The following is a 51,649-nucleotide window of genomic DNA, read 5'->3' on the forward strand; positions in this document are numbered from 1 at the left end:
GTGAGGAATATGGAAAATATTTCCTCATACTACTTTGTGTGTTGATCTGTTATTTTTGAAAAATATTTACACACTTTTCAGATTTCTTAGCCAAAACTATTTGATGTTGAATATTGCTGGAATACATACCATATACAACTTGAATTCAAACGACCCAATGATTTACCCAATATTCATAACAAAGGATCCATTCGAGTTAAACAATTCAATCCAACATGATTTCCTATTAAGAAAAGTGAATAACTTTATTTCTTGTATTCATTATACAATACAAAGAAATTAACTTTGTGGGTGGAAAAGAAAAAGAAGCTAGAATGACTTTGCTGACCTATTTCAAGTGTCAGACTCACCACAATATAAGAAAAACAAAACAGACCTTGTAGTTTCAGGTCTATAGGGAACGATCCTCATTGTGCTCTCATAAACCTGTATTCTTCCATACAGAAACATATCTTTGAATTTAAGGGCAGTAAGTTGACATATAATCGTAAATGTAAATTAGGGATCTTTAATTTGAAGCCAGGAGATATCTAGAAAACCATTACAAATTTTTACTTCCTATGTCTTTATTTTACAAACTCTGTCTTAGGATACTTTTCTATCTTTCTTGGTAATGATTAAATTATACCACCAATGATGATCATTAATCTTTTCATCTCAATTTGAAGAGTATTGCCAGGGTTTGTATTTTCTGGAAGAATTCTTCCGTACCTTAAATAAACATCTGGAATATAAAATTTCAACACAACTTCCTTTTTAACTCATACTTTATGCATACATCTGAATTCCTGCTTCACAAGAGTGATGGAACTTAATAAACTGTATAGGGCAGATCAAAGCCTTGTTCAGTTGGACTTAAAATTATTTATTGGAAGAGGTGTCTAGGTCATACCAGCCTCATCTTCCACCTGCCTCCACTACCAAGCACTTGTTTATCTTCGATGCACTTTCCACAATGTTACAGGTCAGGCTGCCATCACTAGAAGATAAAAAGTAAATAAAAATGATGTTTCTCACATAATAAATTAACAAACAATATACAGAAATTTTGTTCCAACATATATATTGATAACCTTTCATAAAGATTTTCAGATGCAACCTAACAAACTATAATAATAATAATAACATACATATGCCAAAGGCTTTTCTCCCCCCTCATAAGGGAAGTAACCAAAAAAACAAAGGCATGAAAACTCCTCCCACCCATTCCATCCCTATCACACTCCACTTCCCTCATCCTTCTTATTTTGCCACCTCCTGGATGAAAAAAAAAAAAAAAAAAAAAAAAAAAAAAAAAAAAAAAAAAAAAAATATATATATATATATATATATATATATATATATATATATATATATATATATATATATATATATATATATACATGTACAACACTGAATGAGTCCCAGTGATTAGATACAATTTTTATCAACCACAATGCACTTTAATTCTAAGCCATATAGGCGCATGCAGAAATTGTAACGTGGTATGCCTGAGGACTGGAACCTATGTGGTGAGAACATTACCAGTGCTGATTGACTTAGACCAATACACCTCTTGATGGTGTCATGGTCTAAGTCACTCGGCACTGGTAACATTCTCGCTGCATAGGTTCGAGTCCTCGGGCGTAGCACGTTACAATTTCTGCATGCGCCTATATGGCTTAGAATTAAAGTGCACTGTGGTTGATAAATATATATATAAACATATGTACATACACACACACACACACACATATATATATATATATATATATACATTTTTTACATAGTACATCACAGGTAGCCAAAATTCTTCTGCCCTGAGTACATAATACATACATACATACATATACCAAAGACTTTTTTCCCCCTTAAAAGGGAGGTACCCAAAAAATAAAAGCATAAAAACCACTCCCACCCATTCCATCCTTATCACACTCCACTTCCCTCCTCTCTCTTATCTTGGCACCTCCTGGATGATGGGTCATCCATGCAACTTGTCCACTGCCCTGGGTCAGAAGCAGTGTTGCAAGACACAACACATCCACAGCAAGGCCACTTCATTAAATAAGTGATCCCCCTCTCTGTCCCCTCATGCAGAAAAGGAAAAGATGGGGAGAAATCCCTTCGGGCTGCATCAAATTTTTCTAACACATACTCCCTCATCCCCCCCATCCCCACCCATTCCACCTCATGGATCACATCATCATCCATACACAACCATTCTTCATTAACCCCTACCTTCTGTCCTATCCCATCCTTCCTCAACAGACATTCCCCTCCTCCCTAAAGCCCCTTTTACCCCATCCATTCATCTCATCCTAGGTTGCCCCCACATGTTCACTCCTTCCACATCTCTTTTACTAATCTTTCTTCATTCTTTCCATGTGTCCAAACCATCCTAATACTCTTTCATCCACCCTATCTTCCAGCTCCTTTTCCACCCCCATTCTTCTCCTCACCTCCTCATTTCTCATTCTATCTAGCCTAGTAACTCCTATCATACTTCTCAAACACATTCAAACTCCTTCTCTCTTCCTCTCTCATGTTCCATGTTTCTGCCCCATACAGTACTGTCGGCACAATCACTCCTTCATACAATCTCCTCTAAGCATCCATTCCCAAATGCCTATTTCTCATTACACTTTTTAATCCACCAAGGCATTTACTTGCTTCTTTTGATCTATATTCTACCTCCACCTCCATTCCTCTCTTTCCTGCCATATTCACCTAAGTATCTAAAACAATCCATTTCCTCCAGTCTTTCTCTCTTAACCCCTTCCATACGGTGCCGCACACGTAGGCGTCATGGGGAGCGAGTGTATTCGCGAGGCTGCCATATCGGCGTCTTGATTATATTTATTGTAGTCGCCCCTCCATAATGACATTCTTTCTAATTCTTTTGTAATCGCATTTTCTATGGTTATCAAAATTCACGGGTGAAGAGAGAACGATCGATATAAGCGGTGACTATATTTTATGATGCGAGTATTATTACGACACGTCGTACGGCTGGCATTGGCTGCTGCCACCGAGATCTAAGTCCATGACGCCTACGTGTGCGGCACCGTATGGAAGGGGTTAATAGTCTGTTGCCAATTTCACCCCCTGTACATCTCATCACCTTACTTTTACTCACATTTATCTTCAACTTCCTTCTTTCATACACCTTCCTAAACTCTGTCACTAACTTCCTCAATCCCTCCTCTGATCCTACTACAAGCGCAGTGTCATCAGCAAACAACAACTGGCTTATCTCCCACTTTTCTCCTATCCCTGACCCACCACCCTTGAATTTACCTTCTGCACCACCCCATCCATGTATAAATTGAACAGCCAGGGTGAAATAACACATTCCTGACAAAGTCCCACCTTTACCTTAAACCACTCTCTCCATTTCTAAGCCTCTACTACTCTCACAAAAACTCTTGACTGCTCTTAACAGCTTTCCTCCTATCCCACATATCTGCAATACCTCCCACAGTGCCTTCCTGTCTACCCTGTCATAAGCCTTTTCCAAAAACATAAAAGCCCAAAAATCATCCTTACCTTTTCCTATAGCTTTCTCACATATCTGTCTTACCACAAAAGTCTGATCTACACAACCTCTACCTGTCCTAAACCCACACTGTTCCTCTCCTAATACTCTCAATCAAGACCCTTCCGTAAGCCTTCCCAACTACACTTAACAAGCTGATCCCTCTGAAACTAATACACTCACACTTTTCCCCTTTTCCCTTGTAAAATGGAACTATACAGGCACTCCTCCAGTCATCTGGGACTCAACCCACTCTCCAACAAATGTTAAATAACCTCAACAGCCAGTTCACCATAACTGTACCTCATTTTTTCAGACGTTCTACATGGCATCCATCCAGACCAGGTGCTTTACCTGCTCTCATCATCTTAACAACTGCCTTCACTTCATCTTTCTTTATTTCTCCTCCATTTTCTTCACTCATCACGGTAATTTTCTTAGCACTTCCCACTGCAACTACCTTTCCCTCCCTATCCTCTTTCACATTTAGCAACTCCCTAAAATACTCTGCCCATTTTCCTCTTACTGCCTTCTCTTCCATTATCATCTCTCCATCTGCACCTTTTACCTTTTCTTCTCTACTTGATTTGCCTCCTCTTCCTCTCATAATTTCTTTCTAAAATATCTTTTTATTACTTTCAAAATTTTCTGTCATAATCTTACCCCATTTCACATCTGCTCTCCTCTTTGCCTCCTTTCTCTTATGCTTTACTTCTCTTCTCTTTGTACCTCTCATATGATTCCCTAGTCCTATTTTGTAACCAATCTGTGAAAGCTTGCATCTTTTCTTCTACAAACTTCTTTGTTTCCTTACCCCACCACTTACTACCCTTCCTTCTATTTCCTCCCATCCTCCTTGTTCCACGCACCATCTTTGCATGCCTTGTGACTCCCTCCTTGAACCATCCCCATTCATCCTCCACTCCTAGTTCTACTCTATCCTTCACTCCCTCCCACTCCTCTTTCAGCTTCTTCTTGTACTCCTTTTCTTTCTCATTTAAGCAGTTCACTCAAGCACCTCTCTACTTTTAGTCCTTTACCTCTTTCTCCATCTATCCTCCACTCAATTTACCTTCCACCAAATAATTATCTGATATTCCACTCTCCCCTTAGAACATGTACATCCTTAACTCTTCCTATTACATTCCTATCTACCACTTAACCCCTTCCATACGGTGCCGCACACGTAGGCGTCATGAGGAGCAAGTGGATTCGCGACGCTGCCATATCGGCGTCTTGATTATATTTATTGTAGTCGCCCGTGTTTTTACATTCTCCCAAATGCACCCTTAATCCCATTCTCTGTGGTTTTCAAAATTCGCGGGTGAAAGAGAGAACGATCGATATAAGCGGCGACTATATTTTATGATGCGAATATTATTTCGTTACGTCGTACGGCTGGCATTGGCTGCTGCCCGCGAGATTTAAGTCCCGTATTGAAGTGGTTAAGTCCATTAATGCTCTATCTACCACCCTCTCCTATGTGTATTTATGCTTGACTTTCTTCCTAAACACTGTATTTTCTATCATCATCTCTCTAGACACATCCTCACCATCAACTCTCTACAATGATTCTTTCCTGGAACTCCACATTTCCCAACCACTCCAGTTATTGGTTTATTTCCTACCCTAGCATTAAGGTCTCCCAATACTACGACATTGACGTTTCTCCCTAATCCCTCTATCCACTCATTTAAATCTATTCAAAAAGTCTCCCTTTCTTCTACACCCTTCTCACTACCAGGCCCATATGCACTTACAAAAACCCACCCATTCTCGCCCTTGTGATTCATTTTCTGTTCTGATAAGGGAGCGTTGCCAGCGATCATTCGGAAAATTCTGGTACATGAGCGAATTTTAAGTAGACATTTCAAAAGAACCTCTATGATGGTGGCAACACTCATACAATGTTATACAACTGTATTTCGTTTCTATTTTTTTTATACAGCATAAAACAGATAAAATACTGGCAATCTCTGGCAATCCCATTGCATAAAAAACATTCTGTCTATTGAAATAGCATTAACATTTCTATTGCTATTTTGTTTTTTGCTACAGAACTGTTTTTATGGAGATATTTGGCAACTCCAACCACAAGCATACCCCACAAAGACAGTGGACAGGACACCAGTACTCTTGAAAAGGTCAAAGTAAGGGGATGACACTCCTCTAATGTTGTTGTGATCATGGAAAAATGAACAAGAAACAAGAGAGTGAAGTGGCACAATATAGAGAGTGCCTGTGAGTGCCTGAAATAGAAACAAGGAAAAAGAGGAGGAAAGCAGCACACCTGCACCCAGCACTCTGCAAGCATTTACTAGCCATGCCCACCTTACACCTCCACCCACACCACTCACCCTCATCTCTTACCTCATCATCAAAGAGGAAACTGGAGATTTGCTATACAACACAACCATCAAACAAATTGTCGCAAAAAAATGGTTGGGAAAATTTAAATCCCCCATCCTGTAAAGTTTATGTTTTTGTTTTCTGTTGTAATATCTTCGGTTGTTCTTTATGGATTTTTGTCATTTTTGTTTCATTTGAAAGAAAACGTCATGCTATTTATTTTCTACAGTAAAAAATAAAAGAAATTTGAAGAAAAAACAACAACTGAATTTTGCAGCATTTTTTAATTATTCAAAGAAAGAAATTAATAAAAATCAGAGGTATTAGTCTGAAAAAATGTATTCAATAAGATTTGCTTCCCAGACTCTAAGCTTTCATTTTATACCAAGCTGAATGATGTGGAATGATTTTCCAATAAGTAATTAGAGCTTCCCTAGAGCTAACTATATCTTCATTAAATATTCACTATGCCTTATATATATATATATATATATATATATATATATATATATATATAAAAAAAAAAAAAAAAAAAAAATTACTCTATCAAGTGATATGACACTACCTTAAGCCTGAACCTTACAAGGGTGGTGGAAGGCCACTGGTATGCAAATATCATTACTAAGTTTAATGAAATGTCCTGGACTGATTTTTCTTTCCAATATATTCTAAAAATAATTTGCATGAATAAATACCAAAGCAATTCAGTACATATATCCAACATTCAACTAACCTTTTAAGATGGAAGTCCAATTTAAGCATTCTGGATTCTTCTGTTAATCCACTGAGCACAATCTGACAATACCCAAGATTACAAGTGTAAACAAATGTAATGTGATATATCAAAGATGATAAATATTATTACAGAATATTGTATAAAAAAAATACATAAAAAATAAAGATAAAAATAAAATAATAAATAAAAAAAATCTGTCACAATGTAACAAAATATAAACACTGAAAAAGTCTATAAGATCCTAAACACTAAACTCTTTGCATAATAAGTGAAAATAGATATAACATTTGACACATTAATAGTAATACTGGATCTTTATAAGAGACAAAATATAAGTGTACCTTTAAAACTTTATGATATCCTCCACATAGATAAGATTTCATAACTGGTTTCAACTTAAATGATCAACAAAAACTGTAAATATACAGCAATAATAAGAACTACCTGTGCAAGAATCTCTTCCTCCTGAGGTTCTTCTTTGACACCATCACCTTCAAAGAGTGTGACTGTGACCATTGGTGATGAACTATCTAAATTGAAACTTATTGACTGTCTTGAGTGAGTTGGTGTTCCTTTGTAAAACACACACTGCTTCTCTTTATCCACCTAAGAAAACAAAATGCACACTGAAAATGTATTGTTCAGAAAGAGACTTTTAAAGTGTTTGGAAAAATACATATATAAAGATCAGGAGGCCTTTTTACCATTTATAAGGCAATTGCTCAGTGCAGTGGTAGCAAGGGAAAGTGTAGGTCTGGCCTGGGTGAGCCTGTTTCAAGTACTAGAAAATGTGCTATTGTATTCTCAGTTATCTGTTTTTCTTTATTACTATACCCTGTCTGGGGTATTGACTGCATGTTATTGTGGCAAAGTAGCATGACTGATACATTAGGGTCTATATGGGGTGTCCCTCTGGACTAGAGCCACACATCATTTTGTCTGTGATAGAGGAAGACTGTTCACAGAAAAATGATGGCACTCTTATTATACTGCAATTGTCCCTTCATTATGCTGTCCCCCAACTCCTTGTTACTGCCCAGTACCATTTCTTTGAATATCTATTTCCTATTTTTGCCTACCCTGTGGTGGGGGAAAAGAATGCTGCCACCAAGTTCCCCACTTGAGTTGTATGAGGTGACAAAAATGGGACGGAGGTTAGGACTAGGAATTCTGTTATCTGTAGCCCCATGGGGCATTTCTAAAAAAAAAAGTAATGGCATAAGAGGGTCTAGGAGTTTTCCAACCAGTAACCCTAAGGTTTGGGTCTTTTAACCACTTCCATACGGTGACGCCTATGTAGGCGTCATGAGGAGCAAGTGGGTACGCGATGATACCGACGTCGGCGTCTTGATTATATTTATTGTAGTCGTATCTACGTAACCTCCATTCTAAATTGGCTTCATCATATTTTCTATGGTTATCAAAATTCACGGGTAAAAGAGAACGAACGATTGAGCACTGACTTTATTTTTTATAATGCGATTATTATGACGCAACATCGCACATCAGGCAGCTAATGCTGCCAGACGTGCGATGTGCCCCGGAGTGAAGAGGTTAATGTGCATGGATGTAGTACAGATGAGAGTAAAAGGGAAGAGATAGGCAGTATGTTTGTGAGAAGATTGATGTGTTGACATTGAGTGAATCAAAGTTGAAAGGGAGGGGCGAGTGTGAGTTTGGGACTGTAGTTGGGAGGTTCTCAGGAATGAGGAGGGGATGAGGGTGAGAAGGGGTGGCTATACTAGTAAGTGAAGAGATAGGTAAACATGTAGTGGAGTGGAAGGAGATTTCTTCCAGGTTAATATGGATGAAGGTGAAGTGTGTATGAGCCTGGTAGTGAGAAGCGCATAGATAGGGAGGCTTTTTGGATGGATATAAATGAGTGCATAGAGGGATTAGGGAGAAATGTCAATGTAGTTGTATTGGGAGACCTTAATGCTAGGGTAGGAAATGAACCAATAGATGGAGTGATTGGTAAGTATGGAGTTCCAGGAAAAATTGTAGTGGCGAGTTGATGGCGGAGATGTGTCTCGAAAGAGAGTTGATGATAGCAAATACGGTGTTTAGGAAGAAAGTCAAGTACACATGGAAGAGGGTGGTGGATGGAAGGGTGGCAGACAGAGCGTTAATGGATTATATAGTGGTAACCAGGAGTATAGTAGGAAGAGTTAAGGATGTACATGTTCTAAGGGGAGAGAGAGAGTGGGGGAATATCAGATAATTTTTTGGTGGAAGGTAAGTTGCGAATGGAGAACAGATGGGGAAAGAGGAAAAGGGCAGGAGGTAGGGAGGTTATTTAGAGTGACCTGCTTAAATGAGAAAGAAAAGGAGAAGGGATGACTCATCATCCACGAGGAGCCAAGAAAAGAGGGAGGGAGATTGGAGTATGTGTGGATGAAATGGGTAGGAATGGGTTTATACATTTGACTTTGGCTACCTCCCTTTTAAGGGGGAAAAAGTCCTTGGTATATGTACTTACCATACAAAAGATTGGTGCTGCAAGTGCAGGTACCATCGGTAGGTCCTCCCGAGATGTTGCATCCAAGTAATTAAACAATCCACCTTCAATGGCAGCACCAACTGCCAGAACCTCGTCAGGGGCAATACGTACTAATAACTCAGCCTTTGTAAATCTCTCACTCACTATTTGTTGTAAGCGTGGGATTTTGCTTGTGCCACCTGATAATACCACCTGTGTCAAAAAAAAATAACACACTGATTACCACCTGTGTCAATACAATAACACACTAGATATTGATTTTTCCAAAGTGAGCTTAACACTAAATAAATTACTTTAATGAATTAATCACACTCAAACAATTTTATATTGGTTAATGGCAAAATCCTACATTTCCCTTAGAAGAAAACCTTGTTGGTTGTTGTTGTCGTTCCCTAGACTGTCTGTCCGAGCAGTCCCATCTCCCCAAGGAATGCCACAGCCGAAACTGGGTTTTCCCACAAATCCTTTATAGAGTGTATGTTGTGTTGTTTGCGTGCATGATTGTGTATAATGCAGTCTTCCATTATGTGTTGTATGTTATGGGGTCAAGTGTTACATCCTGGGCAGCTGTTCAAAATGCAGTATCCTGCCTCTTCTGGTAGCTAAGAAGTGCTGGGTGGTGGCTGCACCGCAGTCTGGCCAGGTGGACCCTGTCCTTACGTGGGAGAGAGGATTCAGAAGGGTGGATATCAGGGGGTCTGGCATGCAGCAGTGTGTTGTCTTTCAGTGTGTTAATGGAGCGGTGAGGGATATGATTATGAATATGTTTCTGGAGGCTGGTATTTGGTGGTTGTGGAGGAAGAGAAGAGAGTATCTGTGTGTGTTACAGGTCTTTGGGTGTTGTTTTAATGTTTCTTGGTGTGTGTGGGTGTTCTGCTATGTAGTGTAGCGGGTGTGATGTGTTTGTGGTGGCTGCAGCAAGTGTTTGTGTGCCTCTTATGTCGAGGTGGTCCTTGACTTTGAGGACTTTTGTTTCATGGTGTAAATGGTCTGTAGGTGTTGTATTTGTGCAGCCTGTAATTGTTTTTAGGGTTTTGTTTTGTATGAATTGAAGGGTGTTGTGGTGTGTCTCACTGAGATTAGGAGCCCATGCAGGACTCGCATAATTCATCACTGAGCGTATGCATTGTTTGTATATTGTTATATTAGTTTCTTTGTTTTGTCCAAATGTTGTTCCAGTGATTGACTTAAGTGCAGGACCACCTTGTTGGTAAAGTTTATCCCATTATAATAATGCCACAATTAATATTAAGTGGGCCTATATGAAGAATTTGCCCCTTTACGAGATTTTCTTCTGATTCATCCTACATAATTTTATTCAGCTTAAGATAACCTTATTGTCACTGGTTTTTAAAACACTTCAACCTTTGATTTTGATGGTCTGAACTGAATGAAATATCTGATAGTATATCACAATACTGAAGTTCATTAACCCTTTCCATAAAAGGAGGTAATTTTGCTTAATGCACAAACAGCAGACCAAAGAGGAAACAAAATACTAAACATTAAATTCCAGCAACCACCTGCCCACACAATCTACAAAACATAACCAAAAAATAACTTCCTCTAAGATAACAATGTACTCACCCTCTAAACACAAATAACATGAGAAATGAAACCATAAATGACCTGCCCAAGACAACTCCCCAAGAAGTGGAAGAAGAAACACAAGAAACCATTACAAACTTAGAGAGAATGAGAGAGAGATAAAAAGAGAGGAACAGGGAAAGAAATACATAAAAATATATAGACAGAGAAAAAGTGAAAGAGCAATAAAGAGATAAGAGATGATTATATATATATATATGGGGTATTGGCTGCATGCTATTGTGGCAAAGTAGCATGCAGTTGATACTTTAGGGTCTATGTGGGGTGCCCCTACAGACCAGAGCCACACATCATTTTGTCTGTGATAGAGGATGACTCTGTTCACAGAGAAATGATGACACTTTTATTATACTGCAACTGTCCCTCCATTATGCTGTCCCCCCACCCCATTTCTCTGAATATCTATTTCCTTTTTTTGCCTACCCTGTGGTGGGGGATAGAATGCTGCCACCAAGTCCTCCCACTTGAATCATAAGAGGCAAGAAAAATGGGATGGGGATTAGGACTAGGCATCCTTCTCCCTGTAGCCCCACAGGGGACATTCCTAAAAAAAAGTAGGCATAAGAGGGTCTGGGAGTTTTCCAACCAGTACTCTAAGGTTTGGGTCTTTTAATGTGCGTGGATGTAGTACAGATGATGGATGTGTTGGCTTTGAGTAAAACTAAGTTGAGAGGGAGGAGTGTGGCAACATGCCACTACTGTAGTGTCCCCTTGACACAAATAGCATTTTTGTAAAATAAAATTACTATAATTAAAGAAACTATTGTATGTGTCCATAATAATAAAATTATATATTGTAAATAATGTTACCACATACTAGGATAGCCCTTATAAAGTGAAAAGCATCTGAATGTAACATTATTGTATAAATGTACAAAGTAATAAAATATTGATTATATTTAATCTATGTCATAGTGGGCGGATATTCAATAACAAGTCCAAAGATGTTTAGAGTTTGTTCCTTCTCTTATGGACAATTACCATTCACCATGAAGTGGTAAATAACTACATCAACTGGTGACCTGCCAGAGTGGACTACAGCAGTGCCGGTGCCTGCTGGAGTGGACTACAGTGCTGTCACCTTGGCCGCCACTGCCAGGTGGAGTGGACTACAGCGATGCTGTCCCAGCCAAAACTGCCACCTGCCAGAGCGGACTACAGCACCGCCTACCACCCCTGCCAGAGTGGACTACAGTGCTGCTGCCCCAGCCACTGCTGCTGCAGTCGACATGGTTCACCCCTGCTGCTGTCCTGGCCAGTGGACTATAGCGCCACTGCCCCAGCCACCACCGCTGCTGCAGTCAATGTGGACCACCCCTGCCACCACTACCCCAGCTGCAGCCATCATGGACTTCCCCTGACACCGCTGCAGCCATCGTGGACCTGCCCTGCCGCCGCTGCTGCAGTCAATGTGGACCACCCCTGCTGCCACCGCCCCTACCATCATGGACAAGTCTGTTCCTACCTCAGTGGACATGGTTCCTATGCAAGTTCCACCCACTAACCCACCCCAGCAACCTGCAACCCGGTCTGCCGTCAATGCCTCTATGGCACCACCTTTCCTCAGTCATGACCCGACTGTGTGGTTCAACATCCTGGAATGTAATTTCAGGTCCTCGCGCATCTCTTCTAGCCTCACCCAATTCAGCAACGCCTGCTCCCTTCTCCCTCCGGATGTCCTTTCTCGTGTATCTGATGCTATCTCTACAGCATTAACATCCAAGACTCCATACAAAGATCTAAAGGATGCTATCCTTGCCTGATTCCAGTCATCCGTCACTACACGCCTTCGAGAGCTTCTCTCTAAGGAAGAACTAGGCAACAAGAGGCCGTCAGACCTACTATGCTGCATGAGGAATCTCCTGGCAGACAAGTATGACATGTTTGACAAGACCTTTTTTCTCCAGCTGTTCTACCAACGTCTTCTGGCCACTATTCAGTGTAGCCTCTTCACCTTTAAGGACCAGCTTCCCGTGGTGAAACTCTTCACACTTGCCGATGAGCTCATAGACTCAGTCCCCGCAGTTTCTTCGCCCTCCATCTTCCACATCAAGACAGACCCCCACTACGAGTGCCTTGTTGACATGGTGACTCAACTAACACTGCAAGTTAGCAAGCTCAAGGAACACGTTCACACAGCAGACTGCCGTAATTTTCCTGCAGGCAATGTTCCAGATCCAGACCAAGATCCAGGAGCACAGACCACACCCCAGCGGTATGTTACTACCATACCCAGTTCGGTTCCAAGGCATACAAGTGTAACCAACCCTGCACCTTCACCCATTTCCCCACTTTAAACTCCAGCGGCAAACATTAAAGGTGCATAATGTTTGCCCCTCCTGCTCACAACTCCTCTACATCAGAAAATCCTCTGACGCGTCACCTATTTCTTATTGACACCGGTGCTGCAGTAAACATACTTCCTGCTACAGCCAGTTCCAAGATGTTACCACCACTCACTTCCCTCTATGCAGCCAACAAGATGAAGATTGATGTCTTCTAAGAAAAGAAGAAAAATAACTGAAGCAGCTTACATCGCTTCCCATCCAAACAACAAGCATTGCAATGGGTTTATTAAATTAACAAAAACGTCGAGCCATTTGATACTTTGCAAGGCAGAGTGGAGGAGGATGAGAGGTCAGGTCAATCATGGTGGAACGCGGATAGCTTCGGCGGGTATTTAGGGTGTGAATTGTTTGAAGTTGTATGTTCTCTGAAGAAGTCCTGGTAAGGACGAAATGTCAGAATAAATCCCTAACGGTTCCCTGTGTTTATCTCACCACCCATCCACTCCCCTTTGGTATATTCATTCATTCATACATTCACTTGGTTTTTGGATCACGTGTTAGACTCGTGATCAACAGCTATTTCCCTCCTGGAAGAGAGCTCAGAGCTCGTAGGTCCGATCTATGGGTAATGCTATGACCTTGCACACACACACACACACACTTCAACGAATGGACGGCTTAGAAGACGTTCTGAAGAAAAGTGAAGTCTGTGGATCCCAACGCAAAGAGAAGTGCCTAGTGTTTTTGCAGGGTGGGGGGGAAATTGCTCGTGGAGTAGTGGGAACGTAGGGAAAGAGGAAAAGGGGAGGGATTACTGAGGGAAATGGAAGGAAATGAGGAGGGAGTAGACTTTGACCAGCCAGACAAGCGGAAGGTAAACAAAAGACTTAGCGAGGATCAAATGTCTAATAAAAATGTAAAGATTAGAAGTATAGAGAGGAGCAATACAGAAGAAAGTGACGAGAATATGTTCCAGGGATTTAAAGAGGGTGGGGGGGACACAACCCCCCCCCCCCCGACTGATAAGACTAGAGGAGAGAGTTGATAAGGTGATCGAGGACTTGGAGAGTAAGTTAGGTAACGTAGACTCCATTTTTAAAAGAATTGAAAGGTTGGAACAACTAGAGAAGGCTAACAGAAACTTAACTGAAGAAATAGAGGACCTAAAAAGACAGTTAGGAAATGTAAAGGAGGAGAATGAGAAATTGAAGAAGAATAGTAATGAAAACAGAGAGAAACTAGCTACAGAAGCTAAAAATTGGAGAATAACTCAAGAAGGGAATAAGGTTTCATTCACTGACATAGTCAAACAGCAATTGAAAGAACATAATGAAGACTCAGTTATTAAAGTGATGAGACAGAAGGAGAATATAGTAAGAGAATTAGCTGACAAAAAGAAATGTATAATTATATTAGGAATGGAAGAGAAACATAACCCAGATAGAACTGCAAGAATCAAGGAGGAAAATGAAAGAGTAAGCAGTTTACTAAAATTAGTCCAGGAAGATGAACCAGAAATTATAAAGGAAATTGAGGAAAAATTCAGACTCGGAAAATATAGTACAGATAAGACCAGACCAATTAAGATTAAATTCAGGTCACAAACAACAGCAGAGAAAATTCTATCCAAGACAGGGAAACTAGCAACAAATGATCAATATAAAAAGGTATGGATAAAAAGAGAAATGAATAAGGAGGAAAGAGAGGCAGAAAAGCAGAAAAGAATTGAAGCTAAGGCAAAAAACGAGGAAAGAACGGAGTCAGAGAAAGAGAGATTCTATTGGAGAGTAGTGAACATGAAAATAAAGCAGTTCGACATACTAAAGAAAAACATAAGGGAAACAGAGAATACAATGGAAGTGGCAGAAAACTAAGAGTGTCTTACACAAATATAGATGGATTGATAACAGGATTGAATGAACTGAATGATTATTTGAAAGAAAAAGAACCGGACATAATGGGAATTGTAGAAACAAAATTAAAAGGCCCACTACCACCCAACAGTGTAGGACATGATACATACAATTATTGGATTAGAAACAGAGAGAAAAAACAAGGGGGTGGAGTTATGTTCCTGACTAAGAAGGATATAAACGTGAAAGGTGTCATATATGGAAAGAATACAGTAGAGATGATTATGATAGAAGTGGAAGACCGAGATAAGAAGAGCAGAAAATTTGTGATCAATTATGTGCCTCCGAAAACAGCCTCATGGGAGGAGAGTGAACATAAAAGTATGTTAGAGGACACAAAGATAGCATTAACTAAAATAATGGAAGACGGAGGAAGAATAGTTATGATGGGCGACTTTAATTGCAAAGAAATCTGCTGGGAAGAAATGACAGTAAAGAGTGGTGATGACTCATGGGGAAATGCTCTACTTGAGATGATTACTGACCATTCAATGACACAATGGATACAAGAGAACACTAGGTATAGAAATGAAGAAGAACCATCGAGGCTAGACTTAATAATTACATCTGAACCTAGAATAGTGGACAAGATTGAATATAAAACACCAATAGGTAAAAGTGACCACATATTGATTGAACTGGAACTTAATGAAGAAAAATATATGAAAAGAAATGAACAATATAGAAAAGGAAGAATGATGTATGAAAAAACAAACTTTGATAAAATAAGAGAATTCTTCCAACAAGAAAACTGGGAAGAAATATACAAAGAAGAAACAACAGTGGAAGAGAAATGGAATATTTTGACAAAAATTTACAAAAAAGGAGTGGAAAAGTATGTCCCAAGACAAAAACAAGAAAAAGAATATGTAAAATGCTGGTACAACAAAAGCTGTAGGGAGTTAAAGGACAAAAGAGACAAAGCCTGGAACAGATGGAAAAAAGACAGAAGACCTGAAAAATGGAAAATATATACTGGTTATAGAAATGAATATGTACAAAAGTGCAGAGAGGAAAAAAGAAAATATGAAAAAGATGTTATAGAAAAGTGTAAAGATCAACCAAAACTATTCTACAGATTTGTAAACAATAAACTGAAAAACAAACAAGACTTAGAGAAATTAAGACAAGGAGGAGTTGAATACACTGAGGAAATGGAAATGGCAGAAATTATGAACAAACATTTTAAATCAGTGTTTACAAGGGAAAATATACAACCTGAAGAGATTGAGTGGAAGGAAAAAGTCCCCCCTATGGAAGAAATAGAAGTAACAAAGAATGAAATATTGACACACTTGGGTAATTTTGATGTCAGAAAATCGCATGGGCCAGATGAAATAGCAAACTGGATTCTGAAAGAATGCAGGAATGAACTGGCAGACAAAATACATAGCATAATAAGCAGTTCCTTAAAAGAAGGAAAAGTTCCAGAAGATTGGAAAAAAGCAAATATAGTACCTATATATAAAGGAGGAAATAAAGAAGAACCTACCAACTATAGACCAGTCTCTCTAACAAGTACAATAGCAAAAATATGTGAAAGAATTATCAAAAGTAGATGGGTAAAATACTTGGAAAAAAACAACGTACTAAATCCAAGGCAATTTGGATTCAGACAAGGACGATCATGCGTCACCAATTTAATATGTTTCTATTCAAGGCTAATAGATATAATACAAGAAAGAGATGGATGGGCTGATTGTGCATTTCTAGACCTAAAAAAAGCTTTTGACAAAGTGCCACATAAGAAGTTGCTTAAGAAATTAGAATATGAAGGAGGAATACAAGGTAAATTGCTAAATTGGATGGAAGACTTTTTGAAAGAAAGAAAAATGAGAGTAGTGATAAGAGATCAGCACTCAAAATGGAATGAAGTAATAAGCGGTGTCCCGCAGGGAACAGTTCTGGCCCCAATAATGTTTGCTATATATATTAATGATATGGATGAAGGAATTGAAAGCTATATGAGCTTCTTTGCAGATGATGCAAAATTACTGAAAAGAGTGAAAACTGAAGAAGATTGTGAATCACTACAGAGAGATCTAAATAAAGTACAAGAATGGAGTAGGAAGTGGGAGATGGAGTTCAATACAAAAAAGTGTAGTATAATGGAGTTTGGAAAAAGCAAAAACAGAATAACAGGATCATATAATTTGGGAGAAGAAGGAATAAAAAAAGTAGAAAATGAGAAGGACCTGGGAGTCATTGTTATGAATAATATGTCACCTGAGAAACATATAAATAAGATTTTTGGAGAAACTTATAATTTAATAAGAACAATCAAAGTAGCATTTACATACCTGGATGAAGAAATGGTGAGGAAAATCCTAATCACCCTGATAAGACCAAGATTGGAATATGCAGCAACGATATGGTCACCAAGTACAAAAAAATGTATAAAAAAACTTGAAAGAATACAAAGAGCAATTACAAAACTGGCACCAACACTCTCAAAACTATCATATGAAGAGAGACTACAAAAACTTAAACTACAGACACTAGAGCAAAGAAGAGAGAGAGGAGATTTGATAGCTATTTACAGAATCATGAAAGGCATAGAAATTACTGATAGAGAGAATCTGATAAAATGGGATGACAGAAATACAAGAGGACACGGAAAGAAAATAAAAAAAGACAGCTATAGAAGAGATTTTAAAAAGAACAGCTTTCCTCACAGAGCAATAGACAGTTGGAACAAGTTAGATGAGAAAGTGGTGTGTGCAAAATCAATACATGAATTTAAAAATAGTTTAGATAAAATGAGATATGAAGACGGGACCCCACGAGCATAGCTCCCCTTCCCGTAAAATACAACTAGGTAAATACAACTAGGTAAATACACACCCCCAACTCCCCGCCCACGAGAGTCAGAGTAACGACCCGAAGCGCAGTGGTACCGAAATAATTTCGGCCCTGGGCAGGATTCGAACCAGGAACTCCAGGCCACTATCGTGGCAGTTCAGTGGTGTGTGTGTGTGTGTATGTATATATATATATATATATACCCATATTAAGGTACTTCAATACTTTGGGAACTTTAGAGGCGCTTTTATGAATCACAGCCACGGACAAATCTCCATTCATTGGGGAGAAATACAGAGCCACATTTTTACTGTTCCTCTTCCCCTTTAAATACATCATGTACCACTTTTCAGTAAATATCTTTGGAGGATGCATGAACAGGTGATGTTAGCAGTGAGAACAAAATGTAGACCAAGGAAAATGTGAGTAGACAGTGTGAATGAAACTGTAAAAACTCATAGCCAGGATGTCAAACAAGCAAAACTGTGCCCAAGTGACAGTGTTGGAGAAGACTGTACAAATGAAGGTGACAACCTGTTTCATAAAAGGGGTGCATCAGATATGAACCAGCAGTATTTCTAGGAAAGTGATGAGGTGCAATCTTCACACAGGCAAGGGAAAGAGAGAGGGACATGTGATGAGAGAGAAAGGGGTGAATACTACCCTCTCCTGTGTTTTGGCACCTCACTTTGTAGGTAATAGATGAGTGAACTGGGGTGGGGTGAGGTTGGGGAAAAAGATGATAAAGATACTACTAATAATAGCAATACCTTTCAAGAGCAAAATATATCAAGTAACTATAATAAACCATATCCCTTACCTTATCAACCTGATCAATGTCAAAACCACTCCGTCTTACAACCTCGACAGCAGGTTGTAAGAATTCAGACAGTGTAGATGATACAAGGCCTTCAAACCGTGCTCTTGACAAAGTTGTGGAGAAGTCTATGCCTTCCCAAAGAGATTCTACATATACCTGTAACAAAAAATATTTCAATGTCCTTTTCACTTATCATATTATCTAAGGGAGAGAGAATGTAATAAAGGAACTATGATAAAAAGGAAGCAACTGGGTGATGGATGGGAGTGGGTGCATCTCTTGGCTGGTTAACACCCTTAAGAGGGAAGAAGCTATTGGATAGATAGAAAACATCTGTTTACTTCCCTCACTCAACAGTTGACCTTCACCCGAACTCCTCAGTTACCTGCTATACAGGACCCTAGATACTTAAAACTATCAATTTCCTCTAGCATCTCTCCTATTCAATAACATCCTCACCCCTAGTATATCTTGTCACCTTACTTTTATCCACACTGACTTTCAACTTTCCCTCTCAGATACCCTCCTGAACTCACTCACTTGCTGCCTCAGACTCTCCTATAGTCTAACCACAAGTGCAGTGTTATCAGCAAACAACAGGCTTATCTCCCACTTCTTTCTTCTCTCACGAACCATTCTCCTCACTGATCAGGCATTTTCCTAGGATCGCACAATGCCACAAGCATGTCCTCCTTATCCTTCTGAACACTCAATAAATTGACGAAACACTATCTATTTTCCCTTTAAAGCCTTCATTTCCATCAACATCTGCCCATTAGTACCTTTTGTCTCTACTTGACTCAACCCTAACTCTTAACTTTCTTCCAAAACGTCTTTTCATATATTTTTCAAAATTCTTTTAAATACATACTCCACTTTACATCTGCTCTCCTTTTAGATTCCTTTACCTTGCATTTTACTTCTATTCTCTTACTTTTCTACCTCTTGTATGCTTCCCTACTTCCACTTTGCAACCAATCTTCATGTTTGCCTTTTTTTCCTTCCAGCATTGCCTTCAGCTTTTTATCCCAACATCCACTGCCTCTCCTGCATTTTATAAATTAGCACATATGAAGTACATGACTACACTGAAACAACTTCAACTGTTTACCTGTCCTGTGTTCACAGTTGACAAGACATGCTTGCAATTTTCTGAAGAATTATATAGCTTCCTCTTTGAACGACGGTTTTCTAACGGATCACCCTTGTATTTTCTGCAACAGTAAAATGAGTATATTTTTAGCACCATAGTTCACTGTACAGACTGATGTTTGTAATTCCAAATAAGAATGATGAAACAAATGTTTCTATGCCCTCATTAATTTCCCTTTTTTCAAATACAATATTAAAGATGAATCAATCCATCTACATCATTCAAGGCAATACATGGCACCACTGGATAAAACAAAATTTTACCAATACTTACGAATAAGGGTAATATGAGGGTAATGGGCAGGGGACTGGGGATGGTTAAAGAAAATGGAGAAAAGCAGGAGGTGACTCAGTTGTTGTTTGCTGACAACAAGCGCTTGTGGCAGGGTCAGAGGGGGATTAACTTCTTCAATACAAGTTGAATACTTGCACGCACATTAAGCTGCCTGATGTACAATGATGCATCACAATACGCGAATTATAAAATTACATCTGTAATACTTGTTCTCTTTCACCTTGAATGTTGATAACAATAGAAAATGTTATCAAGCCTGTTCACAGAATACAAGGGTCACTCAGCTACAACTACAAAATAAATATAATCAGGACGCTGACTCCGGAATCCTTGTACCTCCACCTGCGCCTCACGGCGCTGATGTCATTGTATGCTAAGGGCTAAGGGAGTTAGTGACAGAGTTTGGGAAGATATGCAATAGGAGAAAGTTGAAGGTAAATGTGGGTAAAAGTTCATGAGGTGTATAAGAGGAGAGGATGGCAACAAGTTGGAAGCAAGTCTTAAATGAAGTGGATAGCTTTAGATATTTGAGGTTGCTTGTGGCAGGAATGGGAGGAGAGGAGGAGGTAAATTGTAGACTGAAAGAAGTAAATGCCTTGAAGGATTAAAAAATATCATGAAAAAATAGGCATTTGGGAATGGATGCAAAGAGGAGATTATATAAAGGGGTGTTTAACCTGATGGCAGTTCAAGCTGATGAAAGAGTACCGAGATGTTTTGGATGCATCAAAAGATTCAGTGAAGAAAGATTAGTAAAAGAGGTGTGGAGGGCAGAGGAGGATGGAGTAAACTTGAGGGGATGACTGAGGATGAGATGGATGGATGGTATGAAAGGGGTGTTCAGCAAGAGCAAGCCTGTTGAACAAGATAGGGAGGAGGTTGGAGATAGGAGTGAGTGGAGAATGGTTGTGTATAGAGGATACTATGATGAAAGGGAGGGAGGGGGTGAGGGACAGGGGGGAAGGAGTGGTTATATGTGAATGATATTTTCATGCAGCCCAAAGGGATTTCTCCCAGTCTTCTCTTTTTATGCACGAGGGGATGGAGAGGGGGGGTCGCCAATTAAGTGAAGCAACCTTGCCGTAGATGTGCTGTGTCTTGCTGCACTGCTTCTGACCCAGGGCAGTGGGCAGGATACGGGGATGACCCTTCATCCATGAGGAGCTAAGATGAGAGGGGGTAAAGGGTGGTGGATGGGAGTGGGTATGTACCTTTTGATTTGGCTACCTCCCTTGTAGGGGGAAAAAAGACCTTAGTATACAAGGAGACTTACGAATAGAATTCCTTTGCAAAATGCTTAACGAGAATTTCTGTAAGCGTATTCCCAGCAACAGCAGATGATGTTATGGACTCTTTCATGGTGACTAAACCTGCACTAACTTCTAACACCGATGCAACCACTGTTGTTCCACCAATGTGAATACTTAGCACTGTCCTAAAAAGAAAACAAGAGAAGCTTTAGTTCTAGTATCTTACCGCATTTTCATTTGTTCAAAATACAATTTCCTCCATGTTTAAAATGAACACCCAAATCTTGTGATGGCAATGAAACAGTAAAATAAAATTCTAAGGATTTTTTAACCTATTAGATGAATAAGCACAGGAGAGGACAATCCTTTCCCACATCATTCCCATCCCTTTCACACATTCCATGAGATTACACCAGGGCTGTGGAGTCGGAACACAAAACCTCCGACTCCTCTATTTTTTAGCACCTCTGACTGACTCCTCTCTTTGTAATTAAGTAATTATGGCTTACATATCTCATAAAGCCTATGCATGCACTCCTAACTTGAGTGGACCTTTATCATTATAACTGGTTCTAAGTTACTGATATTGTGAGCATCATCTTTAGTTTCAGCTTCAGGTAGTCTCTTAAGTTTTTTCATGTGACATGCTAGTTCAATCAATGCTTGTTTTCCTAGATCAGTTTGCTCACTGCTTAGCAGGATTCGGTTCATTAGACTCTCTTCTTTTCATTGAAAGAACAATCTCATCAGCAATTAATCCTCCTTTTTTGTTCAGGCTAAATATCAACTTTTTCCACTCCCACAAGAATCTACCAGGGGTTAATTCCTCAGATTGCAAATTCTTGGTAACGACATAAGGCTGACAAAGCAGACTTTCTAGTTCTTGTACTTGTGCCCACTGGTTTTCAGTTAGTGAAACATTCTGGTTGTCTAGATCCTCCAGGAAAGTTTTTAGTTCAAGTAAGCTTTTGATAATCAAATAGGTGGTACCCCAGCATGTTGCTTGATCTAAAAAAAGCCCCTTTTCCACCTCGTCTCTTGAGAATAGCATCAGTTTTTGGTGTTCTGGCTGCAACTGCTACTTGCCTCAGCTTTCCAATGAGAGTAGCTACAGGTCAATCCTTCAATCCATCTCTTATTGCTAGTTGCAGTGAATGTACAGCACAATGCATATGTTGAATTGTAAATAATTCAGCAACTTCTTCAACAATTTTATCTAAAACAATACATTCTCCTCTGGCTCCTCAGTTAGTTCTGTTGAGGTTTCAGGAATGTTCTCTTTCTTATCACACATTTGTCTACTTTCTTCAGTTGCTTTATTCATTTTCTTAATTGTGTTCAGCATATTTGAAGCGTTATCAGTTACAATACATAGAACTTGCTCTTTTTTAATTTCAAAATCTTTTAATACATCTTCCACCAACTTATGAAGATATTCACTAATGTGATGTGTCCGAGCATTTTTTTTACTCCTAATGTCTGTGTCACTACCCTATCATTCTTGTCAACAAACCCCACATTAATGGCAAAATAGTTGACTCTGTGGCATGTGCATGCATTAATTTTTATACAGACATAGCATCCCTTTAGACTTTTAATAAGTTCGTCTTTCTTATTCTTAGCCTCTTCAATTACAAGTCTCCTTATACTCTCTCTATCCATTGAAACTCCAATTTTTCTAGCCATTTCTCCATTTAAACCGAGAAAGGCTGGCCGTGGAAAAAATTATATAGGTACACTATTTTTCACCACCATTTTAATGATGTAACTCTTAAACCTCTGTGATGTCATTGTTACGGTAACTTTATCAGTAGTAAAGAAAGTTGATATTTGGGATTGTCTTCCAGAATGGTTTTTATGCCTTTGTTTTTTTGGCTACCTCCCTTGTAAGGGGGAAAAAGCCTTTGGTATATGTATGTATGTATGTATGTCTTCCAGATGATTTCTCATCCTTCTTAGCTGAAGTAGATGGAGTGCTTACATTACTGTCTTCTTTATGTTTTCTATTTACTTCTTCTAGCTCCTTTGGATGATGGCGTTGCAAGCGTCTTTTCAGGTTTGATGCTCTTGAAAGAGTACTTTTTCCAGAACCAGTGAATCTACTGATTTTCGATTCAAATAATTTTTCACCATCATCATCATTATCATCTATGATACACTGACACTGTTAATATTTTCCATCTGCTATGACTGTAAAGTATTCAAAGACTGCCAACTTTGTTGGAATTTTTTTTTTGCCATTTGTATTTTTGGAAGGGGATTATGATCCAAACTTCAGTAACTTTTTAAATGTGAAAAAATTAAATATTTCCGGAAAACGGGGAGAAAGAAGAAGAAGAAGAAGACGAAGAAAAAAGATAATCGATTAAATATCTATAAAATTTGAAGTTAAAACATATGATATACAGGTAAACGTCGACTTACGATGGCATTAGGTTTCGATAGAGCCATCGTAAGACGATCTCATCGTAAGTCGATCCCCACTCTGTTCCGTGGTCACTGTACCTAGCCTACCTGTATATTAACCACCAGAGATACTGAATATAGCCTATTAAACATGTACAGTAGTTTATTTAATTATTTTAATCCTTTTTACCATATTCAAACACTATAATATGTATTTTCAGTACGGACTATATTGAACTATCAGCCATATGCCAAGAAGAAAATAGAGTGTCCCCTTAATTCTAACTATAGCTCATTTTCTCAATTTCATGCACCTAGAGTCAAGAAGAAATGTATTCCATATATGTGTCAAATTAGAGGTACTTTATACATTTATCGAATCCATCATTAATAAAAGTACATGTATATAATTTTGAGGAAAAACGAGTTCATAATAAAACTAAGGGGAGACTATACTTTTGTCTTGGCAATTAATCACTTATCAGTTATAAAATGTATGTCAGAGTTGGTATAATTTCAGACTCCGACTCTGACTCCAGGGACCCCTTATTTGTTTCCGACTCCGACTCCACAGCTCTCAACATTCACAGCTACCACTAATCCTTTCCAACTCTTTTTCATCATTCAACATGCATTGTAATTTTTGTTATTTGCAAAGAAAAGAGTTTAGCAACCATAATCTAATTTACTATGAAAACAAATAATTTTGCTTATAATTACTACATCACATATGCATACAAAAACGTACATACACAACTATAGTATTTTTATGTATCTTGCTGTAATATTTAACATCTGAAGGGCTAACATCAAATATAGAGCAAATGTGGTTATTTATGTAAATAAAAAAGACCCAATAGATTCGAGCAAAGATGCAAGTGTATCCCCACCAAATCCATAGTAGTGCACTTTAAGTTTCCTCCCTAAATTCTTGTTATTCTAAGGCCTTGTGATTATCTTGATGCAATCAATCAATTCATAGGCTCTGATCTCTCTTAAAGATCTCTGGCATCTAGTAATCTGGCAGCCTGTAGTCAGGACCACAAGTTACTCAGAAGGGGATATTGTGTTGTTGTGTGGGCCATATTAGTATGTGTTCTCTGTCTTCTGTGTGGTACAGATGACCCAAAAGCCAAATGGCCCTCCTGGATCTAAATATTGATGTCAACTCTTCAATTAATACTTACCAACTACTGAGATTATCATCACATAGATTGTATGCCAGTAGTGCAGTTGCAGGCTGTGCAACAGTGGTGAGAATATTAAATCCTGCTTTTTCTGCACAATCCCGAGATAACCGTACAGTTTCCTCATTTGCCCATGAAGGCACTGTCAATACTAATGGTAGCTCTTCTTCACTTGTGTGGGTGCTGGCTATGTCTGCAAATGTCAATATAAAAATCTGATTCTATTTTCAAATTAGAAATAAGTAGTATATACATACACATACCAAAGGCTTTTTCCCCCTTACATGGGGGGTAGCCAAAAAGAAAAAGGCATAGAAATCACTCCCACCCATTTCATTTCCCATATATTCCACTCCCCTCCACCCTACTCACTCCCTCCTATCTTGGCACCTCCTGGATGACGGGTCATCCCTGCATCCTACCCACTGCCCTGGGTCAGAAGCAGTGTCACAAGACACAGCACATCCACAGCAAGGCTGCTGCATAAATTCGGCGACCCCCCCTCTCCGTCCCCTCATGCAGGAAAGGAGAAGACGGGGAGAAATCCCTTCAGGCTGTGTCAAATTTTTTCTCATACATACTTCCTCACCCCCCACCCACTCTCCCTCATGAGTCACAGCCTCATCTATACACAATCCTTCTCCATTCACCCCTATCTTCTGTCCTCTCTTTTGTAAAGCCCCTTTCACCCCATCCATCCATCTCATCCTAGGACGCCCCCTCATATTCACTCCTTCCACCTCCGCCTTCCACACTTCTTTTACTAATCTTTTTTCACTCATTCTTTCCATGTGTCCAAACCATCCCAATATTCTTTCATCAACCCTATCTCCCAGCTCCCTTTCCACCCCTGTTCTCCTCCTCACCTCCTCATTTCTCACTTTATCTAGCCTAGTAACCCCTATCATACTTCTCAGACATTTCATCTCAAACACATTCAAACTACTTCTCTCTTCCTCTCTCATGTTCCATGTTTCTGCCCCGTACAATGCTGTTGGCACAATCACTCCTTCATATAATCTCCTCTTAGCATCCATTCCCAGATGTCTATTTCTCATTACACTTTTTAATCCACCAAGGCATTTACTCGCTTCTCTCAATCTACATTCTACCTCCACCCCACTCCTCCCTTTCCTGTCACATTCACACCCAAGTATCTAAAACTATCCACTTCCTCCAGTTTCTCACCCTTAATGCTCACTTCCAGCCTACTGTCACTCTCTCCCCTTGTACATCTCATCACCTTACTTTTGCCCACATTTATCTTCAGCTTCCTTCTTTCACACACCTTCTCAAACTCTGTCACTAACTTCCTCAATCCCTCCTCTGATCCTGCTACAAGCGCAGTGTTGTCGGCAAACAACAACTGGCTCACCTCCCACTTTTCTCCATTTTCTTTAACCATCTCCAACCCCTGACCCACTACCTTTGCATTCACCTCTCGCACCACCCGATCCATGTAAAGATTGAACAGCCAGGGTGACATAACACACCCCTGATGAAGTCCCACCTTTACCTCAAACCATTCACTCTCCATTTCTAATCCTAACGCAAGCTCTACTACTCTCATAAAAACTCTTGACTGCTCTTCACAGCTTTCCTCCTATACCATATATCTGCAGTACCTCCCACAGTGCCTTCCTGTCTACCCTGTCGTAAGCCTTTTCCAGATCCATAAAAGCCCAAAAAACATCCTTACCTTTTCCTATAGCTTTCTCACATATCTGTCTTACCACAAAAATCTGATCTACACATCCCCTACCTGTCCTAAAACCACACTGTTCCTCACCAATTACTCCCTCTGTTCCTCTCCTAATCCTCTCAATCAAGACCGTTCCATAAGCCTTCCCAACTACACTCATCAAGCTGATCCCTCTGTAACTACAACCACTCCTCGTTTAACGACCTACTCGGTTAACGACAACGCGGAGTTACGACGGGCTTTATGAAAGACCAATATTCGTTTAACGTAAATCTCCCGAAGTTACGACGTTGTGTACGATAATCAAGTTGGCTGAGGCAAATTTGTATGATGTTTTAAATGAACTTGTACGGTGGATATTAGCTGTGAGGTAAAGTGTTCTGAAGTTTAGGTCTACATTACCATCCTGCAAGCTGCAAAAACTACCTGGAGTACAGTATATACCGCTAATGGTAAATTTTTAGTTTCGACCATGGGCGCAATATAGCAATAGAAAATTAATTTTGTAAATTATAATGTATCAACGTAAAATGCAATTTTGTGAGCGGAAATAAAAAACAAAAAAGTGCTAAAACAGATTTCGTAAGTAACGAAGTCATGTCGGACGAATGGTACACCATGTTTGTTATGATAGATGCCGACGTCGAAGAAATGAAAGGATGATAGATTCGTCTAACCTAAACTAAACTAACCTAACCTGTGTTTAATAAATCATTACCTGCAAATTAAATGTCATCCGGCTCGTCCTCGTTGTCGTCGTCGTGAGAGACGTTGGCGGGCTTTTCAACCACTCTCTCAGCTTGCAGGGTATACAAAGTTCTTGCAGCTTGAAGGAATGCATGTATCTCCGCACCATAACATTCCTTCAAGAAAATATACCTGGCGAGGTAGTCGGAAGTACCGAGGCCGTCAATTGACAGACGACAAGATGGCGTCCCGATCCTATGCTACCGACTTCGTTCATTAGCATATTTGCTTGTAGCAAGGTATTTTTTACTTTCATTTCCGCCCACAAAATTGCATATTATGTTGATACATTTTAATTTACAAAATTAATAATTAATTTTCTATTGCTATATTGCGCCCATGGTCGAAACTAAAAAAAATACCCCGGTATTTAATATGGAATGTCAGCATACGCGGATTTGGTCATATACGGTAATTTCAGGAACCTAACCACGGTAAATAAACAGTAAATAAAGCTTTAATGTACTGTATAAAAGAGGGAAAATACACGAAAATAAAGATACATGTATTGCTGGACATTGTACATACAGTACATGTATACACTTTCGCTTAACGACCAATTCGGTTAACGGCGGCGCGCTGGTCCCAATTGTTGTCGTTAAACGAGGAGTGGTTGTATTACACTCACACTTGTCCCCCTTTCCTTTGTAAAGTGGAACTATACAGGCACTCCTCCAGTCTTCTGGCACTCTACCCTCTCTGAAACAAACATTAAATAACCTCACCAGCCAGTCCACCATAACTGTACCTCCTTTTTTCAGACATTCTGCATGGCATCCATCCAACCCAGGTGCCTTACCTGCTCTCATCATCTTAACAACTGCTTTCACTTCATCCTTCCCTATTTCTCTTCCATTTTCCTCACTCATCACTCTCATTTTCTTAGTGCTTCCCACTGCAACTACCTTTCCCTCCCTATCCTCCTTCACATTTAGCAACTCCGTAAAATGATGAGGTGAAGGCAGTTGTAAAGATGATGAAAGCAGGTAAGGCACCTGGTCTGGATGGATGTCATGCAGAATGTCTGAAAAAGGGAGGTTCAGTGATGGTGGACTGGTTGGTGAGGTTATTTAATGTTTGCTGGAGAGAGGGTAGAGTACCGGAGGACTGGAGTAGTGCCTGTATAGTTCCTCTTTACAAGGGAAAAGGGGACAAGTGTGAATGTAGTAATTTCAGAGGGATTAGCCTGTTGAGTGTAGTAGGGAAGGCTTATGGGAGAATCTTAATTGAGAGGATTAGGAGAGGAACAGAAGGAGTAATTGGTGAGGAACAGTGTGGATTTAGGACGGGTAGAGGTTGTGTAGATCAGATCTTTGTGGTAAGACAGATATGTGAGAAAGCTATAGGAAAGGGGAAGGATGTTTTTTGGGCTTTTATGGATCTGGAAAAGGCTTATGATAGGGTAGACAGAAAGGCACTGTGGGAGGTTATGCAGATTTATGGGATAGGAGGAAAGCTTTTGTGAGCTGTCAAGAGTTTTTATGTGAGTAGTAGAGCATGTGTTAGGATTAGAAATGGAGAGAGTGAGTGGTTTGAAGTAAAGGTGGGACTTCGTCAAGGATGCGTTATGTCGCCCTGGCTGTTCAACTTATACATGGATGGGGTGGTGCGAGAGGTGAATGCTAGGGTAGTGAGTCAGGGATTGGAGATGGTTAAAGAAAATGGAGAAAAGTGGGAGGTGAGCCAGCTGTTGTTTGCGGACGACACTGCGCTTGTGGCAGGGTCAGAGGAGGGATTGAGGAAGCTGGTGGCAGAGTTTGGGAGAGTATGTGATAGAAGAAAGCTAAAGATAAATGTGGGTAAAAGTAAGGTGATGAGATGTACAAGGGGTGAAAGTGGCAGTAGACTGGAAGTGAACATTAAGGGAGAGCGACTGGAGGAAGTGGATAGTTTAGATACTTGGGTGCAAGTGTAGCAGGAAAAGGTGGAGTGAAGGTGGAGGTAGAATGTAGATTGAGAGTAAATGCCTTGGTGGTTTAAAGAGTGTAATGAGAAATAGACATTTGGGAATGGATGCGAAGAGGAGACTGTATGAAGGAGTGATTGTGCCAACAGCACTGTATGGGGCAGAAATGTGGAACATAAGAGAAGAAGAGAGAAGGAGTTTGAATGTGTTTGAGATGAGGTGTCTGAGAAGTATGGTGGGGGTTACTAGGCTAGATAGAGTGAGAAATGAGGAGGTGAGGAGGAGAACAGGGGTGAAAAAGGATTTGGGAGATAGGGTTGATGAAAGAATATTAGGATGGTTTGGACACATGGAAAGAATGAGTGAAGAAAGACTAGTAAAAGAGGTATGGAAGGCAGATGTGGAGGGAGTGAACATGAGGGGACGTCCTAGGATGAGGTGGATGGATGGGGTGAAGGGGGCTTTGGGGAAGAGGGGAATGTTTGTTGAGGAAGGAAGGGAGAGGACGGAAGACAGAGGTGAGTGGAGAATGGTTGTATATGGATGATGTTGTGACTGCATGAGGAGGAATGGGCGGGGGGGTGGGGGGTGGGGTAGTATGTGTGAGTAAATTTTGACGCAGCCCGAAGGGATTTCTCCCCGTCCTCGCCTTATATGCAAAGGGGGACGGAGAGGGGGGGTCGCCGATTAAATGAAGCGGCCTTGCTGTGGATGTACTGTGTCTTGCGACACTGCTTCTGACCCAGGGCGGTGGGCAGGGTGCAGGGATGACCCGTCATCCAGGAGGTGCTCAGATGAGAGGAAGGGTGGGGAGTGTATTTACGGATGAAATGGGTGGGAGTGTTTTTATGCCTTTCCCTTTTTGGCTACCTCCCTTGGAAGGGGGAAAAAGCCTTGGTATATGTATGTATGTATGTAAAATACTCTGCCCACCTTCCTCTTACTGCCTTCTCTTCCATTATCATCTCTCCATCTGCACCTTTTACCTTTTCTTCTCTACTTGATTTGCCTCCTCTTCCTCTTTTAACTTCCTTCCAAAACATCTTTTTATTACTTTCAAAATTTTCTGTCATACTCTTTCCCCATTTCACATCTGCTCTCCTCTTTGCTTCCTTTATCTCATGCTTAACTTCCTTTCCCTTTACTTTGTAGCCAATCTATGAATGCCTGCTTCTTCTCTTCTACACCCTTCTTTGCTTCCTCATCCCACCACTCACTACCCTTCTTTCTATTTCCTCCCGCCCTCCTTGTTGCACACACACCATCTTTGCACATCTTATGACTCCCTCCTTGAACCATCCCCATTCCTCCTCCACTCCTAGTTCTACTGTATCCTTTACTCTCTCCCACTCCTCTCTCAACTTCTTATACTCATTCTACTTTTTTTCTTCATTTAAGCAGTTCACTCTAAGTACCTCCCTTCCCTACCTTCTGCCCTTTTCCTCTTTCTCCACCTATTCTCCACTCTCCATTTACCTTCCACCAGGAAAGGATCTGATATTCCCCCACTCTCTCCCCTTAGAACATGTACATCCTTAACTCTTCCTACCATACTCCTGGTCACCACTATATAGTCCATTAACACTCTATCTGCCACCCTTCCATCCACCACCCTCTCCCATGAGTACTTATGCTTGACTTTCTTCTTGAACACTGTATTTGCTATCATCAACTCTCTTTCAAGCTATGACAGAGAAAGAGGAAGAAGAAAAAAGTAGCTTGAAAGAAGAGTATGAGAGTGACATCACAAAGCATTCACACAGTACTCAAGATAAAAAGTTTCTCAGTGATTGCTAAGATAACCTGGTGGCAACAGGAGGATACAGTGGGATCCCAAGTAGTGCAAGATCAAGATGTTTATTTGGAGAAAGCTACAAAATATTCAACCAAAAATGATCAATTAACACAAGAATGTCTATTGCCTGTGCTATATTAGAGAAGATTTGTTCCTATGTTACCAGTTTTAAGTAGTAGGAGGGATGCAATTATTAGTTGTCAGATCTCCTTATGTTAAAAGGTGGGGAAAATATTGAAGCTGAGAGATAGGAACCTTAGTCTGGTCTGGAAAACAAGTGTCAGCACCTTTGGATTGACCTTCTAAATGAAGATGGGGGTACTGTTGGGTTTTGAAGATAGGAGGCAGGGAGATGATTGTTGCAGATATCTGTTTTGTAGAACCATAATTTGCAGGTATCTATCATTGGTCTCTGGTTTAATGCACACATATAACAGTACATAGCAGTATGACCTCTTCTTGTTAAAAAATACTAATTTTGAATTATCATAACATTTTCTATCCCTACTAAAAGAGTACACATTAAATTATGAACCCTGCTTAAGCTTGTTCATAATTGAAAGGTAGCTAAGAGGTTAAGCAACATGAAAATTCTTTACTTTTAAGACTGTCTACAACAAACCTTTGCTATCCAACATTTTGCCTTACCTTTCAATAACTGAAATATGTAAGTAAGCACTTCAGTGGCTGTAACTCGCACACTCTTTTCCCCACGCTGCACATTGAATATCACCTTTCCATCTTTCCATACTGGTTGGCACTGAGTGCCATCTTGATATGAACTATCCTCAGCAGCAATTGCCTTTAAGACATACTGAACAGTACTCTGACCATGACGAATAATTCCTTGCTTGGCAGGGAGTCCTGACACCTAAAAATGAAGAAAAAAAGAAAAAAGAAAATTACACATGCATTCTTCTTCACAATCTATATATCTGTGAACAAATATCACAGTATTGAAAAGAATAGGTACTTCTAGTAGTACATTTAAGAGCAATATTGTGTTGAAAGCTAAACTGCCTGTAATTTGGAAGGCAAATACCAAGTCCCATATGGGTGACATGGACATCATTTCAGTTTAAGAATGGAATAATGGAACAGATTAAGTTCATTATCCAAGGTTCCACTGTATTCATATATATACTTTGCGTCAGTCAATTATTGAGAAACAGAGGTCAGTAAATGTATGGGTGGAATGAAAAGTATTGAGAAATTTGTAATTAGAGATGAATGTAAGGAGAATTTGAATTCAAGGGAGACAAAAAGGAAGAGCATGAATTGTGAGATAAAGTAGTTGAAAAAATATATTAGATGTGAAATAGTGAAATATGTGAAATATGTGAATTAGTGAAATATGTGGAAGCGAGGCAGAAATTGGGGGTCAAAAGACAGCTGTCAGATGTGGTAGATCAAAGTGTTGAGGCAGTTTAGGCATATGGAAAGCATGTGTAAGGAAATACCAACAAAAGAGTGTGGAAAGCAGAACTGGATGGAGTGAAATTGAGAGAAAGGCCAAGAAGGAGGTGGAACATGGATGACTTTGTCAATACAGTGAGACCTCTCATTAACGGACATTAATTAGCTATGTTTGCGGCGTTTTTGCTGTGTTTTCGGTGTTTTTGGGGCTGTTGTTTAGTGCGTGCAATCACTACGCCACCCATAAACCACTCCAAATCAACGGATTATTCACACCAATGGACACCGTTACCCCCCTTTTAGTCCGTTAATGAGAAGTAGTACTGTATAGTGTTAAGATGGGAAAGACAATGAATGGGATGGATATGGAGTAAGTGTATATTTTCACTTGGCTACCTCCCTTGTAAGGGGTAAAGACCTTTTGGTATGTATGTATATATTTCATAATGTACAATCTACTGCACTCATGAACTGTACGATCTTATCAGTTTCTACATATTATGTATAAAGTTATTTTGAGAATAGCATAAGATTAACACAGAAGAAGGAACTTTTCTTACCACTTCACTTTCGTGATAGGCCACCACAGCTGGGGTAACTCTGTCCCCAGCAGCATTTGCTACTACTTCCACTTTACCATCCTGTAAATATCAAAACAATAAATAAATATATATTACATCTATATCTATAAAATGATATACATTATACATACACACAGAATCATATAAAGAAAATAACTGGAGAGACTTATAATTTGCTAAAAAAAATATGAGTGGCATTTCATTAAAAACATAACTGAAGAAAACCATTGAAGATCTGATTCATCCTACATTGAAATATAGTGGTGGTGTGATCGAAAGAAAGATGAAAGAAAAAGGGGAACAACCAAAAATCCTAGGCCTCACTTTTGGTACACATCAAAGATCTGATAGTGAAAATCAACAATAAAATCTATCCATCTATATACCCACTTTCACTCATTTCACTCCCCTCCTCCCTCTCATCTTAGCTCCTCATGGATGATGGGTTATCCCTGTATCCCGCCCACTGCCCTGAGTCAAAAGCAATGTAGCAAGACACAGCACATCCACAGCAAGGCTGCTTCACTGAATCAGCTATCCCCCCCCCCTCTGTCCCCTTGTGCAGAAAAAGAGAAGATAAGGAGAAATCCCTTTGGGCTGTGCCAAATTATCATTCACATATAAGCACCTCCTACCCCTCCCTTCCTTGCATAACAGTATCATCTATACATAGCCACTCTCCACTCATCCATATTCCCCTCTTTTTCAATGTCCCTTTCACCTCCCTCATTCATCTTGTCCTCAGTCATCCCCTCAGATCTACACAGAGCCTTCTACACCATTTTTACTAATAATTTTACTCATGAAAGTAAACATGCTACAACCAATCACAAGCATGGGCTTTGGACAAAGAAACTAATCAATCTACTAATTGTTCACAAAAACCACATTTGACAATGCAAGCCTCATTCCCAACAATCATAAAAACATAGACATTATACAAACAATACAAAATAAAATATTGAGAATAAGAAGATGCACCATAACCACACCCAATAAAACACCTGCAGTCAGAAACCAAAATCCTCCACATGAATATAATAGGAACATGGTTCTATGCAACAGCTCTCAACCTCACTCAGCTATCTCCTTTTATCACACAAGCAATTAAATTTAATAAAAAACACACACACACACAACTGCAGCATACTACTTAAAACACACACAACAATCTACCACCTGTACCACACAATGCATCCACAAAGAAACAATGTCAGACTCAATCATAAAACAAACTCTTCATGACAAAAATTGACCAACATCACCATCAATGAACATGACATAATAACATCAATAGATAACATGGCACCAGACACAGCAGCTGGACCAAACGGTTTCCACCCACAACTACTATAAAGGTGCAAAATGGAACTCGTGAAACCTCTGAAGGGGCTATGGACCAAGTTGCTGGCTACTGGTACTGTACCCAAAACCCTCAAAATGGGCATAATTACTCCAATACACAAAAGAAGGAAGCAGAAGACAGCCTCATCAATACAGACCTGTGGTACTAACCTCTCATATCAACAAGATATGTGAGAGTGGTCAGGAGACAGATGGTGAACTTCTTTGAGGTCAAAAATCTCTTCAATGAAGGACAACATGGCTTCAGACAGAACTGCTCATGCCTCTCCCAGCTCCTAATACACTATGAAGAGATACTAACATGCATCCAAGAAGAGGAAAATGCAGGTGTTATATACCTGGACTTCGCTATAAGCCTTTGCTATGGTAGACCACAGCATCCTGATATATAAACTCTGAAACTATGGCATATGTGGGTCACTAGGAAAGTGGCTGCATAGTTTCTTATCTGAGAAAATGCTGAGGGTCTCAGTGCATGGAGAACTATCAGGACCAAGTAAAGTTCAGAGTGGAGTACCACAAGGTTCAGTACTTGGACTGCTACTGTTCCTAGTCCATATTAGTGACATCAACAAGGATATGAAGCACTCAGCTGCCACCTCCTTCGTGGATGACACAAGGGTCAGAAAGAAAATAGATGAAGGGGACACAATGCAACTACAACAGGACCTGACCAGGATACTCAGATGGGCACAGGAAAACAACATGGCATTAAATGGGGACAAGTTTGAGCTACTGAGGTACAGAAACAACTCAGAGCTGAAGGAAACAACCAAGTACCAAGTAAACAATCACACCATCCAAGGAAAGGACCATGTAAAAGATCTCAGGGTGCATATGAGCAGAAATGCATCACTCAGCCACCACTACAGCAAGATCACAGCTACTGCAAGAAAGGTGAGTGGCTAGGCTTTCAGAAATTTCATCACAAAGGAAGGAAAATACATGGTCACCATGTGGAAAACCCTGATCCTACCCAAGCTGGGTTGGTAGAATCCTAGACTGTCACTACGGTGGTCCGGGTTTGAATCCTGCCCAGGGCTGAAATAATTTCAGTATCGCTGCACTTCGAGTCATTACTCCAACTCTCGTGGGCGGGGAGTTGGGGGTGTGTGTGTGTGCAAGGTCACAGCATTACCCATAGATCAGTCACACGAGCTCTAAGCTCTCTTCTGGGAGGGAAATAGCTGCTGATCAGGAGTCCAGCACATGATCCGAAGACCAAGGTGTGGTCCCCCTACACTATCCATGATATTACTACCCTTGAAGCCATCCAGAGAACCTTCGCCAACAGGATTCAGGGAATTCAGCACATGAACTACTGGGAAAGACTCAGCCACTTGAAGCTGTATTCTCTTCAAAGAAGGAAGGAGATATATTGCCATATATGTGTGGAAGATCCTTGAGAGAAGAGTACCAAATGTGGGACTACAAGAAAACACCCACCCAAGAAGAGGAAGATTGTGCTATGTGAAGACCACCCAGGGCACAACACATAAGGGCACACTGGTGCACAATTCCTTCACACACAATGGTACTCGCATTTTTAACAGTCTCCCTCAAGAGATTCGAGACCACACAGGCACCTCCCTGGAAAGCTTCAAAAGAAGACTTGACAAATGGCTGAGCACAATACCAGATGAACTGCCAACACCAGGATACTCAAACTCCCACCACAACACCCTCCCAGAAATTACACCAAGGGCGGACCCTGGAACCAGTGGAGGCCCACCTCAGCTGTGCCAATAACAAACAAAATTCCCCTAAGTTAGATAGATCACCAAACTCATTACTCCTACAAACCCTCCAATGACATCAGCCCCACAGAAAAATCCCTCAAGAGAAGCATGTTTCTTAAACATGTAAGCAAGGATACTTAACATAAAACTTACATTATCCAATAGCTCCTAACCTAACCATTCCATAGAAAATAATAGTTTATTCAAATGCAAAATAGAAAAAAAAGTGAAAAATGCATGTGTGTGTTACTGGAACAGAACTGAAACATGAACAGTAGTATCATGTTTATATTCTGGGTATCATCAAAAGTCTTATTATCTATTACCATCATTACTGTTCTGTTACGTGGTACTTTAACAAAGCCTTCCAATACCTGTTGCGTAAAGACTGCAAGTAACATGTTCCTAGAGTGGCCGTTTATATTTTGGTTGATTTGGTTAGATATGTATAATTATGAATCTTTCTAAGATCACTCTATCATCTCAGATTTTCGAGACGAGACAAAAATACATTTGTATGATGCTTATCCTTTGTCAGTTTAATTAATGGGGAATATATAGACCCTTTTCACTGACAAGGAAAGAAAAAAGAAAAACTACCTTACTTCATCATTTCACTTCTTAATTTAATGTATTTTTCTCTCTGAATTGTATATTTTTGAATTTATTTTTTTAATTTTACATTGCTGATGAAGCTTTGGCATAGATTTGTAAGTAAATCCAAGTAAGTATACCAAATTCTTTATTTAGAAGGGGGTATATTAAATGACTATTTCAAGGAAGTGGGATAATATATCCAACACACAAAACTCAAAACCACAACCACAGTTCTTAACTACTGTAAATACTAAATTAATAAGATTATAAGTCAAGGCATGCTTTCCCTTGTGAAGTTCATGTGTGCATGAATCTCATGATTCATCCTTGCAATGCACTTGTGTTGGTTGCAATACTTTCGTGAATTTCTATTTTTTTTTTATTTTTCATTTACCATGACACCTAGGCAAATGCAACTGTTACAAGTACGAGAATATATGTTTACCAATCCAAATTCCACTCTCAATCAATAAACTAAAACTAGCTAGTTTCACCTAATGAAGACTTTTACATCATTTAACTAAGTTTAGTAGAAAATGTAATTCTAATACTTGGTTTAATGACTGAAATACGTATATCATGGAAGGATATAAACATAAATAATACAGATATATAACAAACGAAGTTGGATGTACCTGTATGAAAAGTATTGTTATATTTCCATAACAAACTTAAATATTTACCTTATTTACAGCAATACAACAGGTGCTTGCACCAACATATATCCCAAATGTGACGGGCATCCTCAAAACTATTTACTTCTCGTCACATTCGCAGCTTTTCCCTTATCCCCGTCTTTCAGCGCCTTCCAGTCACACTTCGCCCAAAGCATAAACACATCCGTGTCTCTTGTTACTCCACGCTTGTGTTGAAAAATTTCGAGGTAACATGGTTGATCAAATTCTAGTAAATAAAACAACAGTATAAATAAATGTACAAATAAAAATAGTTTTATTGATACGCAAATTGATAAAATCTACATAAGGATAATTTTTTACAAATTGTTCGTGTCACTCTTACCAGAGAATGCGTTTGAATGCACAAACAGGACCCTTGGTGTGTTGGTATGCACCCCTGTATCGAACGATAAACGAACTCCCAACAACGTAAATAAAGACAATGTTGCCATGGAAACTGGTGACTCGATTATGAAATTTGACCACTCGACTGCATGACAACTCTAATAAGTCAATTAATCCGAGGAAATGGACGCTGCTAAACAAAATTTCAATTATTTTGAACGATGATTTCTTAAATTGCAGTCGATACTCATTAAATAGACTGGTGAAAATTATCTGATATGTTTCACTGTGTTTGGTATAAGTTGAAATAAGTAAACAAGCATTTTATATATGGGACTACCAGTGTGCCTATTAGAAAATACTAATGAAAATTCTTGTTCTGAGAAAGAACGATTCCAGGTGCTGATCTCTTTGTGATCCTCCTGTTGCCGAATTCGTTTCAACAAAAATCATTATCTTATCTACACACATTAATCAATATCCGTTGGGAAAGCGTGCGAAATTGTAAACTTGACAATATTCTACCACGGTTGCCGAAGCCAAAGCACACTTACTACTACCCAGTCTGTGGATGTACCGTCGCGATTCCTGGCAATGTAGCAGGTGAAACCACCCTCGTTTACAGGATTGGTGTTAGTGGGAGGGAAAAAAGGTCTATAGGATAATGAAATGTCAGTTGTATAAAATAAGCTGAGTGTCGCCATATTGGATTATTTCACTAACCCCCAGAGAGCCTACCGTCTAATTTCTACGAGGATTAGGCCTTTTCAATGGCTATGTACATTTTCATTATCTATTTTCACTGCTAATTTCACAGTTGATGTGCATTATGTATAATTTCAAGTTTTCAACAAAAAGATTCTAAAATAAAAAACGCTTCTGTATTCTAATTTTATGGTGAGTTTTATTTTCAACTAACTGAACAACGCTGAACGGATATTTGGGCCACGAAACTGCAACCTAGGACATTTAGTCCACGGTGACTAGGATATTTGTGACATGTGATAAAAAGTGACCACAATTTTTTTTAATAATATAACTGTTTTATTAAATATCACAGCATAAATTGGACATATATTTACAGAAATCAAGTGAAAAAAATCACAGTAAAATGTACAGAATATAAGCACAAAACAGCATAATTATTTTCAAGTTGGGCTGTCCTCCGCGGAGGTTGTGGCTTATGCCACGAAGGAAGGCAGGGATAGTCCAAGGTCTATATAGTACTTTATAGACCTTGGGATAGTCGAGCACGAGGTTGTGGAGACGGACATAAAGTTCTTGGTACACCATCTTCCCACGCTTGGAAGGGCGGATCCCACGCTCTTCCTGGAGCAGGACACCATCGACGGTGGCAGCCTCAGCCTGCAGGCACTCAATTAGCTTCCAGACAGTAGGGTTTGAGTGTCCCACCAGGCTGAAGAACTTGTTGTTCCAGCCCCACAGACATTGTTGGTTCTGGGCTGGTTGTTGAGAGTGGCCTGGTGCATGTTCCATTTCTCAGGTGGGAACATGGGCAGCCCGCGGCGGAAGCGCACTGGTCTGATGACTCCAGGCCTGTTTTTGGAGTGGACGTCACGACGGTGGCGGAGCTGGCCGGAAACGTAGGTTGAATCGAAGTACTCAATAAGTGCTGCACCATCATCAGACATGGTGGAGCGTAGGTGTGCCATGCCTGACTTGACGTCCTCTCGGGGATGGAAGGTGAGGTCATCCAGCTGCCCGCAGAACAGGCGGGACTCGTCGTCAGACTCGTACAGGTTCTTCAGCCCCAGGCCCTGGATCTGCCTCCAGATGGACTGGCTCAGGTGGTAGAAGCAGAACCGGGCATAGACCTCCTCCCCGAAGACCACCCGCAGGGCCAGCTCCACAGGCAGCTCGAAGTCGATGATGACTGTGCTGGGATCACAGCCACCCTCTTCAAGAACCCGGAAAAGCGTCTCGTAACTGGTTTGTCTTGCGTTGCAGCAAGGCGTAGACCAAAGGAAGGTAGACGCCATGGGACCGACCCTGGATCAGGTAGAGTCTTAGAGAAACGGAGAAGGTACCATCCATGCACCAGTCGTCACAGGCTGCTAGCTCCTCCAGATGACGTGGGTTGGTGAAGATGATGACGCGCTCATCTGCTTCCTGCCCGTTGTTATAGTGGAGGTTGATGACCAGATTCTGCAGAGACTGAGGATCCCTCGAACGATGCTCAGTCCGGATGCGACGCAGGGCACGCTTCGTAGAGTCGGCCTTAGGCATGCGTGCCTTGACCTCCTCTGGAAGCTTTGCAACCGCGAAGGAGAGGATCTGGCTGGGACGGTCGTTGGTGGTAGCAGCCTTCCTTTTCATGGACTGGCGAGTCTTCTCCACCTGGCATCCAACTGCATCAGCGATGTGATTGTGATCCGACACAACCCGAGGTTTACTGATAGTCTTGGTGGTCTTGATGAGAGCAGGGCACTTGAGGGTAGAGGACAGCTTGACACACCGCCAAACGATCTCATCAACTGACTTGGCAACATGCTTCTTGGTGTACTGAAGCCATCCAGACAGATCTTCTGGTTCCCTCTAGATGATGTGATGACTTCGAGCTCAGCTGGCATGGTTGAGTAGCTCAGTGAATGTGATATGACATCTGTTGACAGGCTAGTTTTATATACAGAGCTCCACAGAGGTGTAGGAGAGGATCCGGTTGGACGGTTGATAAACTAGAGCTAAAACACTTCATGACAAAAAGGAAAAAAAAAAAAACAGTAATAAAACACAAAAATAAATATAAAATATCTAGTAATATATTGAAAGGAAAAAAAAAATAGTTTTTAGCCCAAAAAACCACCCCAGGTGGCCCTCGTGGCCTAAATGTCCTAGGTTGCAGTTTCGTGGCCCAAATATCCCTGGTCCAAATATCCAGTCAACTAGACCATGATCGATTCTGTTCTTAATTTTTGCTACTTTTTCTTTATGTATTAGACAGTTGATACAGTATATATTCTTATTTGGGCAGAACATTTTCCTACATATGCTTCGCATTCAGAAACCCTGTGATTATGGGCACACCTAATGTACAATACTGTTGAACCAATGACATGTAATGGTAATAACAACCGAGTTATTTACTGGAAATCCACAGCCCCACAGAAACTGGCAAAGATTCTCGCCTCTCCTTACTATAGATCTTTCTGGAATAATTTTTGGATTGGTATTTAAGCTATATTAGTGTGGGGACTTTCTGTGTCACTGGCTTGTAGTTGTGGGAGAAGGTAGATGGCTTTTTGACGTCCATCTTGCAAGACCACCTTGTAGTCTTTGTCCCCGACATTAGAAGACTCCATATGCGTGATTTTAGCATACATTGATTTTCCTAACGTTGGGAGTGCATCCACGTTGCAATTTTGTTCCTCGTCGTCCCTAACCTTAATATTTTTCATATATCTAAAATAATCATTAAGTTTCCCTACCCCTTATTCTTCCTTATAATGCACATTGCAATCTTTTCGTCGTCATTGTGTTCATTACATACGACATCTTCACCTTAAGCTTATTTCTATTTCTATCTTTCTATACACTGATGCTTTCATTCATACTGTTTTCAGCCAATATGATTTTAGGGAGACAATATGGTTTATGTACGGAACCAGAGGCGATAGATTAATTTTCAATATAATGAAAAACAAAATCTTGGAAATGAGCCAAAGTAAAGAGACAGCCATTGAGTTATAAAATGGAAAATGAAAATCATAGGAGCATAGGAAGAAAATTATTTAAATACTTTAATCAGAGATTACCTGTCGTCACAAAATTATATAAATAGAATAACGGTAGACACACACAAATTGATAATGAACATAGTAGCGTTTCATTATATATATAAAAAAATGTAATTGCGAACGGGGGATCCGGCTGGTACTTTATTCAGAGCAACCACGCAACATCCATTCCCCACTCGAGAACAAACACTTTTTATTATCCCCACCACAACATATACTTACATTCGCATACACAAACGTCACTATACTTATCACACCACACTGATTTCTTTTTAGTAGCAATCGTTATTAATTACCATGGAAACAAAGCATTTATGAGAGATTACATGTAGATTTACTGGACATCAAATCCTCAATTTTGAGAAAAAATGCTTGCCTCGAAGCCACAAAGGGCCCTGATTGTGGAATCTATATATCGTGAGTTGAGGCAATCAATGTTGCAGGAACATTGACGACTGCATTTACCTCGACTTACGATATATAAGTTTTGCAGCTACCACTTTGTCTAAAAGGATAACGACACATCTACACGATGGAGCTATTCTAAGACCTTACCTCAGCATCCATGGCATCTCTCACCGTAGAGTAGGTTGAAATACAAAAATCTATTCTGTGCAGACAGCCGGGTGGAAAGAAGCCGAAGGCGGTAGAATCGGTTTTTGCCCGTTGGAACAAAACCTCTATAGATATTCAGCTTCAATCCGAAGTTTCGCTTTCATCAATGAGAAGAAATATTCAGTAATCAAACTGCAGCTCACCTACAGTCAGTGAGTGACTTCATACAAAAGTGTCCCATCCCAGTGGATGATCGGCCAGTATAAACTTCACCACGCCTTTCAATCTTCATTCTACTTCGCTGGTGACTATCGATGCCAGCGCCCTCCTTCCCTTGCTTACCGCGCTACGATAGATAAACAATGAATTTAAAATATGTTCACTGGCAAGAGCCCCTTTTATGCACAACGATATTTCTACTTTCCTAAAGACGTCGCATCCTCGCACAAAAACAGTCCCCGCGGAAACGGGTGGTCTAACTTAATGAAGGTGGTGGCATGCTAGGCTAGGCTAAGGTAGCATGCTACTTGCCACTGCTACTTCGTTTGAGCAGACACTACTTCGGTTTCTAGACTTCTGCAAGAACATCTAAACTATGTGTTTAATATTCGTATAAGTTTAACTTCTTTTAGACATTAGTTCGTCATTCAATTTCTCACTACATGAGTCATGACGCAAGAGTAATTTGACATTTTGAAATTTGAAAAACAAAAAATCGTAACCGAAGTAGTTTTTAATCAAAATAGCGAAAGCAAATAGCATGATAGCAAGAAATGCCTAGTGTGCTGCCACCATTAGTAGTTCCAAATCCTAGTAACTGTCTCCATGTAGCAAGGTCATGCCTTAAAGCTTCGTTCTTTCTAGAATTCGCGTATCATAGTCGTTTTCTTTATTAATATTGTCACCTCGCTAGAAATTAGATTATAAAAATATACCATTATTAATACTGTTACTTCTCGCATATCGATATGCAAATGTCTATGCATATTAGTACTATTATTATATAAAGTTTAAATTGTATTATGTAAGCCTTTCTAATGGTGATGCTATTAAACGTTGTATTTTGTCCTTCTTGCATAAAGAATTATGTTTCACCACCAGTGACCAAGACAGCAGGCTTATTTGTCTATACCTCACACTTAATGGGGAGTAATATTTCCGAAGTATACCTGCACCACTAAAGTATACCTTTACTTCGTTATAGTAATCAAATAGTATATCTAATCCTAACTGTAGCTTCTTAAGATAACAAATGGGTTGGGTCAAAAGACATCCTGAATAACTATATTGACTTGGGGGAACTTACGAATACCTGAATGTCAGTCATTATTTCCCCATGAAATATATAGAGATAACTTCATACAAGTTAAACAATGGTGTTTGCTGCTGTGGAAGTCAACAAATTTGTTGAATATATAATTAAACAATATAATGACACAGTTGGTGAAAGAACCAACAAAAGAAACTGAAATTGATCCTTGCCAAAGAATTTGATGAAACTGGTAAATACGATCATGTAGTCGTCCAACGTATTTTAGAAGTAGAGAAGGCAGAATTAGGAAAAAAAAAAGTCCAACAGGCAAGGAAGATATAAATTTGTGAAAGCAAACTATTCGGGACTGAAGAAATACCCTGCAGAAGCAGATTGGGGTTCAACGAGACAAGAAAAACAAAAGAAATTTGGAAGTGTTCTGGTTAATGTACAACGTAGGAGTGGATACATAAGTGCCAATCAATCAATGAATCAATCCGTTGCCCCAGGTCTCTCTTGCAGGAAACATGCGGCTCTCAGGTAATCGACTACGGGGATCGGACTACCTAATAAATAATTTCAGGAAGATATGTTGTTGTTGTTTTGGAATAACTAGTCTGGGGCCGTATAAGATGAATACGCGCAAAAATGAGTGAGAGAGAATCACAAAGAGTACTAGTGTAACAAGATACGATATAATAATTATAAGAGGATTAAGGCATGGGAGAGGTGGGGAAATAAATTATGAAAAAATAGAGAATACAAGACTACCAGAAACGAATACCGAAGAGTTAGAAGACAGGGATGAAAGAATTTAGTAAAGGATATATGGAAGGCAGATGTGGAGGGAGTGAACATGAGGGGACGTCCTAGGATGAGATGGATGGATGGGGTGAAGGGGGCTTTGGGGAAGAGGGGAATGTCGGTTGAGGAAGGACGGGAGAGGACAGAAGACAGGGGTGAATGGAGAATGGTTGTATATGGAAAATGTTGTGATGCATGAGGTGGATTGGACGGGGGAATGGGGGTGAGGTAGTGTGTGTGAGCAAAATTTTTTGACGCAGCCCGAAGGGATTTCTCCCCGTCCTCTCCTTTATATGGGGGGACGGAGAGGGGGGGTCGCCGATTTAATGAAGCGGCCTTGCTGTGGATGTGCTGTGTCCTGCGACACTGCTTCTGACCCAGGGCAGTGGACAGGGTGCAGGGATGACCCGTCATCTAGGAGGTGCTAAGATGGGATGGAGGGTGGAGGGGTGTGGAGTGTTTTCGGGGATGAAATGGGTGGGAATGTTTTTGTGCCTTGTCCTTTTTGGCTACCCCCCTGGTAAGGGGGAAAAAAGCCTTGGTATATGTATGTATGTATGTATAACTGACCAATGTAAGAACGAAATCAAACTATTAATTAGATTTTTAAACGACAAGCTGAAACAAAGAAAAGGAAGATTTCAGTTAGATATTGGTGGGTAGTATACGAAGAGGCCAAAATCAAGCGGAATAATAAGTAAAAATTCCCAGTAGCTAATAGCCAAGGAATAGGAGCTCGAGGAAGAGAGGTAAACAACAGCAAAGTAGAAGAGAACAAATTGAATAGACTTCTCGAAAATTTAAAAGTATGAAAGGCCTCAGGGTCAGATGGGATCTCAAATTAGATATTTAAAGGGTGAAAAAAAAATGGTAGACAAGATAGACCATTCAATTGTTTGTTCACTGGCAAAAGAAAATGTGCTATGGGGCTGGAAGATGACAAGTGTGGTACCAATCTACAAAGGAAGAAACAAGGAAGAACCCCTAAACTATATACCAGTGTCATTCACTAGCTCAATGACCACAATGCGTTTATTTATTTATTTATTTATCTATTTTTATTATTAAATATTTGGAGGAGAATAGAGTCCTAGCGGACAATCAGTTCGGGTTTAGAAAGGAAAGGTCCTATGTTAGACCCTGGTAAGTCTTTATTCGAGGGCGGTTTCTGCGCTACACGAATAAGAGGATTGGATAGATTATGTATACTTGGATCTCGGGAAGGCTTTTGACAAGGTGCCATACAAACAATTGACATGGGAGTTGGTAAATGTAAGGAGACTTAAAGAAAGTATACTGGGATGAACAAAGAATATCCAGAAAGATAAGATCATGAGGACAGTAGTGAAGGATGAGGTGTCGCATTGGAGAGAAGTGACATGTGGAGTGACACAGGAGTCATTGTTAAAATCAATTATTTTCTTGATATACAGGGTGTCCTTAAAGTCTCTTTACAATTAAAAAAAAAATATTACAAAGGCAATTGACAAGATATCTTAACCAGATTTTTTATATTAATCAGTGTTTATTAAAGTTATATAATGTGTTGTGATGTACATAGTGCATATATGTATATAATGTCTACATGACGTCTTTTCAATGTATGTGTTTGTGATCTGTGCTCGCGGCCGTGCGTAAAAGTGCACGTGCACTTGTTTCAGTGTGGTCACGTCATGCTCCAGGGAAATTAAACAAACACAATGTGAGAATCTGGGAATCAGAACACCTCCATGTGACTAGGGACCTTCACAGGGATAGTCCAACAGTAAATGTGTGGTGTGGAATCATGTGCAATCGAATAATTGGTCAATTTTTCTTCCTGGAGGCATCAATTACTGCGAATGTTTACCTTGACTTATTGACCGAATATGTGGCACCACAACTGATTTTTCCACCTCTTCCTTGCACCTGCATATATGAGATTGGGTGTTATGGACCTATTTATGCTGTCTTCGTTAGTGGCCCACGCCTCCAAGAACAGTGCATACTGAACAGCACCAACATGATTCGACTGGCAGGGCGCAAAGGTACTTTACAATAACAACGGGAAAGGAGGCAGACTGTTCTTGGGGGTGTGGGCCACTAACGAAGACAGCATAAATAGGTCCATAACACTTAATCCCATATATGCAGGTGCAAGGGAGAGGTGGAAAAATATCACGAACAACGGCGGTGGGTAAATGTCCTCCCCCCTTCTCCCCCCTCCACCACCACGCGCTCTCGCCCGGCGCAGGTTGCCGCGATCCTCCTGTGGACGTGATCGCTCGTATATTCATACCATGTGATTTCTGTATTCCATTGTATCCCTGAGGACGGGTCCCGGATAGGACTCAAAACGTCGGGAATAATTTAGTTACTTCTGAGTCTGGTGTTATATAGGTTTCCACAAAAAAAAAAAAAAAAAAAAAAAAAAAAAAAAAAATATATATATATATATATATATATATATATATATATATATATATATAAATGTACACAGAAATGAAAAAAAAGTGAAAATGAGCCAAAGCAAAAAGTAGCCCTCATGGAGATAAAGTAATTACAAAAGCAAAGGAGAAAATGATTAATTAGGAATGATCTACCACCGACGAAATACACAAACAGAATGACTGAGGAGGCATATACTCGTAAACATCAGCTTTTTTTTTTATTGGGAGGAAGTGAATATCACTAAAAAGAAATTTGATCCACCCCAAACTGGAATACACAGTAGTGGTACTGCATGATTGCCACTCGCCCAGCCACAATAATAATAATAAATAAATAAATGAATAGCTAATTAGATAAATAAGTAAATAAATAAATAAACAAATAAATCAAATAAGAACATGTTATGGTAGCTCTTTGTAGAACAGAGAAAGGAAAGGAAAAATGACAGAATATAATATTCAGATTCAGATTAATTTATTTCAGTATAAAATAATTTTACAAGCAATTCAAGCCAATAACCAATACAAATGAATTAATCAACAAATGTAAAGAATATAGACTGAGTCACAGGTAAGAATATAATGATATATTAGGGATAACCCAAAAAAGCCCAGTAAGGGGCTTATTTCCGATGAGATCCCGAAATAAGACAACAAAAATATACTAAAATGCAAATAAGAAATATTACTGTAAGGCACGTAGTAGTTTAACACAAATATTAACTAAATTGAAAGACAACAAAAGTTGACCGGACAATAATACTAAGCATAAATGTAATTGTCATGACTACTACACAAGTAAGCACCAAAAATAGATTTCCTACCAGATATTTTGAATGACATATACTTTTGAATCGTTTGGGTTTATACATCAAGCTTGTTACATAAAAGTGAAGCTGTGAACATGAAGGAACTTCTGCCCAAAACAGACCTAAAATAAGGTAATGTAACAGAGGCACCACTGGATCGTGTGTTGTGAGAATGTACAGAGCGTATGTAGATTAGATTATGTTTTAGGTATTTAGGTGCTTGACCATGTGTAATTCTGTGTACATGACAAGTGGTTAAAAAGTTAATTCTGTTTTCCACTGTAAACTAGTTGAGACGAATAAAGTTAGATACATCAAAATGTGTTCTAGGATTTAATTTGAGCACTACCTTGATAAGTTTGTTTTGGTAGATTTGTAGTTGAGGAGTTGAGATAGACTTGGGTACCACGAACAACAACCGTAGTCAAAGTGACACTGCACCAGCGTAGGACATAGAAAAACATCAGTTCGCTTAAAGCAAACAAGTAAGTATATTTTAAGTATAGTTTCTACATAGATGCATTGGTTTGTGCAACGCATGAGAAGAAAGAATGATTAAGATGGACACTATTAATTTATCTATACCTATGAGGACCACAATGAAAATAAGCGTACATGCTTTTTTGTGTTATCCTCGGCAATTTGCATTTATTATTTCGAACTATGTGTTTTTGTCATTATCTGTATTCCATGTATATTGATTCTTTGCCAAATAAATCTATCTATCTATCTATCTGTAGACCGAGGGCTTCTTCCCTCATATAAGGGAGGTAGCCTTTCAACATACGCACCCACTCCCACTGCCATCCATCACCCTTGTTTCCCTTTCATCTTAGATAATCGTGGATGAAGAGTCATTCCTGTTTCCTGACCAGTGTCCGGGTCAGAAGTAAAACACTATTAATAATTTGAGATTTAAGTTAATTGTTAGATTTAATTAATAGGTGACCCCAGCTGCAGTGTAGCATTCACTATAACTACATGTTGTTACAGATGTAGAATATTATAGTATATCATTAATGGTACTACACTGATATAGTACTCACTCATACATGTTGATACGGCCGTAGAATAATGCAGTATATCATTAATGGTATTCACTCATGACGACCCTTTAGGACGACTCTTCATTTATTTGTTTTGTTACAGTTTAATATTATTTTGTTGTTCCTTTGCTTATTGCAATGTTCCTTTTTTTAGTGATGGTGCTCAAATTTTTGGTCTCAATATTCCTATGTGTACAAACATTTTAGTAATATTAGCTAAACTATAACAATGTTTATGTGTCATATGTGTTCTGACTGGTATTACTCATGATTGTCTCTGGTCCCCTTAACCCCCTACGTATGTTGTCAGTGTGACTTAGTGTAGTCTGTAGAATAACAATCTGATGAGGACCACAATGGAAATAAACGTACATGCTTTTTGTGTTATCCTCGGCAATTTGCATTTATTATTCCGAACTATGTGTTCTTGTCATTATTTGCACTTCATGTACATTGATTCATTGCCAAATAAAGTCTATCTATCTCTATCTCTCTATCTTTGATCTATGTATTACAAACAATATACAATATTAAATCATAGTTACCCCTTAAATATTAGTTTTCTCTGTATCCAAATTTCTTTTAAGAGAAAACGAATACTTTCTTACTATGGGTTAAAGAAGATGCATCGAAAACTGTACAGTAGATTGAGAGAAGCAAGAAAAAGCCTTGGGGGATTGAAAATGTCATGAGAAATAGGCACTTGGGAATGAATGCAAAGGGCATATTATTTGAAGGGGTGTTTGTGCCGACGACACTGTATGGAATGGGGATTTGGAATTTGTGAGAGGCAGAGAGAAGTTTAAATGTGTTTGAGCTGAAATGTCTGAGAAGTATGATAGAAGTTACAAGGTTGGACAGAGTGATTAACGAGGAAGGGAGGAGTAGAGTATGGGGTGGAAAGGGAGATGACATATAAGACTAACGAAAGACTATTGGGATGGTTTTGACACATGGAATATTCAGTGAAGAAAGATGAGTAAAATAGGTGTGGAAAACAGGGGTGGGTGGAGTGAACTTAAGGGGACAACCGAGGATGAGATGGATGGATGGGGTGAAAGGGGCTTTGAGCAAGAGGGGAAAGTCAGTTAAGCAAGGAAGGGGGAAGGCAGTAGGTAGGGGTGAGTGGAAAATAGCTGTGTATAGGATGATACTGGAGGGAGGGAGGGGGAGGGGGCGGGGTGGAGAGTAATAATAATGATAATGATAATAATAATAATAATAATAATAATAATAATAATAATAATAATAATCATAATAATAATCATAATAATAATCATAATAATAATAATTATAATAACAATAATAATAACAATAATAATAATAATAATAATAATAATAATCATAATAATAATAATAATAATAATGATAACCATAATAATAATGAAAATGATAATAATAATAATAATAATAATAATAATAATAATAATAATCATAATAATAATAATAATAATCATAATAATCATAATAATAATAATAATAATAATAATAATAAATGATACATTTATTTGGCAAAGAATCAATATACATGAAGTGCAGATAATGACAAGAACACATAGTTCGAAATAATAATTGCAAATTGCCGAGGATAACACAAAAAAGCATGTACGCTTATTTCCATTGTGGTTATGTGTGAATGATATTTGGACGCAAACCGAGTGTTTTTCTCCCCGTCTTCTTTATTTTCTGCATGAGAGGATGGAGAGGGGGAGGGTCGCCGATTGAGTGAAGTGGCCTTACTGTGGATGTACTGTCTTGCTACACTGGTTCTGACTCAGGCCAGTGGGTGGAATACAAGGATGACTCTTCATCCACGAGGGGCTAAGATGAGAGGGAGGAAAGGGTGATAAATGGGAGTGGAATGGGTGGGAGTAGGTATATGCCTTTTGACTTGGATACCTTCCTTATAGAGGAGAAAAAACCCTTGGTATATACGAGGGAGGCAGGAGGGTGGAGGGGAGTGGAATATACTGTATAGAAAATGGAATGGGTGGGAGTGGTTTCTATGCCTTTTTCTTTTTGGCTACCCCCCGTGTAGGGGGAAAAAGCCTTTGGTATATGTATGTATATAGATAGTTATCGATAATTCATTTTCGTTCTTCCTTTACTCTTCATATTTAGTCTTTCACTCCTGAGTGCTTATCGACATATTGGTTTCTGTTCTAGAACTACAAATTCCTTGATTCATTTCTTCTGCGATGTTTTTCTTCTGTAGGAACTTGTGGGGTAAGGGGAGGACTACAGCTTTGTTAGAAATATCTGACAATGACAGCTGCAATAATAATAATGGAAGACGTGGTTCAATATGTAGTCGCTAGTTACCGCCAAATCATTTCTTACGGTGTGCGGTCAAAAGCCTTGACCACGGTAGTTAAAAAAAAAAAAAAACTAATGCTTTACAGGAAATGTCTAACAGGAGTTCATTCACTTCTATGAAAAAAGGCAGAAACAAAAAACAGATCACAGTCAAGGAATCAAACCTGGGCCAGATTTAAAAATATACATCAAATTATCACGTGAATCTTACGTGAAACTGGCAACGGCTTCTATTATTATGAATATAGTAAACCTACAAAATGAGACTGGTTCACAGGAAATGGGATCAGAATTGATATCAACCGGTTTCGCATAGAATAAATTAAATATTAGGAAGACACAAGTATAATCTCATTTTGTCATAATCCTCACATTGCATGGTTTATAATAGTGTTAGTACTACAAATTGGTATTATTATCTAGTATTAATCAGTGTTTATGAATAGTGTTATAATCAATATTGATATTCAGTATTAATAATTAGGATTAGAATTAGTATTAGTAGTATTAGAATTTCAAATAGACCACGCCAATGATAGTGCTGCTCTTTCGTGGAGAATGTAGTGTAATGCTATAATGCTACTCTATTTGATCTCACCGTTGACACACCAAAAATATAGTGCCAGGGTGTCGACTAAGATTATGTTATTAAAGTGGGCCTTAATACCACCGGTGGTATAACCAAAATGTAGTGCCTAAATGGCATAGGCGTCGCCAAACTATGAAGTGCCACCGTGGCATCCATAATATTTAATTAATGAATGGATGGGCGAGATGTATATAATGTTTGATCAAGAGCACCTCCTATGAGGAAAATAAAATATATCTATATAATGGTGATTTGGGAGATATGATATTAAGTCTAATTGTTTTAGTATTAAGTTTTGCCACCACCCAATCAAAAAAAAAAAAAAAAAAAAAAAAAAAAAAAAAAAAAAAAAAAAAAAAAAAAAAAATTAAGAGATGTTCTTGATCAAACACTATTTTATT

General features: G+C 39.3%; 1 protein-coding gene and 1 pseudogene across 1 annotated transcript; both read right to left on the bottom strand.

The window, feature by feature from the left end:
- Window positions 1-209: 209 nt before the first annotated feature.
- Window positions 210-37,535, bottom strand: LOC143032421 (heat shock 70 kDa protein 14-like). Its single transcript, XM_076197172.1, has 11 exons — window positions 37,355-37,535; window positions 32,950-33,030; window positions 31,622-31,844; window positions 24,824-25,016; window positions 21,254-21,415; window positions 19,645-19,747; window positions 18,534-18,689; window positions 9,082-9,294; window positions 7,047-7,208; window positions 6,600-6,661; window positions 210-979 (listed from the first exon to the last, which is right to left on the bottom strand). Exons 1-11 carry the CDS (start codon window positions 37,412-37,414, stop codon window positions 898-900), a joined length of 1,497 nt encoding a protein of 498 aa, XP_076053287.1. The 5' UTR covers window positions 37,415-37,535; the 3' UTR covers window positions 210-897.
- Window positions 37,536-39,072: 1,537 nt separating this feature from the next.
- On the bottom strand, window positions 39,073-40,361 carry LOC143032225 (uncharacterized; annotated as a pseudogene).
- Between the last annotated feature and the right edge of the window lie 11,288 nt (window positions 40,362-51,649).

This window comes from Oratosquilla oratoria, chromosome 13 (assembly GCF_046742065.1).
Source record: "Oratosquilla oratoria isolate Oo_2021 chromosome 13, ASM4674206v1, whole genome shotgun sequence".
NCBI classification, from domain to species: Eukaryota; Metazoa; Arthropoda; class Malacostraca; order Stomatopoda; family Squillidae; genus Oratosquilla; species Oratosquilla oratoria.

What these genes read in the sequence shown, in the direction of transcription:
- LOC143032421 (XM_076197172.1), bottom strand. Translation starts at nt 37,414, where the DNA reads ATGCCCGTCACATTTGGGATATATGTTGGTGCAAGCACCTGTTGTATT. An exon ending in CAACTGTGAACACAGGACAG is followed by an intron (nt 18,690 to 19,644) that starts GTAAACAGTTGA and finishes TTTTTGTTACAG; the next exon opens with GTATATGTAGAATCTCTTTG. An exon ending in CAGCACCAATCTTTTGTATG is followed by an intron (nt 7,209 to 9,081) that starts GTAAGTACATAT and finishes TTGTTTTCTTAG; the next exon opens with GTGGATAAAGAGAAGCAGTG.